The 72,089-nt window shown below is 35.9% G+C and overlaps 1 protein-coding gene, 1 long non-coding RNA gene and 1 pseudogene across 3 annotated transcripts; all 3 read right to left on the bottom strand.

The window, feature by feature from the left end:
* Positions 1–18,989: 18,989 nt before the first annotated feature.
* LOC110180751 (uncharacterized) lies at positions 18,990–41,271 on the bottom strand. 2 transcript variants are annotated; one of them, XR_015272007.1, is made up of 4 exons: positions 41,195–41,271; positions 40,934–41,106; positions 19,488–19,612; positions 18,990–19,424 (listed from the first exon to the last, which is right to left on the bottom strand). It is a non-coding gene; the product is annotated as an uncharacterized LOC110180751 (long non-coding RNA). The 2 variants fall into 2 exon arrangements; XR_015272006.1 differs by having other exon boundaries at positions 40,934–41,265.
* Positions 41,272–42,970: 1,699 nt separating this feature from the next.
* On the bottom strand, positions 42,971–51,711 carry LOC147645004 (uncharacterized). The gene is given in 5 exon segments (XM_086834471.1): positions 42,971–42,979; positions 46,365–46,771; positions 46,774–47,198; positions 47,497–48,151; positions 51,357–51,711. Coding segments are annotated over 5 exon segments (1,851 nt in total).
* Positions 51,712–52,075: 364 nt separating this feature from the next.
* Positions 52,076–69,546, bottom strand: LOC147645003 (uncharacterized; annotated as a pseudogene).
* Positions 69,547–72,089: the final 2,543 nt, after the last annotated feature.

Raw genomic sequence — 72,089 nt, 5'->3', positions numbered from 1 at the left:
TATCATATAGCTCCCATAGGACCGATCGAGAAAGTAACACAATTGAAAAATATAATTTTTCCAGTTTTCAACAGATTGTTTTAAATTTGAGATATAGCGGTTTTATATTATTCTACAATTTTTTGTAAAATTTTATGAAAATCGGACTTCTATATCATATAGCTTCCATAGGAAGGATCGAGAAATTAATACAATTAAAAATTATAACTTTTCCAGTTTTCAACAGATTTTCATCAAATTTGAGATATAGCCTATTCATATTATTCTACAATTTTGTGTTAAATTTTACGAAACTCGAACTACCATATAATACAGCTGCCATAGAAACGATCAAGAAATTAATACAATTAAAAATTATAACTTTTCCAGTTTTCAACAGATTTTTATCAAATTTGAGATATAGCTAATTTATATTATTCTACAATTTGTGTAAAATTCTATGATAATCGGACTACTATATCATATAGCTCCCATAGGACCGATCGAGAAAGTAACACAATTGAAAATTATAACTTTTCCAGTTTTCAACAGATTGTTTTAAATTTGAGATATAGCGGTTTTATATTATTCTACAATTTTTTGTAAAATTTTATGAAAATCGGACTTCTATATCATATAGCTTCCATAGGAAGGATCGAGAAATTAATACAATTAAAAATTATAACTTTTCCAGTTTTCAACAGATTTTCATCAAATTTAAGATACATCCGATTCATATTATTCTAAAATTTTGTGTTAAATTTTACGAAACTCGAACTACCATATAATACAGCTGCCATAGAAACGATCAAGAAATTAATACAATTAAAAATTATTACTTTTCCAGTTTTCAACAGATTTTTATCAAGTTTGAGTTATAGCAGTACTATATCCTATTGCTCTCATAGGAACGAGGGAGACATTAATACAATTAAAAATTATAACTTTTTCAGTTTTCAACAGAATTTGATGAAATTTGAGTTATTACAGTTTTATGTTTCTTTACAAATTTGTAAAGAAATTTATATTATTCTACAATTTGTGTAAAATTCTATGAAATCGGACTACTATATAATATAGCTCCCATAGGAATGATCGAGAAATTAATACAATTAAAAATTACAACTTTTCCAGTTTTCAACAGATTTTCATCAAATTTGAGATATAGCCTATTCATATTATTCTACAATTTTGTGTAAAATTTTACGAAACTCGAACTACCATATAATACAGCTGCCATAGAAACGATCAAGAAATTAATACAATTAAAAATTATTACTTTTCCAGTTTTCAACAGATTTTTATCAAATTTGAGATATAGCTAATTTATATTATTCTACAATTTGTGTAAAATTCTATTAAAATCGGACTACTATATCATATAGCTCCCATAGGACCGATCGAGAAAGTAACACAATTGAAAATTATAACTTTTCCAGTTTTCAACAGATTGTTTTAAATTTGAGATATAGCGGTTTTATATTATTCTAAAATTTTTTGTAAAATTTTATGAAAATCGGACTTCTATATCATATTGCTCCCATAGGAACGAGCGAGAAATTAATACAATTAAAAATTATAACTTTTCCAGTTTTCAACAGATTTTCATCAAATTTGAGATATAGCCTATTCAAATTATTCTACAATTTTGTGTTAAATTTTACGAAACTCAACCTAACATATAATACAGCTGCCATAGAAACGATCAAGAAATTAATACAATTAAAAATTATTACTTTTCTTGTTTTCAACAGATTTTTATTAAATTTGAGTTATAGCAGTACTATATCGTATTACTCCCATAGGAACGAGCGAGAAATTAATACAATTAAAAATTATAACTTTTTCAGTTTTCAACAGAATTTGATGAAATTTGAAATATCACAGTTTTATGTTTCTTTACAAATTTGTGTAAAATTTTACGAAAGTCGAACTACCATTTAATACAGCTGCCATAGAAACGATCAAGAAATTAATACAATTAAAAATTATAACTTTTCCAGTTTTCAACAGATTTTTATCAAATTTGAGATATAGCTAATTTATATTATTCTACAATTTGTGTAAAATTCTATGAAAATCGGACTACTATATCATATAGCTCCCATAGGACCGATCGAGAAAGTAACACAATTGAAAATTATAACTTTTCCAGTTTTCAACAGATTGTTTTAAATTTGAGATATAGCGGTTTTATATTATTCTACAATTTTTTGTAAAATTTTATGAAAATCGGACTTCTATATCATATAGCTTCCATAGGAAGGATCGAGAAATTAATACAATTATAAATTATAACTTTTCTTGTTTTCAACAGATTTTTATCAAATTTGAGTTATAGCAGTACTATATCGTATTGCTCCCATAGGAACGAGCGAGAAATTAATACAATTAAAAATTATAACTTTTTCAGTTTTCAACAGAATTTGATGAAATTTGAAATATCACAGTTTTATGTTTCTTTACAAATTTGTGTACAATATAGCTAATTTATATTATTATACAATTTGTGTAAAATTCTATGAAAATCGGACATCATATAGCTTCCATAGGACCGATCGAGAAATTAATACAATTGAAAATTATAACTTTTCCAGTTTTCAACTGATTGTTTTAAATTTGAGATATAGCGGTTTTATATTATTCTACAATTTTTTGTACAATTTTATGAAAATCTGACTTCTATATCATATAGCTTCCATAGGAAGGATCGATAAATTAATACAATTAAAAATTATAACTTTTACAGTTTTCAGGAGATTTTTATCAAACTATAATTTGTATTATTCTACAATTTGTGTAAAATTCTATGAAAATCGGACTACTATATCATATAGCTCCCATAGGACCGATCGAGAAAGTAACACAATTGAAAATTATAATTTTTCCAGTTTTCAACAGATTGTTTTAAATTTGAGATATAGCGGTTTTATATTTTTCTACAATATTTTGTACAATTTTATGAAAATCGGACTTCTATATCATATAGCTTCCAAAGGAAGGATCGAGAAATTAATACAATTAAAAATTATAACTTTTCCAGTTTTCAACAGATTTTCATCAAATTTGAGTTGTAGCCTTTTCATATTATTCTACAATTTTGTGTTAAATTTTACGAATCTCGAACTACCATATAATACAGCTGCCATAGAAACGATCATGATATTAATACAATTAAAAATTATAACTTTTCCAGTTTTCAGGAGATTTTTATCAAATTTGAGATATAGCTAATTTATATTATTCTACAATTTGTGTAAAATTCTATGAAAATCGGACTACTATATCATATAGCTCCCATAGGACCGATCGAGAAAGTAACACAATTGAAAAATATAATTTTTCCAGTTTTCAACAGATTGTTTTAAATTTGAGATATAGCGGTTTTATATTATTCTACAATTTTTTGTAAAATTTTATGAAAATCGGACTTCTATATCATATAGCTTCCATAGGAAGGATCGAGAAATTAATACAATTAAAAATTATAACTTTTCCAGTTTTCAATAGATTTTCATCAAATTTGAGATATAGCCTATTCATATTATTCTACAATTTTGTGTTAAATTTTACGAAACTCGAACTACCATATAATACAGCTGCCATAGAAACGATCAAGAAATTAATACAATTAAAAATTATAACTTTTCCAGTTTTCAACAGATTTTTATCAAATTTGAGATATAGCTAATTTATATTATTCTACAATTTGTGTAAAATTCTATGATAATCGGACTACTATATCATATAGCTCCCATAGGACCGATCGAGAAAGTAACACAATTGAAAATTATAACTTTTCCAGTTTTCAACAGATTGTTTTAAATTTGAGATATAGCGGTTTTATATTATTCTACAATTTTTTGTAAAATTTTATGAAAATCGGACTTCTATATCATATAGCTTCCATAGGAAGGATCGAGAAATTAATACAATTAAAAATTATAACGTTTCCAGTTTTCAACAGATTTTCATCAAATTTGAGATATAGCCTATTCATATTATTCTAAAATTTTGTGTTAAATTTTACGAAACTCGAACTACCATATAATACAGCTGCCATAGAAACGATCAAGAAATTAATACAATTAAAAATTATTACTTTTCCAGTTTTCAACAGATTTTTATCAAGTTTGAGTTATAGCAGTACTATATCCTATTGCTCTCATAGGAACGAGGGAGAAATTAATACAATTAAAAATTATAACTTTTTCAGTTTTCAACAGAATTTGATGAAATTTGAGTTATTACAGTTTTATGTTTCTTTACAAATTTGTAAAGAAATTTATATTATTCTACAATTTGTGTAAAATTCTATGATAATCGGACTACTATATCATATAGCTCCCATAGGAAGGATCGAGAAATTAATACAATTAAAAATTACAACTTTTCCAGTTTTCAACAGATTTTCATCAAATTTGAGATATAGCCTATTCATATTATTCTACAATTTTGTGTTAAATTTTACGAAACTCGAACTACCATATAATACAGCTGCCATAGAAACGATCAAGAAATTAATACAATTTAAAATTATTACTTTTCCAGTTTTCAACAGATTTTTATCAAATTTGAGATATAGCAGTACCATATTCTATTGCTCCCATAGGAACGAGCGAGAAATTAATACAATTAAAAATTATAACTTTTCCAGTTTTCAGGAGATTTTTATCAAATTTGAGATATAGCTAATTTATATTATTCTACAATTTGTGTAAAATTCTATTTAAATCGGACTACTATATCATATCGCTCCCATAGGACCGATCGAGAAAGTAACACAATTGAAAATTATAACTTTTCCAGTTTTCAACAGATTGTTTTAAATTTGAGATATAGCGGTTTTATATTATTCTAAAATTTTTTGTAAAATTTTATGAAAATCGGACTTCTATATCGTATTGCTCCCATAGGAACGATGCGAGAAATTAATATAATTAAAAATTATAACTTTTTCAGTTTTCAACAGAATTTGATGAAATTTGAATTATCACAGTTTTATGTTTCTTTACAAATTTGTGTACAATTTTACGAAACTCGAACTACCATATAATACAGCTGCCATAGAAACGATCAAGAAATTAATCCAAGTAAAAATTATAGCTTTTCCAGTTTTCAACAGATTTTCATCAAATTTGAGATATAGCCTTTTCATATTATTCTACAATTTTGTGTTAAATTTTACGAAACTCGAACTACCATATAATACAGCTGCCATAGAAACGATCAAGATATTAATACAATTAAAAATTATAACTTTTCCAGTTTTCAACAGATTTTTATCAAATTTGAAATATAGCTAATTTATATTATTCTACAATTTGTGTAAAATTCTATTTAAATCGGACTACTATATCATATAGCTCCCATAGGACCGATCGAGAAATTAATACAATTGAAAATTATAACTTTTCCAGTTTTCAACAGATTATTTTAAATTTGAGATATAGCGGTTTTATATTATTCTACAATTTTTTGTAAAATTTTATGAAAATCGGACTTCTATATCATATAGCTTCCATAGGAAGGATCGAGAAATTAATACAATTAAAAATTATAACGTTTCCAGTTTTCAACAGATTTTCATCAAATTTGAGATATAGCCTATTCATATTATTCTACAATTTTGTGTTAAATTTTACGAAACTCGAACTACCATATAATACAGCTGCCATAGAAACGATCAAGAAATTAATACAATTAAAAATTATTACTTTTCCAGTTTTGAACAGATTTTTATCAAATTTGAGTTATAGCAGTACTATATCCTATTGCTCTCATAGGAACGAGCGAGAAATTAATACAATTAAAAATTATAACTTTTTCAGTTTTCAACAGAATTTGATGAAATTTGAGTTATTACAGTTTTATGTTTCTTTACAAATTTGTAAAGAAATTTATATTATTCTACAATTTGTGTAAAATTCTATGATAATCGGACTACTATATCATATAGCTCCCATAGGACCGATCGAGAAAGTAACACAATTGAAAATTATAACTTTTCCAGTTTTCAACAGATTGTTTTAAATTTGAGATATAGCGGTTATATATTATTCTACAATTTTTTGTAAAATTTTATGAAAATCGGACTTCTATATCATATAGCTTCCATAGGAAGGATCGAGAAATTAATACAATTAAAAATTACAACTTTTCCAGTTTTCAACAGATTTTCATCAAATTTGAGATATAGCCTATTCATATTATTCTACAATTTTGTGTTAAATTTTACGAAACTCGAACTACCATATAATACAGCTGCCATAGAAACGATCAAGAAATTAATACAATTAAAAATTATTACTTTTCCAGGTTTTAACAGATTTTTATCAAATTTGAGATATAGCTAATTTATATTATTCTACAATTTGTGTAAAATTCTATGAAAATCGGACTACTATATCATATAGCTCCCATAGGACCGATCGAGAAAGTAACACAATTGAAAATTATAATTTTTCCAGTTTTCAACAGAATTTGATGAAATTTGAGTTATTATAGTTTTATGTTTCTTTACAAATTTGTGTAAACTTGTACGAAAGTCGAACTACCATTTAATACAGTTGCCATAGAAACGATCAAGAAATTAATACAATTAAAAATTATTACTTTTCTAGTTTTCAACAGATTTTTATCAAATTTGAGATATAGCTAATTTATATTATTCTACAATTTGTGTAAAATTCTATGAAAATCGGACTACTATATCATATAGCTCCCATAGGACCGATCGAGAAAGTAACACAATTGAAAATTATAATTTTTCCAGTTTTCAACAGATTGTTTTAAATTTGAGATATAGCGGTTTTATATTTTTCTACAATTTTTTGTACAATTTTATGAAAATCGGACTTCTATATCATATAGCTTCCAAAGGAAGGATCGAGAAATTAATACAATTAAAAATTATAACTTTTCCAGTTTTCAACAGATTTTCATCAAATTTGAGATATAGCCTATTCAAATTATTCTACAATTTTGTGTTAAATTTTACGAAACTCAAACTACCATATAATACAGCTGCCATAGAAACGATCAAGAAATTAATACAATTAAAAATTATTACTTTTCTTTTTTTCAACAGATTTTTATCAAATTTGAGTTATAGCAGTACTATATCGTATTACTCCCATAGGAACGAGCGAGAAATTAATACAATTAAAAATTATAACTTTTTCAGTTTTCAACAGAATTTGATGAAATTTGAAATATCACAGTTTTATGTTTCTTTACAAATTTGTGTAAAATTTTACGAAAGTCGAACTACCATTTAATACAGCTGCCATAGAAACGATCAAGAAATTAATACAATTAAAAATTATAACTTTTCCAGTTTTCAACAGATTTTTATCAAATTTGAGATATAGCTAATTTATATTATTCTACAATTTGTGTAAAATTCTATGAAAATCGGACTACTATATCATATAGCTCCCATAGGACCGATCGAGAAAGTAACACAATTGAAAATTATAACTTTTCCAGTTTTCAACAGATTGTTTTAAATTTGAGATATAGCGGTTTTATATTATTCTACAATTTTTTGTAAAATTTTATGAAAATCGGACTACTATATCATATAGCTTCCATAGGAAGGATCGAGAAATTAATACAATTATAAATTATAACTTTTCTTGTTTTCAACAGATTTTTATCAAATTTGAGTTATAGCAGTACTATATCGTATTGCTCCCATAGGAACGAGCGAGAAATTAATACAATTAAAAATTATAACTTTTTCAGTTTTCAACAGAATTTGATGAAATTTGAAATATCACAGTTTTATGTTTCTTTACAAATTTGTGTACAATATAGCTAATTTATATTATTATACAATTTGTGTAAAATTCTATGAAAATCGGACATCATATAGCTTCCATAGGACCGATCGAGAAATTAATACAATTGAAAATTATAACTTTTCCAGTTTTCAACTGATTGTTTTAAATTTGAGATATAGCGGTTTTATGAAAATCTGACTTCTATATCATATAGCTTCCATAGGAAGGATCGAGAAATTAATACAATTAAAAATTATAACTTTTACAGTTTTCAACAGATTTTCATCAAATTTGAGATATAGCCTTTTCATATTATTCTACAATTTTGTGTTAAATTTTACGAAACTCGAACTACCATATAATACAGCTGCCATAGAAACGATCATGATATTAATACAATTAAAAATTATAACTTTTCCAGTTTTCAGGAGATTTTTATCAAATTTGAGATATAGCTAATTTATATTATTCTACAATTTGTGTAAAATTCTATGAAAATCGGACTACTATATCATATAGCTCCCATAGGACCGATCGAGAAAGTAACACAATTGAAAATTATAATTTTTCCAGTTTTCAACAGATTGTTTTAAATTTGAGATATAGCGGTTTTATATTTTTCTACAATTTTTTGTACAATTTTATGAAAATCGGACTTCTATATCATATAGCTTCCAAAGGAAGGATCGAGAAATTAATACAATTAAAAATTATAACTTTTCCAGTTTTCAACAGATTTTCATCAAATTTGAGATATAGCCTATTCAAATTATTCTACAATTTTGTGTTAAATTTTACGAAACTCAACCTAACATATAATACAGCTGCCATAGAAACGATCAAGAAATTAATACAATTAAAAATTATTACTTTTCTTGTTTTCAACAGATTTTTATTAAATTTGAGTTATAGCAGTACTATATCGTATTACTCCCATAGGAACGAGCGAGAAATTAATACAATTAAAAATTATAACTTTTTCAGTTTTCAACAGAATTTGATGAAATTTGAAATATCACAGTTTTATGTTTCTTTACAAATTTGTGTAAAATTTTACGAAAGTCGAACTACCATTTAATACAGCTGCCATAGAAACGATCAAGAAATTAATACAATTAAAAATTATAACTTTTCCAGTTTTCAACAGATTTTTATCAAATTTGAGATATAGCTAATTTATATTATTCTACAATTTGTGTAAAATTCTATGAAAATCGGACTACTATATCATATAGCTCCCATAGGACCGATCGAGAAAGTAACACAATTGAAAATTATAACTTTTCCAGTTTTCAACAGATTGTTTTAAATTTGAGATATAGCGGTTTTATATTATTCTACAATTTTTTGTAAAATTTTATGAAAATCGGACTACTATATCATATAGCTTCCATAGGAAGGATCGAGAAATTAATACAATTATAAATTATAACTTTTCTTGTTTTCAACAGATTTTTATCAAATTTGAGTTATAGCAGTACTATATCGTATTGCTCCCATAGGAACGAGCGAGAAATTAATACAATTAAAAATTATAACTTTTTCAGTTTTCAACAGAATTTGATGAAATTTGAAATATCACAGTTTTATGTTTCTTTACAAATTTGTGTACAATATAGCTAATTTATATTATTATACAATTTGTGTAAAATTCTATGAAAATCGGACATCATATAGCTTCCATAGGACCGATCGAGAAATTAATACAATTGAAAATTATAACTTTTCCAGTTTTCAACTGATTGTTTTAAATTTGAGATATAGCGGTTTTATATTATTCTACAATTTTTTGTACAATTTTATGAAAATCTGACTTCTATATCATATAGCTTCCATAGGAAGGATCGAGAAATTAATACAATTAAAAATTATAACTTTTTCAGTTTTCAAAGATTTTTATCAAATTATAATTTGTATTATTCTACAATTTGTGTAAAATTCTATGAAAATCGGACTACTATATCATATAGCTCCCATAGGACCGATCGAGAAAGTAACACAATTGAAAATTATAATTTTTCCAGTTTTCAACAGATTGTTTTAAATTTGAGATATAGCGGTTTTATATTTTTCTACAATATTTTGTACATTTGTATGAAAATCGGACTACTATATCATATAGCTGCCATAGGAACGATCGAGAAATTAATACAATTAAAAATTATTTCTTTTCCAGTTTTCAACAGATTTTCATCAAATTTGAGATATAGCCATTTCATATTATTCTACAATTTTGGTTAAATTTTACGAATCTCGAACTACCGTATAATACAGCTGCCATAGAAACGATCATGATATTAATACAATTAAAAATTATAACTTTTCCAGTTTTCAAGAGATTTTTATCAAATTTGAGATATAGCTAATTTATATTATTCTACAATTTGTGTAAAATTCTATGAAAATCGGACTACTATATCATATAGCTCCCATAGGACCGATCGAGAAAGTAACACAATTGAAAAATATAATTTTTCCAGTTTTCAACAGATTGTTTTAAATTTGAGATATAGCGGTTTTATATTATTCTACAATTTTTTGTAAAATTTTATGAAAATCGGACTTCTATATCATATAGCTTCCATAGGAAGGATCGAGAAATTAATACAATTAAAAATTATAACTTTTCCAGTTTTCAACAGATTTTCATCAAATTTGAGATATAGCCTATTCATATTATTCTACAATTTTGTGTTAAATTTTACGAAACTCGAACTACCATATAATACAGCTGCCATAGAAACGATCAAGAAATTAATACAATTAAAAATTATAACTTTTCCAGTTTTCAACAGATTTTTAACAAATTTGAGATATAGCTAATTTATATTATTCTACAATTTGTGTAAAATTCTATTTAAATCGGACTACTATATCATATCGCTCCCATAGGACCGATCGAGAAAGTAACACAATTGAAAATTATAACTTTTCCAGTTTTCAACAGATTGTTTTAAATTTGAGATATAGCGGTTTTATATTATTCTACAATTTTTTGTAAAATTTTATGAAAATCGGACTAATATATCCTATTTCTCCCATAGGAAAGAGCGAGAAATTAATATAATTAAAAATTTTAACTTTTTCAGTTTTCAACAGAATTTGATGAAATTTGAGTTATATCACAGTTTTATGTTATCTTTACAATTTTGTGTACAATTTTACGAAACTCGAACTACCATATAATACAGCTGCCATAGAAACGATCAAGAAATTAATACAATTAAAAATTATAACTTTTCCAGTTTTCAACAGATTTTCATCAAATTTGAGATATAGCCGATTCATATTATTCTACAATTTTGTGTAAAATTTTACGAAACTCGAACTACCATATAATACAGCTGCCATAGAAACGATCAAGAAATTAATACAATTAAAAATTATTACTTTTCCAGTTTTCAACAGATTTTTATCAAGTTTGAGTTATAGCAGTACTATATCCTATTGCTCTCATAGGAACGAGCGAGAAATTAATACAATTAAAAATTATAACTTTTTCAGTTTTCAACAGAATTTGATGAAATTTGAGTTATTACAGTTTTATGTTTCTTTACAAATTTGTAAAGAAATTTATATTATTCTACAATTTGTGTAAAATTCTATGATAATCGGACTACTATATCATATAGCTCCCATAGGAAGGATCGAGAAATTAATACAATTAAAAATTACAACTTTTCCAGTTTTCAATAGATTTTCATCAAATTTGAGATATAGCCTATTCATATTATTCTACAATTTTGTGTTAAATTTTACGAAACTCGAACTACCATATAATACAGCTGCCATAGAAATGATCAAGAAGTTAATACAATTAAAAATTATAACATTTCCAGTTTTCAACAGATTTTTATCAAATTTGAGATACAGCAGTACCATATTCTATTGCTCCCATAGGAACAAGCGAGAAATCAATACAATTAAAAATTATAACTTTTTCAGTTTTCAACAGAATTTGATGAAATTTGAGTTATTATAGTTTTATGTTTCTTTACAAATTTGTGTAAACTTTTACGAAAGTCGAACTACCATTTAATACAGTTGCCATAGAAACGATCAAGAAATTAATACAATTAAAAGTTATTACTTTTCTAGTTTTCAACAGATTTTTATCAAATTTGAGATATAGCTAATTTATATTATTCTACAATTTGTGTAAAATTCTATTTAAATCGGACTACTATATCATATCGCTCCCATAGGACCGATCGAGAAAGTAACACAATTGAAAATTATAACTTTTTCAGTTTTCAACAGAATTTGATGAAATTTGAAATATCACAGTTTTATGTTTCTTTACAAATTTGTGTACAATATAGCTAATTTATATTATTATACAATTTGTGTAAAATTCTATGAAAATCGGACATCATATAGCTTCCATAGGACCGATCGAGAAATTAATACAATTGAAAATTATAACTTTTCCAGTTTTCAACTGATTGTTTTAAATTTGAGATATAGCGATATTGTCAAATTTTATGAAAATCTGACTTCTATATCATATAGCTTCCATAGGATCGATCGAGAAATTAATACAATTAAAAATTATAACTTTTACAGTTTTCAACAGATTTTCATCAAATTTGAGATATAGCCGTTTCATATTATTCTACAATTTTGTGTTAAATTTTACGAAACTCGAACTACCATATAATACAGCTGCCATAGAAACGATCATGATATTAATACAATTAAAAATTATAACTTTTCCAGTTTTCAGGAGATTTTTATCAAATTTGAGATATAGCTAATTTATATTATTCTACAATTTGTGTAAAATTCTATGAAAATCGGACTACTATATCATATAGCTCCCATAGGACCGATCGAGAAAGTAACACAATTGAAAATTATAATTTTTCCAGTTTTCAACAGATTGTTTTAAATTTGAGATATAGCGGTTTTATATTATTCTACAATTTTTTGTACAATTTTATGAAAATCGGACTTCTATATCATATAGCTTCCAAAGGAAGGATCGAGAAATTAATACAATTAAAAATTATAACTTTTCCAGTTTTCAACAGATTTTCATCAAATTTGAGATATAGCCTATTCAAATTATTCTACAATTTTGTGTTAAATTTTACGAAACTCAACCTAACATATAATACAGCTGCCATAGAAACGATCAAGAAATTAATACAATTAAAAATTATTACTTTTCTTGTTTTCAACAGATTTTTATTAAATTTGAGTTATAGCAGTACTATATCGTATTACTCCCATAGGAACGAGCGAGAAATTAATACAATTAAAAATTATAACTTTTTCAGTTTTCAACAGAATTTGATGAAATTTGAAATATCACAGTTTTATGTTTCTTTACAAATTTGTGTAAAATTTTACGAAAGTCGAACTACCATTTAATACAGCTGCCATAGAAACGATCAAGAAATTAATACAATTAAAAATTATAACTTTTCCAGTTTTCAACAGATTTTTATCAAATTTGAGATATAGCTAATTTATATTATTCTACAATTTGTGTAAAATTCTATGAAAATCGGACTACTATATCATATAGCTCCCATAGGACCGATCGAGAAAGTAACACAATTGAAAATTATAACTTTTCCAGTTTTCAACAGATTGTTTTAAATTTGAGATATAGCGGTTTTATATTATTCTACAATTTTTTGTAAAATTTTATGAAAATCGGACTACTATATCATATAGCTTCCATAGGAAGGATCGAGAAATTAATACAATTATAAATTATAACTTTTCTTGTTTTCAACAGATTTTTATCAAATTTGAGTTATAGCAGTACTATATCGTATTGCTCCCATAGGAACGAGCGAGAAATTAATACAATTAAAAATTATAACTTTTTCAGTTTTCAACAGAATTTGATGAAATTTGAAATATCACAGTTTTATGTTTCTTTACAAATTTGTGTACAATATAGCTAATTTATATTATTATACAATTTGTGTAAAATTCTATGAAAATCGGACATCATATAGCTTCCATAGGACCGATCGAGAAATTAATACAATTGAAAATTATAACTTTTCCAGTTTTCAACTGATTGTTTTAAATTTGAGATATAGCGGTTTTATATTATTCTACAATTTTTTGTACAATTTTATGAAAATCTGACTTCTATATCATATAGCTTCCATAGGAAGGATCGAGAAATTAATACAATTAAAAATTATAACTTTTTCAGTTTTCAGGAGATTTTTATCAAATTATAATTTGTATTATTCTACAATTTGTGTAAAATTCTATGAAAATCGGACTACTATATCATATAGCTCCCATAGGACCGATCGAGAAAGTAACACAATTGAAAATTATAATTTTTCCAGTTTTCAACAGATTGTTTTAAATTTGAGATATAGCGGTTTTATATTTTTCTACAATATTTTGTACAATTTTATGAAAATCGGACTTCTATATCATATAGCTTCCAAAGGAAGGATCGAGAAATTAATACAATTAAAAATTATATCTTTTCCAGTTTTCAACAGATTTTCATCAAATTTGAGTTGTAGCCTTTTCATATTATTCTACAATTTTGTGTTAAATTTTACGAATCTCGAACTACCATATAATACAGCTGCCATAGAAACGATCATGATATTAATACAATTAAAAATTATAACTTTTCCAGTTTTCAGGAGATTTTTATCAAATTTGAGATATAGCTAATTTATATTATTCTACAATTTGTGTAAAATTCTATGAAAATCTGACTACTATATCATATAGCTCCCATAGGACCGATCGAGAAAGTAACACAATTGAAAAATATAATTTTTCCAGTTTTCAACAGATTGTTTTAAATTTGAGATATAGCGGTTTTATATTATTCTACAATTTTTTGTAAAATTTTATGAAAATCGGACTTCTATATCATATAGCTTCCATAGGAAGGATCGAGAAATTAATACAATTAAAAATTATAACTTTTCCAGTTTTCAACAGATTTTCATCAAATTTGAGATATAGCCTATTCATATTATTCTACAATTTTGTGTTAAATTTTACGAAACTCGAACTACCATATAATACAGCTGCCATAGAAACGATCAAGAAATTAATACAATTAAAAATTATAACTTTTCCAGTTTTCAACAGATTTTTATCAAATTTGAGATATAGCTAATTTATATTATTCTACAATTTGTGTAAAATTCTATTTAAATCGGACTACTATATCATATCGCTCCCATAGGACCGATCGAGAAAGTAACACAATTGAAAATTATAACTTTTCCAGTTTTCAACAGATTGTTTTAAATTTGAGATATAGCGGTTTTATATTATTCTACAATTTTTTGTAAAATTTTATGAAAATCGGACTTCTATATCGTATTGCTCCCATAGGAACGAGCGAGAAATTAATATAATTAAAAATTATAACTTTTTCAGTTTTTAACAGAATTTGATGAAATTTGAATTATCACAGTTTTATGTTTCTTTACAAATTTGTGTACAATTTTACGAAACTCGAACTACCATATAATACAGCTGCCATAGAAACGATCAAGAAATTAATCCAAGTAAAAATTATAGCTTTTCCAGTTTTCAACAGATTTTCATCAAATTTGAGATATAGCCTATTCATATTATTCTACAATTTTGTGTTAAATTTTACGAAACTCGAACTACCATATAATACAGCTGCCATAGAAACGATCAAGAAATTAATACAATTAAAAATTATTACTTTTCCAGTTTTCAACAGATTTTTATCAAGTTTGAGTTATAGCAGTACTATATCCTATTGCTCTCATAGGAACGAGCGAGAAATTAATACAATTAAAAATTATAACTTTTTCAGTTTTCAACAGAATTTGATGAAATTTGAGTTATTACAGTTTTATGTTTCTTTACAAATTTGTAAAGAAATTTATATTATTCTACAATTTGTGTAAAATTCTATTTAAATCGGACTACTATATCATATAGCTCCCATAGGAAGGATCGAGAAATTAATACAATTAAAAATTACAACTTTTCCAGTTTTCAATAGATTTTCATCAAATTTGAGATATAGCCTATTCATATTATTCTACAATTTTGTGTTAAATTTTACGAAACTCGAACTACCATATAATACAGCTGCCATAGAAACGATCAAGAAATTAATACAATTAAAAATTATTACTTTTCCAGTTTTCAACAGATTTTTATCAAATTTGAGTTATAGCAGTACTATATCCTATTGCTCCCATAGGAACGAGCGAGAAATTAATACAATTAAAAATTATAACTTTTTCAGTTTTCAACAGAATTTGATGAAATTTGAGTTATTATAGTTTTATGTTTCTTTACAAATTTGTGTAAACTTTTACGAAAGTCGAACTACCATTTAATACAGTTGCCATAGAAACGATCAAGAAATTAATACAATTAAAAGTTATTACTTTTCTAGTTTTCAACAGATTTTTATCAAATTTGAGATATAGCTAATTTATATTATTCTACAATTTGTGTAAAATTCTATTTAAATCGGACTACTATATCATATCGCTCCCATAGGACCGATCGAGAAAGTAACACAATTGAAAATTATAACTTTTCCAGTTTTCAACAGATTGTTTTAAATTTGAGATATAGCGGTTTTATATTATTCTACAATTTTTTGTAAAATTTTATGAAAATCGGACTTCTATATCGTATTGCTCCCATAGGAACGAGCGAGAAATTAATATAATTAAAAATTATAACTTTTTCAGTTTTTAACAGAATTTGATGAAATTTGAATTATCACAGTTTTATGTTTCTTTACAAATTTGTGTACAATTTTACGAAACTCGAACTACCATATAATACAGCTGCCATAGAAACGATCAAGAAATTAATCCAAGTAAAAATTATAGCTTTTCCAGTTTTCAACAGATTTTCATCAAATTTGAGATATAGCCTTTTCATATTATTCTACAGTTTTGTGTTAAATTTTACGAAACTCGAACTACCATATAATACAGCTGCCATAGAAACGATCAAGATATTAATACAATTAAAAATTATAACTTTTCCAGTTTTCAACAGATTTTTATCAAATTTGAAATATAGCTAATTTATATAATTCTACAATTTGTGTAAAATTCTATTTAAATCGGACTACTATATCATATAGCTCCCATAGGACCGATCGAGAAATTAATACAATTGAAAATTATAACTTTTCCAGTTTTCAACAGATTATTTTAAATTTGAGATATAGCGGTTTTATATTATTCTACAATTTTTTGTAAAATTTTATGAAAATCGGACTTCTATATCATATAGCTTCCATAGGAAGGATCGAGAAATTAATACAATTAAAAATTATAACGTTTCCAGTTTTCAACAGATTTTCATCAAATTTGAGATATAGCCTATTCATATTATTCTACAATTTTGTGTTAAATTTTACGAAACTCGAACTACCATATAATACAGCTGCCATAGAAACGATCAAGAAATTAATACAATTAAAAATTATTACTTTTCCAGTTTTCAACAGATTTTTATCAAGTTTGAGTTATAGCAGTACTATATCCTATTGCTCTCATAGGAACGAGCGAGAAATTAATACAATTAAAAATTATAACTTTTTCAGTTTTCAACAGAATTTGATGAAATTTGAGTTATTACAGTTTTATGTTTCTTTACAAATTTGTAAAGAAATTTATATTATTCTACAATTTGTGTAAAATTCTATGATAATCGGACTACTATATCATATAGCTCCCATAGGACCGATCGAGAAAGTAACACAATTGAAAATTATAACTTTTCCAGTTTTCAACAGATTGTTTTAAATTTGAGATATAGCGGTTTTATATTATTCTACAATTTTTTGTAAAATTTTATGAAAATCGGACTTCTATATCATATAGCTTCCATAGGAAGGATCGAGAAATTAATACAATTAAAAATTACAACTTTTCCAGTTTTCAACAGATTTTCATCAAATTTGAGATATAGCCTATTCATATTATTCTACAATTTTGTGTTAAATTTTACGAAACTCGAACTACCATATAATACAGCTGCCATAGAAACGATCAAGAAATTAATACAATTAAAAATTATTACTTTTCCAGTTTTCAACAGATTTTTATCAAATTTGAGTTATAGCAGTACTATATCCTATTGCTCCCATAGGAACGAGCGAGAAATTAATACAATTAAAAATTATAACTTTTTCAGTTTTCAACAGAATTTGATGAAATTTGAGTTATTATAGTTTTATGTTTCTTTACAAATTTGTGTAAACTTTTACGAAAGTCGAACTACCATTTAATACAGTTGCCATAGAAACGATCAAGAAATTAATACAATTAAAAATTATTACTTTTCTAGTTTTCAACAGATTTTTATCAAATTTGAGATATAGCTAATTTATATTATTCTACAATTTGTGTAAAATTCTATTTAAATCGGACTACTATATCATATCGCTCCCATAGGACCGATCGAGAAAGTAACACAATTGAAAATTATAACTTTTCCAGTTTTCAACAGATTGTTTTAAATTTGAGATATAGCGGTTTTATATTATTCTACAATTTTTTGTAAAATTTTATGAAAATCGGACTTCTATATCGTATTGCTCCCATAGGAACGAGCGAGAAATTAATATAATTAAAAATTATAACTTTTCCAGTTTTCAACAGATTTTCATCAAATTTGAGATTAGTCTTAAACTTTGTGTCAACTTTGTGTCATACAAACGATCGTTAGATGTAGAGGAAAAAAGCAAAACTGTGAATGTAAAACTGTTAATATAATATGTATAGGTGAATGAAATGAAAGCAGGTATTACTTCATTGTTTTTAAACATAAATATATATAATTTATATTGTATGAATTCCCAGTAATTGAAGCTCTATATGCAAGGTAATGTAAACTTCGGCGTGCCAAAGTTAGCTTCCTTTCTTGTTTTTTAACCTCAATATATATAATTTATATTGTCTGGATTTCAAATCATCGAATTTCTATTTGTAAGGGTATATAAACTTCGGCGTGCCGAAGTTAGCTTCCTTTCTTGTTTTTTTTTTTTTTTATTTTATTAAAAATATTTTCTTTACAAGTCGAATGATTAATACCAGGGACAGTTCTTCTTATTATATTTTGTTAATTATTTCAAGCTTGTATAAAATTACTAAAGATTTTTCCTAGAACGTCCTTTATTTAAGATATTACGACCAATATTACCTGTTTTATTATCACATGATACTGTAGTGGTATACAAACTTTAGCTTAAAGAAGTTTTAGTTCAATATTTTTTGTATTAGATTAATAGAAATATGTTCCTACACTTCAACAATAACAGGAAATGCGGCATCCCGTAGCTCTTCTCTCCAGCTGGGAGGAAGGAGTAATTTAACTTGTGCTCGTCCTCCATGCGGCAATGAAATCTCAAAAGATCGCTGTGTTGGTAATGCTAGCTTTTGAAGTTTTTCTTTATAAAATGGCCGTGTATCATATAAAATTTTCACTAAGCTATGTGTTTTATGCAAATGCACTCCCGATACTGGTAGTCCTGGACCTTGACACTCCAAAATGTAGAACTGAATTCCATAAGTTGTTGCAACATATAACGATGGTGTTATAAAGGCGTCAAAATGCGAACAGTTAATATAGTAGTAGCGACTACTCCAAAGGTCTTCGCCTAAGTCACATGTTATGCATTGTGGTTCAGTTCTGTTAATATAAAATATAAATAAAAATATAAAAAAAGACCTGCTCGAATTAACATTTCCTTACCTTCTGACATCATCGTGTACTGGATCTTTAACAGAATATAAATGTTTTTGGCCTGGTTTTTTCTCTTGTGTAGCCAAATAGTAAACTTTATGATTGATGGTATCCCAACACAATATTTTAATCACCTGCAACAATTCGAAAAGATAGTGATATTATTATAAAAATTAACATGGGGCACATCGGAATTACAAGACTTTAAATAACTGGTCGCATTAGACATCTTCAACCAAAAACTCTGACCCCATCACTGAAAATTGCATAATAGTTGATTGAAATTCACAGTACGTATTGTAAGTGTGGGATTCGAAAATGGGGTTTGAAACGCTGCTAAATGTTGTTGCATAGGGCCATTCGAGCTTTCAATTTGTAATTTTTTAAACTCTTGATAGACCGTCGAGAGAATCTAAGTTCTCCCGCTCTTGGCTTGTCGGTATTTCCAATCGCAGCCAAATTTCCCGTCATGTGAAAATTTTTATCGCGATCAGATTCGGGCCTTGTGGTAAAACGTGGAAAACAGTTATGAAAGCTGTTCCGAACGTCATTCCATGACCGCTGATAGTACGGCCACTTCGAAGGTGCTTGAGTCAAAGTACTATGATTGCTACTCCGTGTATTTATGATGTGTTGCCCAACTTCAAGAAGGAATATAGTGAGGAGCGCTCCCCAGTCCGATCTGGCTTTCCACAATTTTCAAATACCTCCTTCGATTGGTTATCGTCTGCCACCGGTGGACACCGAAGTTTTCGGTGGTGATTATCCTCGGTGCCCCACATTCAGAGACCTTTTTACTGCAATATATATTCACAACTTACGTCTCACCCCGAAGAACAAATTTATATTTATTTATATTTTACGGCAATTACTTTCACCTTTCATTTACCGAGTCAAAGGTACAGTTTTACGTTCACAGATGAAAATTGAGTCAATTTTCTGAACGCTCCCTTGGCACCTATTTAAAATAGAAGTCCGATTTTTATAAAGTTGAAACCAAAATGTAGAAATAATACAAAACGGCTATATCTTAGCAGAAAACTAAACAAATAATTTTCTTTCCAAATATATCATCGTTCCTAAGGCTCCTCTATGTTAAAATCGGCCGATCCGGCCCGTTCCTACTATATACTAGAATATTAGAAATTATATTACCCTGCAGGAGTATAAAACCATACCATTTCCGTTTATATATTTGCATATATTTGTAAAGAACGGATCGATCGCCGGATTCTTAGAAATAAATTTTACCTTTTTTAATTTTTAAAAGATTTTTATCAAATTTAAGATTTAGCCATTTTATATTATGTTAATTTGTATACCCTTGCAGGGTATTATAATTTCAGTCAGAAGTTTGCAACGCACTGAAGGAGGCACCTCCGACTATATAAAGTATACATATTCTTGATCAGGATCAACAGCCGAGTCGATCTAGCCATGTCCGTCTGTCCGTCAGTCCGTCTGCCCTTCTTTCCGTTTCTACGCAAACTAGCCTAAACGCAAACTATAAACTTTGTAGTTTGTCTTCTATATACTCTCACTCGTATATATGTCGGAACGGGCCGGATCAGAAGACTATATTATATAGCTGCCATAGGAATGATCGGTAAATTAAAAAAAAAAAATTGGAACATTTTCAGTTCTCAGCAGATTTTCATCAAACTTGAGATATAGCCATTTTATTAAAGTCTTAAGTTTTGTGTCAAAATCGATTATATCACATAGGCGCCATACAAACGAGCGTTAGATGTAGAGGAAAAAAGCAAATCTATGAATGTAAAACTGTTAATATAATATGTATAGGTGAATGAAATGAAAGCAGGTTTTCCTTCATTGTTTTTAAATATAAATATATATAATTTATATTGTATGGATTCCAAGTCATCAAAGTTGTATATCCAAGGGTATATAAACTTCGGCGTGCCGAAGTTAGCTTCCTCTCTGTTTTTTTTTTTAATTTTATAAAAATTTGACAACTATATTATATCATATAGATGCCATAGGAATGATCGAGAAATTAATTATTATAACTTTTTCACTTTTTAACAGGTTTTTGTTATTTGTGTTATTCTAGAATTTTAGCTTTAATTTTTTTGATATTCGGACGACTATATATTTTTTACGCGCCCTTAACGTCTCCGTAAATAAGTTTGGCAATCATCTTTCCAAGTGAACGGACGTGTTTTTTTTTTCTTGCGCTCTCGTTTTGTGTTAGTTTGAAAATAACCACCGGGGCTAACTTAAATTTTCTATTTTGTGTTAATATGTTAAATTCCCGTTCAGTTCGCGTGTGCATGTAGCTATTCTGATTTATGTTTATAATTATTTTTATTTCTCAATTTAGTTTTGCTGCTAGTGCTAGCTTTAGCATATTTTGCGTTATTTATCTCCCACGGTCTCCCACTCTCGCTTTCGCTGTGCCGCTGCACTTCTTATCTTATCTGATCTCCCACGCTCTCCCGCTCTCTCGCTCTCGCTATGACTCTTCACTGCTTATCTTCATAGCTCTGTTGTTTTTTTCCTCTTTTTTTTAAGTACAAGTACAGTGGTAACAGTGGTCCTTATAATGTCCATAAATATTGTGTGTTTCGCCACCTGCAAAAATGCTATTTTTGCCGGTGACCTTACAATCGGCTGCTGACTTTGCGACAACGTCATGCAAGTAGTATTGGTGTTGCAGCTCGGACGGTGGACGATGTAAAAACATAACATCGGCCTGTGTTACTGCTGTGAGGCCTGTCGCGACGTAGAAAGGGAAATGATGTCTTTCATGCGGCAAACCAAAAACGATTTTAAGGGCATTTTAAAGAGTTTTCGTAAAAATCTTAATATGTTCTTGGTGCTGGATACTCAATAGCCTTACGCTATTAAAGAGTCTCCTAGGCGCAAAAAAAAACTGCTATTGGAGGGCAGCCTGCAGACGGACCCCAACTACATGCAACGGACTCTGAGCAGCAGCCTCCCTCGGCACAGCCCTCGACCCCAGCATTAATTCCAAGGGTGCTGAGATCGAGCGCTAGAAAAGATTCGGTACCCGAAAGTGCAGTGGGAGTGACCGTACTGCCGGTGATTTCTGTTTTGTCCCCTGGGGGGTCTCAAATATTGACCCCTCAAAGTCAAGTGTATAATGATATATCTGCCCAGTGTGTTAGGCCCGGAATACCGGCCGACAATGTCACGGCACATAACCAATCTGCCTTGCCAAAAGCCCTTATAACGGTTCCACCGACGAGACATATTTTTGTTTCGCGGCTCTCCCCTGATCAAACATCGGAAGACGTTCTCACCTTTATACAAGGCAACACCAGAGCCGATAAAATAAAGATAAAGGTCGAAAAGTTTAAATTTTTTTACGCTAGGAATATTTAATCCTTCATAATAAATGTCGCTAACAAGCTCTTTAACACTATTTGCTCTCCCAACTTCTGGCCAGAGTACATCGATATTAAGGAGTTCGAAGCGACAAAAAAAAAATAGGCATGTAAGAATAACTCTTCTTCATATCACTGCGCCTTCTACGTCTTCCAATTCCGACCCTAAAAACTAACCTACTCCTCAGGTATTTACTATCAGAATGTAAGAGGCTTACGTAGTAAGCTTCCTAACTTGTATTCTGATAGCCTTTCGTTTGCATCTGAGGTTATTGTGCTCACAGAAACCTGGTTAAAGTCGGAGATTCTGAGCTCCGAAGTTTATCCAGCTGTGTTCACAGTATAACGGCTAGATCGCCCTATCAGACGCGGCGGTGGAGTTCTTATAGCGGTGAATTCCTTAGCTTCGAGGAATGCAACGATGTTGAATTCCTCTGTGTGAAGCTATCTATCAAAGGTAGCTCCATTTGTATTACCTGTTCCTACATACCTTCATTTTCGGAACTTCCTATTTATTGGAAACACCTTTCCGCTATTCAGATGGTTTCCAGTAGACTTTTGGATATAGATCAGTTGGTAGTCCTACATGATTTGAATATGCCTGGTGCTATTTGGTGCTTAAATAATTCCACCAATACTCTCCATACTCCTACACAACATGACTTTATCGGAGGCTTGTTCGCCGTCTCAAGTCAACCATGTGCAAAATTCCATACAGCGCTTGCTCGATCTTTGCTACGACTCTGATCCTGAGAGAGTCACTATAGCAAGGGTGGCGCCTCTGACACAGTCCGAAGATCCTTATCATTCAACTTTCGATGTGACTCTTTGTATTGGGTCTGACGTGTAGAATATGTTTTCTATGTTTTCGCAAGACGGACAGATGTAATCTATACTGATTTCAGTAAAGCATTTGACTCTGTTAACCATTCTCTCCTCGTTAGAAAACCCGATTCAATGGGTTTTCCAAGTGATCTTCTTAATTGGATCTCAAGTTATCTGAATGCCAGGACGCAAAAGGTCCTCTTTAAGAATAATTTATCCAATGTTCTAAGGGTTACATCTGGCGTCCGCAAGGAAGCCATTTCGGACCCTTATTGTTTAGATTATTTATAAATGACCTGCCCAAAGTTTTGACTAACTCCAAAGTGCTTATGTACGCGAATGACGTCAAGCATTGCGTGCAATACAATGACGTCGCCTGCCAGTCGGATTTACAAATGCAAGCTAATAACATTCTCTCGTGTCGTTCCTAAGCTTGCTACTTACACGCTGAACTGCTTCTCTTTGAAAAGAATTAATTCTGTTGATGATTTGGGCGTCCGCTTGGACCCAAAACTTGACTTTATTGATTATATTTAGTCTATGGTGAATAGAGCCAGGAGTGTGCTTGGATTTATTAAACAGTGGTCGAAGGAATTCAATGACCCCTATGTTACTAAAACCTTACATACTTCCTTAGTTCGTCCTATCTTTGAATATGGATGCTGCGTTTGAAGCCCTCAGTATGGCGTCCAAAGCAAACGCATTGAGTCGGTTCAAAAGAATTTTTTACTTTTCGCTCTACGCGGTTTAAATTGGGAGGCAAGCCAAAGATTTCCTTCCTACTCTAGTAGACTCCTATTAATAAACTTGCCGTCCTTAGCCAATCGTAGAACTATGCTAGAAATAACCTTTATTTTGAACCTTATCCATTGTGTTGTGGAAAGTGCTGACTTGTTCAGTTAGCTTAATTTCAACGTACCATGTAGAACTACTAGATTCTATATCCCATTAGTGTTGCGCCATTGTAGAAAATCCTTTGAACTGCATGATCAAATCATTATAATAATTTGTACACACTAATCTCTAACGTAGATACCCATCCATAGTAAACATGCAAGCTAACAACCTGGCAGCACGCCGGTAGTCAATTTATTCGTATTCTGTCCTACATTTTCCATCCTACTAGTGCATCAACGCCAAAAAAAAAAAAAAAAGAAAAATAAGACGCCGCCAAGCATTGTTCTTCGGTAAGCTGGGGTTTATTAAGAGAAGTGTACTAGAGTAAGTCGGCAATCTTAAGTCAGCATCCCAGGTTAAGCCTCGGAGGACAAACAGCAAAAAATTATTTTAGACAGATTCGATGCGATTACCATGGACTCCGAATTGAGGACTTCAAACACAAGAACCATACTCCAATAAAGGGCGATAATCGCATTCCTGCAACCACCTTTTAATAAATCCCAGGACGCCTGTTGCTTTGTTAACCATGCGAGAAATATGCTCGGAAAACGAAATTTTAGGATCTAGTCGGACACCTAGATCGTCAACAAGAGATATTCTTTCCAAAGCGCAGTCGTTAAGCATATAAGTGGTCTACAAGAAAGTGACTCGTAAATATGTCATCAGTTTGCATTTAGAGCTGTTGAGATGTAAAGAGTTAGCATGACACCACGTCTGAAATTCTTAAGATTCAATTGTAAGTCTTATTGGCATAAACTATCCGTTTACTGCACGCAAAGTTTAACGTCATCAACATTTATAAGTACTCTAGATTTTGTTAGAAGCTGCGGCAGCTCATTGATTAACAGTGTGAATAACAATGGTCCAAGGTGGATATCTTGTGGGACGCCAGACGAGAAACTGAGGCTACTGGATAGAACATTTTTAAACAGAACCTTTTGAGTCCTGCCACCAGGAAACCCTATAGAATCGAGTTTCCTTACAAAAAAGAGTGATTAACTAAAGTCCGTATAGATTACATCGGTTTAAAGGTAACATTAGAAGCCTTTAATAACAAATGAAGTCAGATAAGTTGTGGTTGATCTTCGCCTCATAAAGCCATGCTGACATAGAGAAAAGAAGAATCTGCCTAAGTGTTGCAAGTGGGGACTGATTATATTCTCGAGGAGTGTAGGGATTTCCGATAACTTATAGATACTCCTATACTTACTGGCATCCGATTTGCTACCTTTTTTGTTTAGTCGCCATACAAATGATCATTAGATATAAAGGAAAATGCAAAACGGTGTGTATAAAACTGTAAATATAATATGTACAGGTTAATGAATTGAAAGCAGGATTACTTAATTGTTTTTTTCACAAAAATATATATAATTTATAGTGAAAAAAATTATATCTGCAAGGGTATAAAAACTTCGGCATGCTTTCTTTCTTTATTTTTATAGAATTCGGCTTAAATATTGTAAAAGTCGTACGTCTATAAAATATTAAAAAGAGAAGAATACACAGTATTCCGATTCCGAAAATTAAAAACGAAGATCTAGAAAAGTACAAAAAAAATTAATAGTATAGTCCTCCTATCCGCCCCGCTCCGACTTATATAACAATAAAAGTATATTAGTGACTCACTGATACGTCTCATTCAGATAGGAATACATATAATATAAATTATTTATATTTATGTTAAAAAACAATGCTGCTTTCATTTCATTCACCTATACATATAATATTTACAGTTTTCCATTCACAGATTTGCATTTTTCCTCTACATCTAACGATCGTTTGTATGACACCTATATGATATAATCGTCCAATTTTCATAAAATTTGACACAAAATTTAAGACTAATATAAAATGGCTATATCTCAAATACGATGAAAATTTAATTTTTAATTGTGTGAATATCTCGATCGTTCCTACAGGAGCTATATGATATAGTAGTCCGATTTTCATAAAATTTCAGTCTCAATTGTAAACTAATAAAAAATGGATATATCTCAAATTTGATAAAATTCTGTTGAAAACTGAAAATGTTATAACTTTTTTTTTTTTTTAATTTTCATATCATTCCTATGGCAGCTTATGATAAAGTCGTTTGATCCGGCCCGTTTCGACTTATATATCAATAAGAAAATATAGAAGACTGTAGCGTGCAACATTATAGTTTGCCGAGGTTTTCTAGGATCTGAGCTGCTGGGGCACGATCCCGGATCTCGTTCGACCACTACATATAGTTATGACATAAGACAAAAAATGAGCGTGCTGCGACAAAACAATAGCTAGAAGTTAAACTGAAGAACGATAAACAAAATTCACACTAAGAAGAAAAGTCAGAAGAAAAGAGAAAATAGAGAAAACAGTAGAAAAGACAGAGAGAAATTCACATCATTGCAGAGACACAGATGTTATAGTGCTCGCTTTGCGCCAACCCAACCTATAATCACCTGCCGGAAGAGCATGGCTCTGGTGACCCCTTAGTGAACCCTACGACCGTGGGGTCATCCTACGAGTCGGTAAATATAAGGTTTTAGGCTTCCATGATTTTAGAAATTTATATATACAGATTTAATGTAAATTTAAAACTTAAAGCTAATATAAAAGAGATAAGTATGAGCTAAAGATAAAATGGAAAATATAAAAGAGGTGCATGTGTACGTATGTAAGTATTTTAAAATTGTTAAAATTTAAAAGAAATGTTCCTGCATCTTTTCGGGAGTTTAATTTAAATCAAAATTTATGCTTAAATGTTGTTTTGACTTTAACTTGCTTAAGTTTAGGAATAGTGACTTCATGTCTTTTTATTTCGTAATTTTTAATTTCAGTTGTTGCAGTAGTTTATTTATTTAGTGTATTTAAACTTTTTTTTTTAATGTTCTCATTTTTATAGATTTTCATATTCATTCATTCGAATCAATAACCTCGGTTCAACTCACTCAATTTATCCTTCGGCGAAGATCGATCTCCCTCGGTGATTCGCTGAAAAGGCTTAAAGTTCGAATTGGCCGAATTTTGTTCCAATCCTATCTTCATTACACTTTTATCCTACCGCTATGCAACAACGGAATTTTTAACTTATAATTGTAAAGTAATATAAACGTAATTAAAAAAAACGTAGTAAAATGTTAACAATTCATCATAATTTCTCATGTAATTTTTGGCTTCATTAAACTCAGGAAAATCGCAAGCAGCATGTTATATCTAATCGAGGATAATTTCAAAAAGAATTCGAACGGCAAAATTAACAGCAGTTTTCTTTGGTTAAAATTTCACAAAGTGTTTCAGAATAAATTTGTCGAAGAAAATCGAAAAAATGAAGTGGCCAATTGGGCTTAAAGGGTAGAAACCCATTTAATATTTGTTCAACACTTATGGAGGTTAAGACCGCTAAGGTCGAATAAAGGTCAAATTTCACAAGGGGTCATTTCCCCGGTTACGGAATCAAAATTTTAACCGAAAAGAAAATTAATCATCTCTCCAACGGCGAAACTGGCCAGTAAGACGAATGCGCATCCGCGCTGGCCAGAAGTTAATTCAGCATCTTCTCCTCTTGTGCTGGATTAGCTCCCCTTCACTTTATACCCCCCTCAGATTACGGGTGTCCCTTGCCTTGGGACTTAATCTTCTGGTGCAGGACCCAATCTGTAATTTTTTTTAATTCACAGTGAGCACTGCATAAAATGAACACTGTATTTCAATATTTACCCACTGGCTGAGCCCTGGTACCAAAAATTTAGATTTTGCCCTTCGGCGAAAGGTCTCTTCGGCCCTTGGCACTGGCCGTGGATTGGCGCTGCTTCGCTGCCTCCGCTTTTTTAAACCTTTTTGATCTGTACGACAAAAAGGGTTATTTACTGTGCCTACAACTTTGCACTCCTATACTCACTTTTAAGTAGAGCTTTTAGCGGCCACTTTACCGAATAATTTTTCGAATAACCGAGTCAAAAAATGCGAGTCACTGGCACTTTAAGCTAATATTAGCTCTTATAAGAACTTCTTTACGTGTATGCACTCCCAGATCTCGATCTAATTTCCTAATTGGACTCTAAGCTTATATTTTCTAACGCAACTCTGAGCTCGCTGTTATAATTGCCCGAAACGCGTTTTGGGCGAAGTGCAGTTCTTGCATTCGGCCGTGTATTCAAGCTTGCTTAAAGCTTCGTTACATTACTGCACACACAGCTTTACTTATCTTTTAGCTAAGCTAGGCTTAAAACTCACATAAAGGGATCTTCTTTTCTTTACGTTATCTTTATGACCTTTACGTCATTGACAACAATAGGAAAGCTTGGCTTATGCCTTTTCTTTCAGCGTCTTCAGTCGCCACTACAAAAGCCCCCCGGTAACATCTGGCTAGGGTATACATACTACTGGTACCCTAGACTGATGCCGACTGAAGCCAGATTATTCCCGAATATCTTTCGCATGATTTGTGCCTACAAGTTTTCCTTGTAAATCTTCTAACTCGTAGTAGGCACTTCCTTATTTTTTCCGAACTCTGGCTTTCACGAAAAAAGGTCAAAATTTATATATATAAATTATTTATATCCCACTTGAAAACAGCTCTGCTTGAAATTTCTACGACACACTTCTTGTCCCTCCGCTTAGGACACAACTCTAGATCGAAGATTGTATCTTTTCTCGTTTTCGAAGTGTTTCTCCTGCATTCGCTTGCCTGCTCTTTTCCACACTATATCAAACGAATCCTGGCGACTAAACTTCAAAGATCGGTCATCCAATAGTACCGGAATTATTCATGTGTTGCCCGAAAACCATATAGTAGGGAGAAGTACCTAAGCTAGAATGAACGGAAGATCTCAATGCACAACTAATCCTGTTTACGTATTCGTTCCAGTCCTTTTGATCGGGCAGCAAATACGCTCTAATAGCAGCGATAACTAACGTGTTAAAGCGCTCGGAGGCGTTAGCTTGTGGCTAATGCACAGCAGTCAGTGTATGCGTAATACTATATTGCTGCATCAACTTTTGAAATGCGTGCGACCGGAAGTGAGACCCATTGTCAGACACTATAGTTTCGGGAGTGCCAAAAGACATGAATAACTCTCCTTCCAGATATTTCACTACGACACTAGTATCTATCTTCTTTACCGGTTTTAAAAATACATATTTTGAAATATGATCAAGAAGTATAAAAATACCTATATTTCCACCTCTGGATCTAGGATAAGGCCCAAGAAAATCTATAAATAAACGCTGGGAAAATAGATGACTTTCTGGTGCTTTTCCTATTGCGGGTCGCAAAACATAATTTGGTTTTTTCGTTGTTTTGCACACCTTACAAGCATTGATGTAGGCTTTAACGTCTGCCACGAGTTCTGGCCAAAAATATTACCTTCTGACTCTTTCAATCGTTTGTGCATTCCGCCATGAGCAGACAACGAGCTATCGTGAGCTCGAGAAAGTATCAGGCACCAGTTCCTAAGGCACCCACAGCTTCCAAGCATATGCGTCGTGCACTTGCTCTCCTGTCAAATGCTCTACCTTTCGATAAACATATCCGCTGTCCGCTCTGAGATCAGGAAAATTTGAATGATTTCAACTCACTTTTTGTACGAGCTGCGTATATTCCGCTGAATTAAAATGATCAGAATTTAGATCCACAAGAAATCCTTTTCGAAAGTCTATTGCCTCTATAACGTCCGCATTTACCCGAGACAAAGAGTCGGGAACGATATTAAGCGAACCTTTGCGATGCTCAATCTCAAAATCATACCTTTGCAAGGCCAAAGCCCATCGAGCTAATCGCGAATTTAGATCGTGATTAGACATTAACCATTTTAATGAAAAATTATCGGTTATTATTTTGAATTTATGTCCTTCGACATACGCCCTAAAATTCTTAAGAACTTCTAAGTGCCTCTCAAAGCTAGATGACACTACCAAGAGATCATCTAGGTAAATGAAAACCTCATTCCTAAGATGAGCTGGCACTATTTTGTCCATCAACCGAGACATTGTACTAGTAGCATTACAAAGCCAGAACGCCATAACTTTAAACTGATACAGCGGTCTACCAGGAACAGTGAACGGTGTCTTGTCGCGCGAACCAATGTCTAAAGGCACCTGCCAATAAGCGTCCTTTAGATCAAGGCTAGTTATATATTCTGCCTTCGGCAAGCGACTCAAAATACCACTAATTTGAGGTAAGGGATATGCATTCTTTTCGGCGAAACTGTTCACCTTGCGACAGTCCAAACAAATTCTAACCTTTCCAGGTTACATTACCATAACGATTGGAGAAGACCATGCGCTGTCGGACTTTTCTACAACCCTAAGCTGCAAAATCCTGTCAATTTCGGCATACATTGACTTTTCTACGACCGGTGAGACAGGGAAATGGCGTTGTTTTATTGGTTTTTCAATGGAATGGAATATCTTTCGGTATAACGATTTCTCTTAAGTCTGAGATTTTGCTATGTAGCAAATGATTAGCAGGTAGTTGTTGTATGTAAGGGAAAGGAAATTGAGCAACCTCAGCTGCATCTTCTATTCTTCGGTCATCGTTAATTGATTCCGTGAGGCACTTGAAGTCTTCTGCCTGAATTGCGACTTCGACATGCCGGCTTTGGAGTTTTTTGAACACTTACTGCAACTTGGCTTGTAAGTATTTGCAGCTCCACAACCTCTCTCTCTCGCAAATGCAATCCTGATATCGGTGTCCTTCTTTGCGGCAATTCCAGTATAACAAAGAAAACGCTTCGACATCACCATCAGTTTCCGATTCGGAATCTATCTGAGCCTCACATTCCTGACCAAATTCTGACACCTCCCTTCTAAACGGAGTGTTTCGCGCGTAGCCACTGGACCGCTTAACAACGGCTAAAAAGGCTTCGCGCCTGCGACAAATCTCTCTTAACTCCGAAACTGAATTAATCTGAATATTTAATATTTCAAGTCTAATCTCTGGCCGCAAATTGTTTCTCAAAACACGAATTAACTTATTCGATGTCCAGGGATGTTCCAGCTGATCGACTAATGCAGTAATTGTATCATAAAAGCAATCGAACGATTCGTTCGGCTTTTGTTTCGTGTTTCGAACTAATTCTCCAATGTCGCTATCGTCTCTGCTCTGCCGAAACTGAAGGCGCAAAGCTGAACAGAAGCTGTCCCAATTAATTTCTCCATGAGCTTTATGGTATCGCCAGTAAAACTCATTTGCTTTGCCATCAAATAGGACACTAGCGTGTTTGCACAGCAAAGAGAAATTGTTGCCTAACGTCTCCCGAGTCAACGTATCAACTCTATAAATTAAATTATGTACAGATACTCCTGTACCCGATTTTCCATCCGGTTAGGATATGCACGACCTTATTTGGTCGGTTTACTAAGTCAGACGTATTGCTTCTCAAAGAAGCGGGAGAATCAGGAGCCAAGAGGACTTGTCTTGATTCTCTTCTGGATTAATTTATAGATCCGCTCCTATCCTCATCGTTTCCCAGCGAACGCCGTGAAGAATGCACACTCTGAGCACTGTCCATACCTCGACTTGAACTTCCTAACGCCCTGGTAATAAAATCCGTAACTGAATTTTGGATCAAATCGGTCATCTTCTCCGAGAGCGTAGCCAGCAACCTTCACTTCATAGCCAGTAGAGTAGTGGCTTTGACCGTTAAAACTCTTGAATTAGTAACCCCAGTTGTGTTGGTTTGTGAACCTTGTCCTGAGGTTGAAGCTGTATTATCCAATGCTTGCTGAGCAACTGTATCTAACGGCTGCCGTTTCTTCGAGCCACTTCGGGTTTGCCTGCCAGTTACATCTATAGGCTTTGAGATAACTGATACAAGATACTTTGCACACCGGACATTGTGCGCTATCCTTCCAATGAGCTTCTATGCATCGCTTATGAAACTCGTGTTGGCATGAGGTTACAAAAACCTCGGCAGCGTTTATATCTGCCTTACATATCGGACAATTATAGCTTGGGCTTGATTTAGCCCCCTTTCGGCGGGTCTAACCTTATCGTTCCCAAGAAAAATCTCAACAATAAAAAAATACGAATTGAATTCGAAAAATAAGACCTCGTTCCGATAGCAGCTAACTTGCTGCAATTGAATTCTCAGAACCTATTGCTTCTTTGCGATAAATAAAGCCAAAAAATTTTTAAATAAATTAAGCCAAAATTTAGAGCAAATTATGAGATAAAATAACGTAATCAAATAAAAATTAAAGTAATCAAATTGTATTTACCGAACTCTAGATGTCACACGTATCGAAGGGTCACTTAAGATTAATTTTCTTAGAAGTTGAAAGATTGGAAAAAAGGAAAGATTTTTGATTAGGTTCAACCTATTCAAAAGAAAGGGAAGCGACTCTTCTTTATTTCGGATTCGAACAGCAATGAGTTCAGAAACACAAATGCATGTATTTCAAAATACGATCTAAAAAAATAAAGCTTCAAAAAAATAATAGGAAGAAAGTTAAAGAAAGCTGCCAAATCCATTTCCAGGATATGGCACGACTCAAAAGTACTTTCAGTATTTTCCGTAGAGTTGAGGTTAAAGTTTAGACTAGTTTCATGACTTTGTGCTATAAAAAATGGGACAGATGAGTTCTTTTTTTGCCATCTCTGTTTTCCTCAATTTTTAACAGATACCTTGTCACTATTTCTTAATGTAAAAAATCGGTTGCTTCCCTTTAAGTCTGGCCAGTTGGAAATACTGATATTTATTACAACTGTTTTCCAAGACTAAAACCACAAACTTTAAAATTCTGGACAGTTACAAATACTAATATTCAAAGCTGTTATCCAATAATTAATAAAACGAAATTGTTGCAAATTAGGGTATAGAATACAAGAGAGAGTTGAAGTAGAATGTGTAGAATTTGTTTATCCGCGAGTCTTAATAAAACATAATTTTTTACTAAGGCTCCACACGTTGGGCGCCACTTTTAATATTAATAATATAATGAATTATAACTGAAGCGTGCAACCTTATAGTTTGCCGAGGTTTTCGAGGATCTGAGCTGCTGGGGCACACTTTATATTCCGGCTCTAGCTCGTCAGCTTTGGGGGTGGTGGTCTTGCTCACCCAGATCTCGTTCGACGACTACACTTAGTTATTAATAAGACAAGAAATGAGGGTGCTGCGACAAAACAATGGCTAGAAGTTAAACTGAAGAACGATAAACAAAATTCACACTAAGAAGAAAAGTCAGAAGAGAACAGGAAGTAGAGAAAACAGTAGAAAAGACAGAGAGAAAATTACATCACAGACACGGATGTTATAGTGCTCGCTTTATGCCCACCCAACCTATAATCACCTGCCGGAAGAGCATGGCTCTGGTGACCCCTTAGTGAACCCTACGACCGTGGGGTCATCCTACGAGTCGGTAAATATAAGGTTTTAGGCTTCCATGATTTTAGAAATTTATATATACAGATTTAATGTAAATTTAAAACTTAAAGCTAATATAAAAGAGATAAGTATGAGCTAAAGATAAAATGGAAAATATAAAAGAGGTGCATGTGTACGTATGTAAGTATTTTAAAATTGTTAAAATTTAAAAGAAATGTTCCTGCATCTTTTCGGGAGTTTAATTTAAATCAAAATTTATGCTTAAATGTTGTTTTGACTTTAACTTGCTTAAGTTTAGGAATAGTGACTTCATGTCTTTTTATTTCGTAATTTTTAATTTCAGTTGTGCAAGAGGTTTATTCATTTAGTGTATTTAAACTTCTTTTTTTTTAATGTTCTCATTTTTATAGATTTTTATATTCATTCATTCGAATCAATAACCTCGGTTCAACTCACTCAATTTATCCTTCGGCGAAGATCGATCTCCCTCGGTGATCTTACTATTTTGTTTACATAATTTTATGAAAATCGGACTACTATATCCTATAGCTCCCATAGGAACTTCCTAACGCCCTGGTAATAAAATCCGTAACTGAATTTTGGATCAAATCGGTCATCTTCTCCGAGAGCGTAGCCAGCAACCTTCACTTCATAGCCAGTAGAGTAGTGACTTTGACCGTTAAAACTCTTGAATTAGTAACCCCAGTTGTGTTGGTTTGTGAACCTTGTCCTGATGTTGAAGCTGTATTATCCAATGCTTGCTGAGCAACTGTATCTAACGGCTGCCGTTTCTTCGAGCCACTTCGGGTTTGCCTGCCAGTTACATCTATAGGCTTTGAGATAACTGATACAAGATACTTTGCACACCGGACATTGTGCGCTATCCTTCCAATGAGCTTCTATGCATCGCTTATGAAACTCGTGTTGGCATGAGGTTACAAAAACCTCGACAACGTTTATATCTGCCTTACATATCGGACAATTATAGCTTGGGCTTGATTTAGCCCCCTTTCGGCGGGTCTAACCTCATCGTTCCCAAGAAAAATCTCAACAATAAAAAAATACGAATTGAATTCGAAAAATAAGACCTCGTTCCGATAGCAGCTAACTTGCTGCAATTAAATTCTCAGAACCTATTGCTTCTTTGCGATAAATAAAGCCAAAAAATTTTTAAATAAATTAAGCCAAAATTTAGAGCAAATTATGAGATAAAATAACGTAATCAAATAAAAATTAAAGTAATCAAATTGTATTTACCGAACTCTAGATGTCACACGTATCGAAGGGTCACTTAAGATTAATTTTCTTAGAAGTTGAAAGATTGGAAAAAAGGAAAGATTTTTGATTAGGTTCAACCTATTCAAAAGAAAGGGAAGCGACTCTTCTTTATTTCGGATTCGAACAGCAATGAGTTCAGAAACACAAATGCATGTATTTCAAAATACGATCTAAAAAAATAAAGCTTCAAAAAAATAATAGGAAGAAAGTTAAAGAAAGCTGCCAAATCCATTTCCAGGATATGGCACGACTCAAAAGTACTTTCAGTATTTTCCGTAGAGTTGAGGTTAAAGTTTAGACTAGTTTCATGACTTTGTGCTATAAAAAATGGGACAGATGAGCTCTTTTTATTGCCATCTCTGTTTTCCTCAATTTTTAACAGATACCTTGTCACTATTTCTTAATGTAAAAAATCGTTTGCTTCCCTTTAAGTCTGGCCAGTTGGAAATACTGATATTTATTACAACTGTTTTCCAAGACTAAAACCACAAACTTTAAAATTCTGGACAGTTACAAATACTAATATTCAAAGCTGTTATCCAATAATTAATAAAACGAAATTGTTGCAAATTGAGGTATAGAATACAAGAGAGAGTTGAAGTAGAATGTGTAGAATTTGTTTATCCGCGAGTCTTAATAAAACATAATTTTTTACTAAGGCTCCACACGTTGGGCGCCACTTTTAATATTAATAATATAATGAATTATAACTGAAGCGTGCAACCTTATAGTTTGCCGAGGTTCTCGAGGATCTGAGCTGCTGGGGCACACTTTATATTCCGGCTCTAGCTCGTCGGCTTTGGGGGTGGTGGTCTTGCTCACCCAGATCTCGTTCGACGACTACACTTAGTTATTAATAAGACAAGAAATGAGGGTGCTGCGACAAAACAATGGCTAGAAGTTAAACTGAAGAACGATAAACAAAATTCACACTAAGAAGAAAAGTCAGAAGAGAACAGGAAGTAGAGAAAACAGTAGAAAAGACAGAGAGAAAATTACATCACAGACACGGATGTTATAGTGCTCGCTTTGTGCCCACCCAACCTATAATCACCTGCCGGAAGAGCATGGCTCTGGTGACCCCTTAGTGAACCCTACGACCGTGGGGTCATCCTACGAGTCGGTAAATATAAGGTTTTAGGCTTCCATGATTTTAGAAATTTATATATACAGATTTAATGTAAATTTAAAACTTAAAGCTAATATAAAAGAGATAAGTATGAGCTAAAGATAAAATGGAAAATATAAAAGAGGTGCATGTGTACGTATGTAAGTATTTTAAAATTGTTAAAATTTAAAAGAAATGTTCCTGCATCTTTTCGGGAGTTTAATTTAAATCAAAATTTATGCTTAAATGTTGTTTTGACTTTAACTTGCTTAAGTTTAGGAATAGTGACTTCATGTCTTTTTATTTCGTAATTTTTAATTTCAGTTGTTGCAGTAGTTTATTCATTTAGTGTATTTAAACTTCTTTTTTTAATGTTCTCATTTTTATAGATTTTTATATTCATTCATTCGAATCAATAACATCGGTTCAACTCACTCAATTTATCCTTCGGCGAAGATCGATCTCCCTCGGTGATCTTACTATTTTGTTTACATAATTTTATTAAAATCGGACTACTATATCCTATAGCTCCCATAGGAACGATCGAGAAATTAATAAAATTAAAAATTATACCTTTTTCGGTTTTCAAGTGAATGTGATCAAATTTGTGATATAGCCATTTCATATTACTCTACAAGTTTGTGTACAATTTAATGAAAATCTGACTACTATATCCTATAGCTCCCATAGGAATCAAGATCAAGAAGAAATTAATAAAATTAAAAAATTATTGCTTTTTCAGTTTTCAACAGAATTTGATCAAATTTTAGATATAGCCATTTCATATTACTCTACAAATTGTTGTAAAAATCGGATTACTATATCATACAGCTTCCATTGGAACGATCGAGAAATTAATACATTTAAAAATTATTGGTTTTTCAGTTTTCAAGTTCGAATTGGCCGAATTTTGTTCCAATCCTATCTTCATTACACTTTTATCCTACCGCTATGCAACAACGGAATTTTTAACTTATAATTGTAAAGTAATATAAAATTTAAATTATTCTAGTATAAATGCGAGTATAAAATATAGTAAAGCTTAAAAAAAACGTAGTAAAATGTTAACAATTCATCATAATTTCTCGTGTAATTTTTTGGCTTCATTAAACTCAGGAAAATCGCAAGCAGCATGTTATATCTAATCGAGGATAATTTCAAAAAGAATTCGAACGGCAAAATTAACAGCAGTTTTCTTTGGTTAAAATTTCACAAAGTGTTTCAGAATAAATTTGTCGAAGAAAATCGAAAAAATGAAGTGGCCAATTGGGCTTAAAGGGTAGAAACCCATTTAATATTTGTTCAACACTTATGGAGGTTAAGACCGCTAAGGTCGAATAAAGGTCAAATTTCACAAGGGGTCATTTCCCCGGTTACGGAATCAAAATTTTAACCGAAAAGAAAATTAATCATCTCTCCAACGGCGAAACTGGCCAGTAAGACGAATGCGCATCCGCGCTGGCCAGAAGTTAATTCAGCATCTTCTCCTCTTGTGCTGGATTAGCTCCCCTTCACTTTATACCCCCCTCAGATTACGGGTGTCCCTTGCCTTGGGACTTAATCTTCTGGTGCAGGACCCAATCTGTAATTTTTTTTAATTCACAGTGAGCACTGCATAAAATGAACACTGTATTTCAATATTTACCCACTGGCTGAGCCCTGGTACCAAAAATTTAGATTTTGCCCTTCGGCGAAAGGTCTCTTCGGCCCTTGGCACTGGCCGTGGATTGGCGCTGCTTCGCTGCCTCCGCTTTTTTAAACCTTTTTGATCTGTACGACAAAAAGGGTTATTTACTGTGCCTACAACTTTGCACTCCTATACTCACTTTTAAGTAGAGCTTTTAGCGGCCACTTTACCGAATAATTTTTCGAATAACCGAGTCAAAAAATGCGAGTCACTGGCACTTTAAGCTAATATTAGCTCTTATAAGAACTTCTTTACGTGTATGCACTCCCAGATCTCGATCTAATTTCCTAATTGGACTCTAAGCTTATATTTTCTAACGCAACTCTGAGCTCGCTGTTATAATTGCCCGAAACGCGTTTTGGGCGAAGTGCAGTTCTTGCATTCGGCACGTGTATTCAAGCTTGCTTAAAGCTTCGTTACATTACTGCACACACAGCTTTACGTTATCTGTGAAATTAGTTAAGCTAGGCTTAAAACTCACATAAAGGGATCTTCTTTTCTTTACGTTATCTTTATGACCTTTACGTCATTGACAACAATAGGAAAGCTTGGCTTAGGCCTTACGTAAAGTATAGCATTCTGTTAGGCCAACTTTATCTTTCAGGGTCTTCAGGCGCCACTACAAGACTAACTACAAAGTTTCATTCAGATAGCTTAAAAAATGAGAGACTAGTTTGCGTAAAAACGGACAGACGGACATGGCTAGATCGACTCGCCTGTTGATCCTAATCAAGAATATATATACTTTATATGGTCGGAGGTGCCCCCTTCACTGCGTTGCAAACTTCTGACTGAAATTATAATACTTTGCAAGGATAGAAAAAGGCGGACGAATACTAAGAAACAGATATGGGTAAATCGATAAATGGAAAAGGAACTGACCCAACAAGTAAGAACTTATCACGTAGCCACGTATTAGGTTATATACGAAGGTAATACCTAACATGGTTTTACTGTTGTCAACAGAAGGTAAGTTAATTAGGGAAATTTAAATCGCGTCGAGCAAAAGGAGGAAGCTCGATGAGCTGTGTTAGTTGTGGATCCTATAAACGCAAGGATTTGGTAACATATGTAGGCGTCATTAGCTTTCTTCGATCACGGTTTAATAAGCTCTATTCACCGTGTACCAAATATTATTTTATATGAAAATTTCTTTCTAACGCAAAGCACACAAGACACGTTTATCTTAGATATTTCCAATTTATTTTGAAGATTTTAATTATTCTTATACTAAAGTCAAACTAAATCTATGGTTGCCTTGCTTAATTTTATATACCATTATGTTCTTATAAGTATAAAATAAGGTTTTCCTTAAACTGCGTAGCACTACTTATATTTTTTAAAGAGTTTGGTAGTTGGTTTGGTAATAGATTAAAAATTTCTGTTCAAAGTGCAGAGATCTGCGTTTGATTTGTGTAAAATTTTTTGCTCTTTGTTAATTTGAAAACCTAAGTTTTCAAAGAGATAGTTTGGTTCCTAAGTAAAATTATTTTTTGTAAATACACTAACTCCCTCACTTTCATCCAGTCTTCCAGGTGAATCTCAAATATTTTGTATGCAAATATGGTGACATGATTATATCGCTGCAGATTAGTAGATGGGATTCCTAACAACCGGGACAGCTTTGATCTTTTTATCTCTAATTAGGATCATTTATTAGATAAATTAGGCTTATCTGACACCTGTCACCCCCTTCAAAGGGTAGGGTGATACATTGAATGAATGGTGTGAGGACCCGTGAGAAACGTGTGTGGAAGCGCTACCGCCACGAAGACGCAGTCGATCCGTGATCAATCACAAAATATTGACTGGAGGGTTAAAAAGCCATTTGCCACCTGTGCACTCACGCCCTTTTAAGAATAAACAAAAAGGTCAGACACGAATCGATCATCATCCAAGAGGGATGGAGGCTGAAAAGGTCACATAGCACCTGTACCTGCAGACACCTGTGATCGATAAAAAGGTCTCGATACGAACGGAAGCCCTTGGGTGTGCACGTATGGACACGCTCACCAACGATCCCTCAATTCGAAAAAGGTCTGCAATTAAAACACTACCAATGAAGGCAAGAGGCATTAAGCCTAAACCACCCCCTTTGCTTATATACGAAGGCATCAAATTGGTACATTCAATTCATTCATAAACGCAGAATCCTAGAGCCCAAGAATTCACTTTCAGTTTGTACTCTAACCCATCAAGGCGGTGTTCACCTCGTTCTAAAAAACTCTACAATTTTTAAAGTGAAACTTTTTAAAAGTGGAATAATAAAATATGATTCAACAATTAAAGAAAAAATAAACACATAATATAATAAACAAAAGCAACATATTTATAAACATTTGAAAACTAAAAAACTATAAAAATTAAATTATCACATAGATTTAGAAGATCATCATGAATTCCCACAACACCAACATCACCAACAGCGCTTACGATATACTGCCGAGAAAATCTGCCTGAGGGTTTAGAATGGAAACATCACATCAGTACAGAAACATAAAGCAAATTTTGTATGGATTCAGGGGCTGCAGTCAGAAATGAATTCTTTAGTGTAGCAGCCCTCGCATTGATCCCTCATATTGAACGGGTGATGAACTCCCGCATGACACTCGCGTGGGAAGGAAGTCATTTCAAGGAAAAATAACGTTAATTACATCAGCATCAGATTTGACGGCATACTTCAATTTTGTACTGCCAAAAAATCTCGAAAAAAAAAAAAGAAATGCAGTTAATTATGTACAAAACAATATTCAATATTGTTTTAAATGGACAAATATATCCTACTTTTCGTATATTGAAAAGCTCCAACGATGCTCCACATATAAAGTGGACATTTCAGCAGATGCACATCGTTAAAAAACACTCCCTTTTGTTGTGCAGAGGTAAGGGTACAATATAATTTTAAGAATGGCAGTTCATTGCTATTTTCTTTTATAAATAAATAAATAAATAAATAAATGTAATATGCTTACGTTTTCCAGTGCACTGGGGTCAAACGATGTAAAATAGTGCACGGTGCAAGATCCATGCATTAGCATAAATGTGTTTGGATTTAATGAAGGTACAAAAAAAGTAATTGCACCAATTTTCTCCGATGCAGTGAAAAAGGAATTCCACATAAACTTGTTATTTGTGGATGAACCAACTGCCAACATACCAGAACATTACGTATGGATTAAAAATATGTCAAGATTTGTACTAATTTACAGAAAAAAAAAAAATATATTGTAAACCTCGTAGGCCATTGTTTAATAAAAACAGCGCGGGATGGTTTAAATTTGTATAGTTCTCTTATTTTTTCTTATTGTCCCATCGTGTCCTTTTTTAAAAGTGACCGTCTCCTTTTTTCTTAAAATCTTGCATTTACATCGGGGACTTATCGATATATTATTTACGTTACGGTGTCATATATTATAATAATGAGGTTACACTAAGGCGCGTAGTATATGATGTTTACATTCGGCCAACCTGACACTTGATCGACCTCGATCATACCCACAATCCTATAGTTTTATTACACACTTGCAACCACGGTTTCAGCCTAACAGCTTTAAGGATTCCCTTATATGGGAGTTGCGTCAGTTGACAATTATCTAAATCTGTTATTTCATAACGGTCGTTGGGAAATACTCGATATACTTTATATGGGACGCGATACTTAGGTGCAAACTTTTTACAATGTTCTAAAGTCACATCGACATTGAGAATAGCAACAAATTCGCCTACATCATACAACGGAGGTGCCTTATGCCTTAATCTGTGTGCAGATTCATTTCGGATTTGTGACTGGCGTATACTATTATTTGCCTCGTCCCTTACGGTATCCAAACATCGCGGGTTTGTCAAACTAAATTTATCTTCAAAATACTCAGTTAGCTCATCCACTACTGGGCCACGCTGCTCGCATCCGAATAGTAACACACTAGGAGTCTTTCCGGTACTACACTGAACGGAGTTGTTTATAGCAAATTCAATACTGTTAAGTAACTTATACCAATCGCTTTGATTCAAAGACTCTGATAGCTTTCCCAGCATGGGAGTTAGAACACGGTTCACCTGTTCAACTTGCCCATTTGCCTGCGGGGCCGCTGAGGTCATTTTAATATGCTCGATATTTGTAGACTTTAGGAATGCTCTATAAGAAATGATTTTACGGGGTCGACTATAGTATTCGAAATATTTCTCTAAGAAACAGTTCACTTCTCTAGTACTGGTACAGTTGACAGGATATAATTTCACAAACTTCGTAAAAGCATCGATGATAACTAAAAAATGTTTATTCTTCGAATTAATGGACGGAAGGGACCTAGGTGATCAATATGGATTGTATCGAATGGGATTGGAGCTTTAGGTATACTATGAAGCGTTTTATTATGAATACCTTTTGGAACTGAATGTAGAATACATTGTAAACAATTCTTAATAAACAGATCGACCTTTCTCCTCATACCGGGAAATCAATACTTTTCTTTCAGTTTATCGACACATTTGTCTGCCGCGAAATGACCTAATTTTTCGTGGAATTTCTTAATTTTTTCTTCCTACATTCGGCTTGGAACACACATACACAGTTCCTCATGATCTTTCGATCTATATACTATCCCAATTTTATCATTCTCTAGCTTCTTTCTCAATCGACGAATTTCGGGATCTCTTATCTGCAAAAGTAAATCAATGTCATAAGGGGAGGCACCTATAATTCCAATAATCTCTTCAACATTTGGAGCGAATATAACGGATTTTCGACGTTTAGAACTACAAGGAACAACAGGTCTTCTAGGTTCACACGGATCCGTAGTTGCACAAGGAACACAAGAAAAGAAACAGTTTTTCTACAAGGTCCAGAAAGATCGCAAGGTTCAAGAGAATCAAAAGGTTCAGAAGGTACAACAGATCTGGACAAAATACCAACCACCTCGCTTAGTAACTCTGTTTGTCTACTCAACGCACCTACATGGGCCATGTTCGAGCCCGGCCTATAGGCTATTGAATAATTAAAGCTTTCCAGTTCAAGGGACCTACGGGAAATACGAGGATTTATAGATTTTTTACTCAAGGCTTGAACCAAGGAACTACAATCGGTTACTATTAAAAAAGGCGTATGTTCTAGGTATATTCTGAAACGGCGCAAGGCATATAAGATTGCTAAGGTTTCAAGTTCAAATCTATGATAACGAGACTCGGCTGCAGTGGCCTTTCTTGAGTAGAAGAAAACAGAATGTAGTTTCTTGTCTGGTTGTCGCTGCATTAAAACAGTTTTTATATTGAGGATTAATATTGACACAACCGGATGACTGGATTGCTCTGTCCCGACATTGGAAATGTCGGAAGCGCAGAAGGTCAGTTAAGGGCTTTGCTACTTGTGAAAAATTTCGAACGAATTTCCTAAAGTATGAAAACAATTCGAGACAGGAATGTACTGTCTTTCTATTAACTGGTTACGGATAGTGCTTAATAGCAGTTAAATGTGTATCATTAAATAAGATTCCTTGAACGGTTACATTGTAAACTAGGAATTCTATCCTCTTCTGCAGGAAACTACCTTTTTTTTAAATTTATTTCGAGGTTTAACTCAACTAGTCGATCTAGCAATCTTGCTAATATTGTTTTATGTTCCTCCACGGAGTATGATGCTAAGATAATATCGTCCATATAAACAACTATCTGCCGGTTCTTGACAAAGTCTCTTAAAGCGCCAGCAATAAATCTCTGAAAAAGAGCTGGACCATTCTTAAGCCCAAAACACATTCTCAAGTATTCAAATTGACCATCTTTAGTTACGAACTCAGTATGGTAGGTAGGTAGGTTGCAGTGATGAGGCCCATTGCTGGGGCCTCCAATTAGAGCTAAGCTCCTTTTTGTTCCACTCCCTCTGTTTGTTGTTGATTATAATCAGTACCATCCAGAGTCAGCCAGGAAACCTAGGATTGCCGAAACTTTCAGCTTTCCTATGTTTCTCAGTGACTCCATCTGGTAGGCACCGAAGTGGCGAAATCTGATGTGGTTTAGCGCTGGGCAGAAGCAGAGCAGATGTTCCGGTATCTCTTGCTCTGTAGGTTGCCTACAGCTTCTACAGATTGCGTTGTGTGGCAGTCCCAACTTCATTGCGTGCGAACCGATCGCCCAATGTCCCGTGGTGAGTGCCGTGAACCTGCTGATATCCCGCTTGCTGTTGGATAGCAGTTCCCTGGTTCGTTTTTCGTCGTACCTCGGCCAGCATTCCCTTGACCTTCTGTGATCACTCTTGCTTTGCCATTCTTTATTGGCTATCTGCCTAAAGTGGTCATGGATCGTTGTCTGGATCGCGTTTAGGGAGATCGGTAATTCGAAGTCAGAACTTAGCCCTGCCGAGCCTGCACGGGCTAGTTCGTCTGCCTTCTCATTTCCTGGGATCTCGTTGTGTCCCGGTACCCAAGTTACGTGTACCTTATATTTGTCGGCAAGTCTATTAAGAGCCTTCTTGCATTCTGCCACAAGTCGTGAGTTCGTTTTCACGGCAGATAGGGATTTTATAGCCGCTTGGCTATCCGAGTAGATTCGAACTCTTTTGCCCCTGAGGTCCTGCCTTAAGGATAGTTCGACTGCTTCCCTTATGGCTAGTAACTCAGCCTGAAAGACCGTCGCTGAGTTAGAGAGTTTGAAAGCCTTTTCAATTCTCCAATTTTCAGCGAAGATCCCAGCCCCTACGCCGCAGCTCATTTTTGAGCCATCGGTGTAGAGGGACACCTCGTTCTCCACTACTACTCTGCCCCTACTCCAGTCTTCCCTTGATGGGTATGATGTCGAGAATGCATTCCCGAATTTCATTTCCGCGATCATGTAGTCGGTCTTTACGTCTGTGTTAATGCCACTGTTTACAAGGATCTTGCCGTGCCCGGCGCCGTAGTCCCTCCAGCAATTGCTCGCCTTCAGTCTTACTGCGCTCTGTGCCGCAGTGTCCTTCACGAACAGCTCTATCGGCATTATATCCAGGATGGCGTTGAGAGCTGCCACGGGGCATGAGCGCATTGCACCCACTGCCCCCGCACTCGCTGCCCGTTGCATCCGTGTCAGCTTCGTTCTGTTGTAAGCCCTAGTTAGTGCCGGCCACCATACTAGGGATCCGTATGTAAGAATTGGTCGTACCACTGCAGTGTAGAGCCATAAAATTATCTTTGGGTGCAGTCCCCATTTGTTTCCAAACATTTTCCTGCAGGAGTAGAATGCGATGCTTGCTTTCCTTACTCTTTCTGCAATGTTATCTTTCCATAAGAGCTTTTTATCCAGAATAACTCCTAGATACTTCGCTCGCTCCGATAGTTTTAGCTCCACGCCGTTAATACTGGGCATGTTGAAGGGTGGTATCTTAGTTCTTCGCGTGAAGAGCATAAGTTCCGTTTTAGTGGGGTTGATACCTAGTCCGCAGGTTTCTGCCCATTTGTTTAATCGACCTAGCGCACCCGTCATTATTTCGCTAATAACGTCAGGGTATGGTCCTGATACGAGCAGTACTACGTCGTCCGCGTAGGCAACTGCTTTGACTCCACCCGTATTGAGGTCTGTCAATATGGCGTTCATATTTGTGAGCCAGAGTAGGGGCGATAGTACCCCGCCCTGAGGTGTGCCTCTCTTCACAGTCCGCGTGAGGTGAGTGCCACTCAGTTCGGCTGTGATCGTCCTGCTCTTTAGCATGACTCCGATCCACTCTCTGATGCCTCTCTCAATACCTAGCAAGTTGAGGGAGTCCAGGATAGAGTCGGGGTTCACGTTATTGAACGCGCCTTCGATGTCTAGGAAGGCTGCCACCGTGTATTGTTTGTGTTGTAATGTCTTCTCGACATGATGTACAACTACGTGTAGCGCTGTTTCCGTTGATTTTCCTCTGCGGTACGCATGCTGCGCATCCGAGAGTTGATGTCCTTCTAGAGATTCTCGGATGTGGACGTCCAGGAGTCTCTCTAGTGTCTTCAGGGCGAAGGAGGTGAGACTTATCGGTCTATAATCCTTTGCTAGGATATGCCCCCTTCTGCCCGGTTTGGGTATGAAAATGACTTTAGCCTCTCTCCACAACAGTGGGATGTGCGTCAGTCTTAAACACGCTTCGTAAATGGCTTTTAGCCATTTGCAGATGCTATCCTTGGCTGATTGTAGCATTGCCGGTATTAAGCCGTCTGGGCCCGGGCTTTTATACTTATCGAAAGAATCTATTGCCCACTGAATTCGCTCCGTGGTAATGATGTCTTTCGTAGGTGTATCCATTTGAGAGTTCGTTCCCTCCTCGGGTTCCGAGATCACTCTTAGGCTTCCTGGGAAGTGGGTGTCAACTAGTAGCTCTAGTGACTCCTCAATTGTCGTCGTAGCAGAGCCGTCTGCTCTGTTGATAAGGGTAGGGCTTATGTGCCCCTTGGCGAGGATTTTGCTTACTCTCGCCGTGTCCTTTATGCCTTCCAGTGACTCGCAGTAGTTCTGCCAGGACTCTTTCTTGGCCTTGTATACTGCCTTCTTGTAAATTTTTTGTGTCTCTTTGTATGTTCCCCAATCCCGGGTTACATAGCTGTGGTTAAAGGACTTTCTCGCGCTCTTCCTGAGCTCGCTTAATTCCTTTGTCCACCACGGTGGGTATTGCCTCTTCGAGAATGTTAGCTTACAAGTCTCTTTGAAGGCGTTGTTCAGAATATTAGTTAGGCCCTCGACCTCCTTGTCGAGTGCCTTTGCAGTGGATATAGACTTGATCCTCCTGCCGTTAACTTTAGATCGGACAATCTCGCTGAAATTGTTCCAATCCGTCTTACGGGGGTTCCTTCTTGGCACCTGTTTTTTAACTGGTGTCGTTCAAAGAAAATGTACCTATGGTCTGAGAAGGAGTGTTCTGTCGATACCCTCCAGTTCTCGACCCTGTAATTGTTCTGCTCTATATGTAATGTGAGGTCTAACACCTCTTCCCAACCTTGAAAATTTTCCGTACTCGGAAAGATGAAGGTCGGCGTATTGCCCTTATTACATATTGTTACGTTTCTACAGATAATATTATCAAAGAGTGACTCACCTCTTTCGTTAGTCTCCGAACTCCCCCAGAGCGTGTGTCTTGCGTTCGCATCACACCCGAGCACCAGGGTCGTCTTCGTCACTTCCGCCCATTGCAGCAGCTTGACTACCGGCTCAGGCGGGGCCGGCTCGTCATGGGCCATGTACGCCGATGTTATAATGACTCCGCTCCCATCCGCCGCCACGAATCTGGCCACTGCTAGGTCAGGTGTGCTGAGATTGGGACAGAGAAAAGCATTAAAGTGATTCTTAATTACAATGCAAGCTCTCGACCTACCCTTCGAGTTTGTGCACAGTAGTGTGTATCCTTGGATTCTCAATCCAGCGACTTGCCCGTCCCTGGTCCAAGGCTCCTGTATCAGACCGATGTCGATATCCTTCTCCCTTAGAAGGATCGTGAGATTAGCTGAAGCGTGCGAGCTGCGCTTCTGGTTAATCTGCACGATTCTCGACATTGATGTTGGTGGGGGTGGCGTCGGGAGATTTGTCGTCGATGACCATGTCGTCCAACAATTTGTTGGTGTCATCGACCTCCTCCAGAATCTCATCCGGCTCGGCCAAGAAGACCTTAATCTTGGCCTTCCTGATGCCGTACCTGACCTTGTGGTCCATTGCCTCCAGCTGGGGCAGACAGCGCTGGTTGATCAGCAGGAGGAAAGGCTGACTCGCCTTCATCTCCTGCTCTGCTCTGAGGATGGTCCAGTCCTCTGTATGTATGTCTGGGTTCTGGGCCTTCAGACAGGCGATCACCCTAGCATGGTCAGTTTGGCCCTTTGGTAACCAGATGCGAGCTCTGGGTCTCCTTGGGATCTCCCTGGCGTGGACTAGCCTAATATTAAGGCCAGCCGATGTGTCGCTGATCTTAGCCACACACTCCGCCAGGAAGCTTCGGGAGAACCCGTCGTCGCACCTGATGACCCGGTGCCCTCTGACCACGTCTGAGGAGTCGAAGGAGGGGATGGGGCCGGTCGGCATGCTAACCAACCTGTCGGTCACCATGTCGGCCAATTTGGCCTCGATCTCCTCCCACTTCTCCGACAGCAGGCGGCCGTCGTCATGGAGCTCGTCCACCAGTGCCATAGCCAGACTGTCTCTGGCCACCTCGCTAAACTTCTTTGCCTGGCTGACAAAGTTCGTCGCACGCGGCTTACCCACGCGCTCACTTCCTGTGAGCGAATTCGCTTTGCCTTCGAGGGCTGGAACGCCGCCGGGTTTGCCGCTTTGTAATTCTCATATTCCGCGATCTCCGCAAGGAATTTGGACTTGTCCTCGGCATCCCGAGGATCAGTTTTGCCCTCAGCCTCGTTCTTGGCTATCTTGCCGAGAACGAAGCGGGCTCTGTTAACCCTCGCTCGTCTCTGATGGTGAGACAATTTCGCTATCTCTGAGGTGGTACTCAGCTGAGCCCCACCTGTGTGTTTCGGTTGGGGAGTGCTACTCGCCCTCCCCTCGGATTGCGACTCTTCTTCGTCGGTCTCCGATACAATGTGACATGCAGCGACCAGTCTCGGCCTCTGCATCTCCTTCTCGTCCTTCGTTGACAGTTTTTGGGGTTTATCCTCTCCCAGGAGTTCCGAAGCTCGGTTTGAAGTATTCATTGCATATCATGAACGCCCGCTTTGCTCGACCTGGCAAGCGCAGCGGGCCAGAGGGGGTTTGGGGCTTTGAAAACAGGTCGATCGCAGCTTCGCACCAAAACTGCGGCAAGGCCACTTACGACCCAGGGTTGCCTGGCCCTGGGAAGGCTCCGTGCAGACACAACTTGGAATTACCCCTCAGCTGCGAACCTGGAAGTCAGTGTGCACGGGTCGCATCACACACCTGACTTGAGGGGAGGCTTGATTAAAGACTGCCTAAGTCCGCCCGACTACAATTGGTCAGCATCCCCGGTCGAGCCTCGACTGCTTCTAGCCGCCCTCGCTTGGAGAGTATAGTCGCACTACCGATGGTGTACACAGTTACGGCAGATGACACAGTCATCCGTTGATCCCCCTGTGCACCCTATCGGCTGACGGCTAAGAACTATAGTATACTTCACAGATTCTTTCTCACCTTTCGGATGATTCTTTTGTCCAAAAGATCATTAACTGTATCAGAAACTATTTCTCTCGCTCGATATGAAAACCTTCTAGGGGAACAGTAAAATGGCGAAGAGTCTATAAGACGAATGCCCATGTTATATTTCGGCGCATCATAACTTTTAGAAAACCTATCAATATATTGGCTCTGTATTATTTTACTTCCGTCTCGCATCAATGCAACACCAAACTCTCCTGTTACGATAACCAAGTCATTTTCATTTAAGGATACTCTACCACTACCACTACCTCTAAGGATAGACTACCATGTCGCAAACTCGTGCATCCATTCCTGAAACCCCTGAGGCTTCACCGGGATTGCAATTGCGTTTACAGATAATGGCCTACCTTTTTATTGTTCTTGTTTAAGTTCTGCGTACTAGTAAATAGGGATGCACAAATTGAACCTGATGATAATGTAGTAGCACACGCCATCCACCATGCTCTCGCAGACGCCATGCTTTCGCACACGTCATCCACCACGCCTTGCTCTTCCATATCTTTCCTCGCAACTGGTGAATGTTCTCCTTCCCAATTAGCCACTCAAAAAGCCCCTCCATCGTCAGGTTGAGTATATCAACGTACTTCATCATAAATAATACTTTGGGCAGACCCCACACTTGATTTGTAAACCTCGTTGGTCTTTTTTTAATAAAATCAGCGCGGTATGGTTTAAATTTGTATAGTTTTCTTATTTTTTCTCCGTCTCCTTTTTTTTTAAATCTAGCTTATACATCGAGCGCTTATCGATATGTTTTTTACGATATTTTATAAAAATGAGGTTACACTTAGGCGCGTAGGATGTTTACAATACACAATAAAAAATAAATAAAAAACTAAAGTAAATAAAAATCAAATATTAAAGAATGCATTAAGAAATGACAGAGTAAGGTATCACTGTCATTTTACAGGTAGATTTCGAGGTGAACACGTGCAACCTCAAATTCAAAACAGGAAATTTCATCCCCGTCTTCTTCCACAACTTCTCAAAGTATGATGCAGACTCATTTGTGAAAAACCTCGAGGAAACAGAAGATAAAGTTAGGGTAATTCTTAACAAGGAATTATAGGCTTCAATTTCTAAATATATTCCTGTATGAGATAATACCCTAGAAATAAGATCTTTCGATTTATTCCGATTCATGTCCTCTAGTCTTGATACTCTTGCAAAGAATTTACATGATGAGCGCTTGTAAGTTTAAAAGAAGAATGGCTTGACACTTAAAAAAATACACTCAATCATCCAATTCAACCAAAAGCCTTGGTTGAAAAAATATATTGACATCAATATAGAGCATAGGACCAGGGCTAAAAATAATTTAAAGAAAGACTTTTTAAGCTTTTAAACAATGGTATTTACGGTAAATGCCTTGAAAGTAATGAAAAGCGTATTGATGTCCGCTTAATTACTGAATGGGAAGCTGCACTCATTGGTCCACAAGGCGGTCGTCCACGACTATGTGCAAGAGACCCAATAAGACGTTCAAATTTTCATAGCGCAACAAAATTTACAGACAAACTGTATGCAATTCAGTTAAAAAAGTTAGTGAAAAAGTTGTGTTAAACCGCTGTACTTAGGTTTCAAAGTTTGAAAATTATCAAAATGGAAAATGTTCCATTTTCATTATTCGTATATTAAACCCAAATTTGGTGATGCACTGAAGCTAAATTATATGGATACTGATTCATTTATGCTGACATAAGGGATGATTTTGAGTTCAAATTTGATACCTCCGAGTATTCAGATGAATTGGCTAGGCAGCATAATTTTGTACAGTGCAACAAGAAGCGCTTAGATTTCTTTAAGGATGAGTTGCATGGAAGGTCGATGACTGAGTTTGTAGGGTTGCAGTCAAAGATGTATGCATACACATCTGAAAGTGTAGGTAGTTAACCTCAAAAGTGTGTAAAGAAAAACACAGTATTGTAACGGCCTGAAGCGACAGTTTAAAAAAAAAACCGCCAATGAACGTCGATTAACTAGGGGAGCTAAAAGAGGACGTTGCCACCTAGTGAAGATAGTTATCGAGGATCAGCTGTTAGCAAATAGTGTTGCTAAGTGTCTCCTGTCACTTGTCAGTGGCCGCGAAGTTCCGCCAGCCAATTTTAATCTCGACCTATTTTGTTCTTGATGTACATATCTGCGAATAGACGTGTGTGAGCTTCGAGTTGCAGATAGTTAAATTTAATGGCAAAGTTTATTTGGACTCATCTCGCTTTGACTGGGGCGTAACCCCAGAGAAAGTAAACGCCAAACTTTGTGCGCCGGCGTCGGCAGCAAAAGTGTTCGTACTTGGTGCGAAAATCGGATAGTCAAAGCCAAAAGTAACAAAACGGTGAAGCCGTATTTGGGGTATAAGTTTAATGTTAAGCTGTTTGCAGGTCACCAAAGGAGGAATTTCGTCCACCGCCTTCGCCTTTGCTTCACGAGCATTGAGTTTGCGGCTGGGCGAGGCTGTGTTTGTATTATTTTCAGAATTTCTCCCGGAAGGCCTCACAGACCTTTCGAGGCGAACGAATTGGTTTAGAGGAACACCCTCTGTTGCCTCTGCGGAAGGTTGCTCCGGAACTAACAAGGAGCTGAGCTGAAGTTTGAAGTTTGAGCTGAACATTATCGGCGTCGGACGCCTCGTCGAGGGATTCTTCATATGCTAGGGCGCGCTCATTGCCAATTGGGAGGATGTGCCTCCGCCTCGGTCCTACGTCGTCACCAACGCAGCGGAATATTCGTCACGCATCGTCTCCGACCTTCAGCCTCGGCCCACGGCCTTAATTTTGTCCGAGTCCCTTTGCCGGTAAGCCACGTGCCGCTCAGCCGTTTGACATAACCTCACTCTTCGTTCGCCAGACGCAACGTTCGCTGTTGGCTTAGCTTAGCGTGATGGACCTTTAGACGATTAGTGTCGTCAATTTGTGCTTTCAAATCGAGTCGGAATTAGAAGTGAACTCTCGCCAAACTTAATATGGCTGAAAAGCCATTTCTACCTAGCCTATAAAACCCTCTTGTTAAGCTTAGCCTTTAATGTTTTCATAGCTAGCGTACAATTTAAATGGAGCCAATCTGAAAGAATAGACAGAATTGGAATTAAGCGCGTGCTGTCGCTCTTGAGAGAGCCTTCTGAGCCGAGAGAATACCTCGCTCGATTTTCTTTTCAGATAAACCCTTCGGAAGATCGATCTTCGTCGTGGGAAAAATGCAGGGAGTCACCAACCAAATTTAAGAATTTCTAATTCGCGTTTCTCAAGAAATTTATATAAAAAAAAAAGTGACGCTTGATTCTATTGCCTACTAAAGCTAAGATAATTGGATGATTTTTTTTTTCTTGATGTTACATTGTCAGTACATGAGGCCGACGTGCACTTGAAGCCATCTTTGAATTTGTACCTTAAGAAATTAGAAATATTCGGGAGAAGTCAAAATCAATTAAGGTGATTTTGTATAGAACTATTAAGATTGAAGGAAATTTTTACTCTTTTTTTTATATTATGGTTAAGGGGTGTAGTATTATCTCGTCGGTTTCTATACTAAACATAGTGCTGAACTAAACTCCAGAAGGAATTAATGAATACCAATAAAACAATGTATTTCTAAGCTTAAATCTAACTGAACTCTGCTGATGTAACCGTACGCATAGGAAGAATTCGAAGGGGTCACCCGAGCCCAGCTCACCCGTGATCACAGGATGGGAGGGCATATCGCGACCACAACAACAGCCGTGGGTTGGCTTCCCTGGGTTTCTTAAATCATTTCTGCTCTTAAATCTTTTTTTTTGTTGAGTTTTCTATTATCAGTTACCGATTTTGTTTTGCTCGTTCATATCGTCGCAGCACGCTTAATTCTAGCTATTTATTAATAAAAGGGTAGCAAGAGCTGGAGTCGGTATAAGCAAGAACAACACCCCCCAAGCTGACGAGCAAGGCCGGACTCTGTAGCGTGCCCCGCAAGTATCGACTCTTGGAGTCACAGCCCGCAATCCTCTGTTACACGTTACAGTATAAAATGTAGTTGTTTAGAAAAAGAACATTTGAGGGTTAGAAAAAGTAATTTTTTACAGAACAGCAAGAATGTAATGCGATGTACATGTTTAGGTCCAGAGGACATAAAATAAGCACCATTAAATTGTCGAAAATTACATTAGACATTAAAGATGCACTATAAAATTATTGAAAAATGAGATAATGAGTAAAGAAAAAGAAAATGAATGAAAAAAAATGAAAGTGCACTAGGCAAGCAAATGAAACATTTAATTTATCATTATAATACAGAGGATGAAATTAAGAAATTTAAATCTCATTAAAAATTAAATTAAGGATGTGTAAATAAAACTAATAATTTAAAATTGTTTTTATTACTTTATTTTAAAAATGTTTACATCTAAGATAATTATTATAGCCAAAAGTAACAAAACGGTGAAGCCGTATTTGGGGTATAAGTTTAATGTTAAGCTGTTTGCAGGTCACCAAAGGAGGAATTTCGTCCACCGCCTTCGCCTTTGCTTCACGAGCATTGAGTTTGCGGCTGGGCGAGGCTGTGTTTGTATTATTTTCAGAATTTCTCCCGGAAGGCCTCACAGACCTTTCGAGGCGAACGAATTGGTTTAGAGGAACACCCTCTGTTGCCTCTGCGGAAGGTTGCTCCGGAACTAACAAGGAGCTGAGCTGAAGTTTGAAGTTTGAGCTGAACATTATCGGCGTCGGACGCCTCGTCGAGGGATTCTTTATATGCTAGGGCGCGCTCATTGCCAATTGGGAGGATGTGCCTCCGCCTCGGTCCTACGTCGTCACCAACGCAGCGGAATATTCGTCACGCATCGTCTCCGACCTTCAGCCTCGGCCCACGGCCTTAATTTTGTCCGAGTCCCTTTGCCGGTAAGCCACGTGCCGCTCAGCCGTTTGACATAACCTCACTCTTCGTTCGCCAGACGCAACGTTCGCTGTTGGCTTAGCTTAGCGTGATGGACCTTTAGACGATTAGTGTCGTCAATTTGTGCTTTCAAATCGAGTCGGAATTAGAAGTGAACTCTCGCCAAACTTAATATGGCTGAAAAGCCATTTCTACCTAGCCTATAAAACCCTCTTGTTAAGCTTAGCCTTTAATGTTTTCATAGCTAGCGTACAATTTAAATGGAGCCAATCTGAAAGAATAGACAGAATTGGAATTAAGCGCGTGCTGTCGCTCTTGAGAGAGCCTCCTGAGCCGAGAGAATACCTCGCTCGATTTTCTTTTCAGATAAACCCTTCGGAAGATCGATCTTCGTCGTGGGAAAAATGCAGTGAGTCACCAACCAAAATTTAAGAATTTCTAATTCACGTTTCTCAAGAAATTTATATAAAAAAAAAGTGACGCTTGATTCTATTGCCTACTAAAGCTAAGATAATTGGATGATTTTTTTTTTCTTGATGTTACATTGTCATTACATGAGGCCGACGTGCACTTGAAGCCATCTTTGAATTTGTACCTTAAGAAATTAGAAATATTCGGGAGAAGTCAAAATCAATTAAGGTGATTTTGTATAGAACTATTAAGATTGAAGGAAATTTTTACTCTTTTTTTTATATTATGGTTAAGGGGTGTAGTATTATCTCGTCGGTTTCTATACTAAACATAGTGCTGAACTAAACTCCAGAAGGAATTAATGAATACCAATATAACAATGTATTTCTAAGCTTAAATCTAACTGAACTCTGCTGATGTAACCGTACGCATAGGAAGAATTCGAAGGGGTCACCCGAGCCCAGCTCACCCGTGATAACAGGATGGGAGGGCATATCGCGACCACAACAACAGCCGTGGGTTGGCTTCCCTGGGTTTCTTCAATCATTTCTGCTCTTAAATCTTTTTTTTTGTTGAGTTTTCTATTATCAGTTACCGATTTTGTTTTGCTCGTTCATATCGTCGCAGCACGCTTAATTCTAGCTATTTATTAATAAAAGGGTAGCAAGAGCTGGAGTCGGTATAAGCAAGAACAACACCCCCCAAGCTGACGAGCAAGGCCGGACTCTGTAGCGTGCCCCGCAAGTATCGACTCTTGGAGTCACAGCCCGCAATCCTCTGTTACACGTTACAGTATAAAATGTAGTTGTTTAGAAAAAGAACATTTGAGGGTTAGAAAAAGTAATTTTTTACAGAACAGCAAGAATGTAATGCGATGTACATGTTTAGGTCCAGAGGACATAAAATAAGCACCATTAAATTGTCGAAAATTACATTAGACATTAAAGATGCACTATAAAATTATTGAAAAATGAGATAATGAGTAAAGAAAAAGAAAATGAATGAAAGAAAATGAAAGTGCACTAGGCAAGCAAATGAAACATTTAATTTATCATTATAATACAGAGGATGAAATTAAGAAATTTAAATCTCATTAAAAATTAAATTAAGGATGTGTAAATAAAACTAATAATTTAAAATTGTTTTTATTACTTTATTTTAAAAATGTTTACATCTAAGATAATTATTATAAATAAAATAAATCTAATGTATAAAATACTAAGGAGATAACTTTAAATTAATTCTAAAAATAAAAGAAAACCAATCTTATTTCCAGATGTGTTTTATTCATCATAAAATTTCAGATTGATCAATCCAACTGTCACCAATTTTTGGAAAATTGAGCCAGCAGACAAGAGTTCTATTTCCCTTTCTTTTCTATACATTTTTAACTAGGTATTCATCAGGAAAACGGTTTTTTTTAGTTCTTCTTTATAAAATCCACCCTTAATAGGAATGCCCGTTAAATCTTCCAGTAAGTATATTGTGGGATAAGTATTTTGTACTTTCACTATACTAAAAATTTCTGTGCTCCAATTTCCAAAATGTGTCGATTACTGTTAGCAGGTACCGAAGTCCATTATTTGATGAAGCGTACTTCCCCATTTCTACCAAGTCAACTTGAAATAAATTATCAGTACCCTTTATAATGACCCTTCGACGTAAAAAATTTTTACGCGATGAAGCGTGTAATTCAATAATAATACCCCGCCTACTCATATTTAACTAAAATTAAAATTAAATTAAGTGTCTTATATTACTATGCTTTATTTTCTAAAAACCAATGAATTCTATTGAAAATCGAATTTTTTTCAATAATGGTGGAGGTATCTACTTCTACTCTACCTAATATGTCTTGAATATCGGCAATTGTAATATAAGGTATTGTTAGAATTAATTCTTTTTGACTTGTCAACATATTTCATTGACTAATTTCTTCTTGATATATTGTATTCAATGATGTTAGAAAAACTCTTAACTCGTGTATAGCCTTATCAACATATTCCTTGATGACTATGTCACCATTCTATTTTGGCAAGCCACCATTTTTAATAAACCTCTCTCAATTCTTCAATTATAAACATTATTTCATTCGTGTGACTTGTATTTCCTGCAGATTGTGATGCCATTAATAGTTGTTATCGCTCTACCAATGCATTGGGATAAACCCAACACACATAATTTGGTTTATTCAGATCCAGTCTCATAAATCTAGTCCCAGTTTTCATTGCTTTATTAGGTTTTGGTGTAGACTCGGCAATATGTGATTTAGCTAAAAGAGATTTTATAATTTCGGAATACTTCAAAGCCCTTGTTCCATTCACCTGTCCATTTGGAAGAAAATTCCTTCGAAAGACATTCGTTTTTTTTTTTAATTTGTCTATAAATTTCCAATTCATTTGCAATTTAATTTTGTGGGAGATGATGGCATATTAAGGAATATAATCCACTTGTAAGTTGCCAGTTTTGCCCAACAGCAAATTAATTTTATTGTTTAAAACACTTATATGACTACTCCCAAGCATTAATTGACCATTTTAATTTTTTCTAGGACCATATGTCTTATCCAATACACGTTCTCTTGCCAGTTCACTAATGTTGAAATTTTTCATACTATCCTCATGTTTCGATGATTGATCCAATATTGAACTCGATGTGTGAAGAGGGAGTTGACTTGATCCCACAGGTGATGAAATAGGGGATTCTGAGTTCTCCTCCTCTATAGTTGGTTGAGAATAGAATTGATAATCATCATCAACTGCATCATTAATATTGGTCATCCCCCAATCATATGATTTGACTTCATTATCATTATATTTAGGGGTTGAGTTTAGTTTCTTTGTTTCATAAAATAAAAGTTTCTACTTCTTATTCATAAGTGGTGTATCAAAGTCTGATGCTGTATTTTTATACCCTTGCTGGGTATTATAATTTCAGTCAGAAGTTTGCAACGCACTGAAGGAGGCACCTCCGACTATATAAAGTACATATATTCTTGATCAGGATCAACAGCCGAGTCGATCTAGCCATGTCCGTCTGTCCGTTTCTACTCAAACTAGTCTCTCAGTTTTGAAGCTATCTGAATGAAACTTTGTAGTTAGCCTTCTATATACTCTCACTCGTATATATGACGGAGCTGGCCGGACCGGACGAATATATCATATAGCTGCCATAGGAATGATATGAAAATTAAAAAAAAAAAATAATAATATTATAACATTTTCAGTTTTCAACATAGGAACGATCGAGAAATTAATTCAGTTTTCAAAAGATTTTCATCAAATTTGAGATATAGCCATTTTATATCAGACTTACATTTTGTGTCAAATTTTATGAAAATCGGACCATACAAACGACCGTTAGATGTGTTGCAAAAATGAAAATTTGTGAATGTAACACTGCAAATATAATATGTATAGGTGAATGAAATGAAAGCAGGTATTACTTCATTGTTTTTTAACATAAATATATATTATTTATATTGTATGGATTCCTAGTCATTGAAGTTCTATCTGCAAGGGTATATAAACTTCGTCGTGCCGAAGTTAGCTTCCTTTCTTGTTTTGAATAGTTTTAATTTCAGTCTTTGCATTTGAATGAGTCTTGGGTAACATCCCTTCAGTACCATTCCTTTAGGATTCAGGTCTGAATCAGGTTGGAATGGACAAGACTCCATCCTGAATCATTAGGGAGCTTTCATACAAGCCATCCAAGAATTTCCATACAGTAGGCGATAGAAAACATGAATTCGGATTACCCGAGAAAATATCCGGGAATCATTAAGGAATCCTATTAGGAATTTGTCGTGAATTTCGACATGAATTCCCCCCTGAATCAGAAGGGAATTACGAACTGGATTCTGAACGAATTCATCCAGGAATTTGAGACGGAATCAGGCAGTAATCGTGGGAGAATTCAGAGTAAAAGCAGGTAGGACTCTCAAAGGAGTACCAGGCGGAATCACCAAGAAATCGTAGGGGAATTTGGAGTAGTATCAGATAGGAATCCCAGAGGAAAACGTGTAGAAGATCCCCGGAACCCCCCGCCCCATAGTAAATATCTCACGCAATTTATAATACATTTTTTATTTATTTGTTCATTTAAAAAATTTTATAATTTGTTCAATGATTACCACAATTTTTCTTAGCATAACTTCTTGCATTTCCCCTAAAAGTATGTTACGGGTCTTTCCTTCCGGCTGTAACCTCGTCAATCTATAAATAAAATACATATATATATATATCGAAACTATTGTCCATTTGATTCTAACATACATATGTATATACCTACATATGTATATACATATGTATGTTAGTGTATGTATGTTAGTGTTGTAAGTGACTTATTTGTTTTCAGTTAATAAATTCATTTCCAGAATTGCTTTTGAACCTGGACACTTTTTTAACTTAGACGGTGTGAACGGAAGGAGATTGTATATCTAGTATTTGTTTTCTTCTTAATTGGTGTGTATGTTTATGGAAAATATTGTCCATTTGATTCTAACATACATATGTATATACATATGTAGGTATGTATATATATTGTCCATTTGATTATACCTACATATGTATATACATTTGATTATACCTACATATGTATATACATATGTATATACATATGTAGGTATAATCAAATGGACAATATTTTCCATAAACATACACACCAATTAAGAAGAAAACAAATACTAGATATACAATCTCCTTCCGTTCACACCGTCTAAGTTAAAAAAGTGTCCAGGTTCAAAAGCAATTCTGGAAATGAATTTATTAACTGAAAACAAATAAGTCACTTACCCTTTAACAATATTTAATAAATTACATTGCAAAAAAACTTGTGAATACTTCAGCTGTCATTAGAGCTGTGAAAAAATCGATTTCACTAACGAGACTATCGATTCTTTTAATTCATAATTCATAATTCAATAATACTTTTCATCATCTCAATCTAATTTCGGCACCACTGCTCCGAATCCCGTCAAAAACAACAATTAATTGTTTGGCAGTATCCGAACACAGGTAGAACTTTCATTGCCTACTTTGTTTCGGAGTTCTCTTACCGAAACCCATGAGATTTGTTTTTTGAACATGACACCAGGAATCGGACAGGAAAGGAATTTTGGTACTGAAGGGTGGATACTGATTCCTTGTTTTAGTTGAGTTGAGTATAAATTTGATACTTTCGATGACTTGGCTACTAAGTAAAATTTTATGCAGTGCAAAAAACAAAAACGGTTAGGATTTTTTAAGGTTTCTTAAAGGAGTTAAGTGGAAGGTCGATGAATAAATTTGCCGCCAAAGGTTTATGCATAAACATCTGAAAGTTTAGGTAGTTAGCTTTAAAAAATAACATTTGAAGTATACAAAGAGCGTTTATTTATAGGACAGCAAGAATGTTATACGATGCACATGTTTAGGTCTAGAGGACATGAAATGAGCACTATAAAAATATCGAAAATTACATTAAATAATACAGATGATAAGAGAGTTATACGTGATGATGGAGTTTCAACTTTAGCAATAGGACACTATAAAAATATTGAAAATAAGATAATGATTAGCTTGACTACTTTGGAAGCTCAGTCAAGAGTTTGGCGCAGCCAAATTGAAAGCTCTAAAATTAGTGATGGTGCGAAAACTAATCTAAAAAGAAAATTAACAGAAAATGAAAGTGCACCAGACAAGAAAATGAAAAAAACTTAATTTATCATTTTAATACTGAGGATGAATTTAAGAAATTTAAAACTCAGTAAAAATTAAATTAAAACAATATGTAAATAAAACTAAACATTTAAGTTTGTATATAATACTTTATTTAAAAAAAATTTAATTCGAATTTAATTATTATAAATAAAGTAAATCTAATGTATAAAATAATTCTTTAATTAATTAATTAATTTTAAAATTAAAAGAAATAAACTCTAATTTCTCCATTTGTTTCATTTATTGCAAAATTTCAGATTTTTAATCAAACAGTCATCAGTTTTTGGAAAATTGAGCCGGCGGATAAGAGCCCTATTACCCTTTCGTTTAAACACTTTTTCAACTATAATAAAATCCACCCTTAAAGGGAAACCCGTTTAAATCTTCTAGTATTTGCTCTATTAGATTTCTTTACTCCAATTTGGAGTATATGACTTTTCAAATAGTCTTTTATATTAACTAAATCTTATATTTTTACCCATTTCAAGTTTGCTACCTAAAAATATTTTAATGTTATTTCATTGTATACTGTTTGAAAAATATGTTTCTCATACTCAGTGTTTACATTAATGGGAGGTATTCTGTTGATCTGTGTATTTTGTTGTAGTATATATCATTCCACTTATATGTACACTTGAAACTAAATTCCCTCCACACGAGTTCTATTAATGTCCTATTAAATCGTTCAACAATTGTGGACGTTGATGCACTACGGTCAATACACTCAAGTGGCCCATATGTTAGTAGGCCCGATGGAAAATTTATGACAGAATACGAGGAAATTGACTACCGGCGTGCTGCCAGGTATGCAAGTTAGCTTGCATGTTTACTAACTGTGTTAGTATTAAAGATTTTAATTTGGGAAGGGTATCTACGTTGGAGATTAGTCTGTACAAATCATTATAATTTGCACATAAGACTCTAAAAGGTTTATGCAGTTCTACAGTGCCGCAACACTAGTGGTATATAAGATCTAGTACTTCTACTTGGTACAAGGAAATTAAGCTGTAAATTAAAAAGTAAAAAGTTCTTTTGAACCGACTCGATGCGTTTACTATAGACGATGTACTGAGGGCTCCAAACGCAGCATCCATATTCTAACATATGACGAACTAAAGAGGTATACAACGATTTAGTGACATAGGGGTCATTGAATTCCTTCGACCACCAATCGAAGAACACCCCTGGCTCTATTCACCATAGACGAAATATGATCATAAAGTCAAGTTGTGGGTCCAAGCGGACGCCCAAATCATGAACTGAATTAATTCTTTCCATCGAGCAGCAGTACAGCTTGTAAGTTACAAGCTTGGGAACGAAACGAGAGAATGTCATTAGCTCGAATTTAGAGCCATTTAAGTTAAATAAGTTAACGCGGCACCATGTTTGAAAATTATTGAGGTTTGTTTGTAAATCCGAATGGCAGGCGTCGTTCTTGTATTGCGCGCAAAGCTTGACGTTATCAGCGTACATAAGCACTCTGGAGTTGGTCAAGACTTTGGGCAGGTCATTTATAAATAATGTAAACAATAAGGGTCCCAAAGGGCTATCTTGCGAGTCGCCAGATATAACCCTTAGAACAATAGATAAATTATTCTTAAAGAGGATCTTTTGCGTCCTGCCATTCAGATAACTTGAGATCCAACTAAGAAGATCACTTGGAAAACCCAATTTAAAAATTTTTTTACGAGGAGAGAGTTGTTAACAGAGTCAAATGCTTTACTGAAATCAGTATAGATTACATCTGTCTGAAAATTTTTTTGGAAGCCCGTTATAATAAGTTCTTGTTGATCATCGCTTAAAAAAACCACGTTGAATAAGTGATCTACAAAGGTGCTGCAAGTGGGGAGTAATAATGTTTTCGAATAGTTTAGGGGTGGTCGACAACTTAGAAATTCCTCTGAAATTTTTGGCATCAAATTTGCTACCATTTTTGTGGACAGGAATAATAAACGATTCCTTCCTAATAATGGGAAAGTGGGAGGTTTCTAGGGATAAGGTAAACAATTTCAGAAGGGGACAGCACAGAGCGTCGGCACAATACCTGAGCACACAGCCAGGAATTCCGTCGGAAATCAAATTAAGTTTGATTTGGGTATATCGTAGGAATACGTTTGGTGTAAATTCGAAGAGTTTGAATAAGTTGATTGAAAAAACTGCGAAAATATATTGCCTGATTATTATTAAAGATAGTATTTTAAAATGAAAGCGAGGAAGGATTTGTTTTAGGCTTACGTTTGGTGTTAACGAAATTATAAAACGAGTTAAATAATTTTTATAACACTGCGCGTTCAGCACGGTAAAGTTTGACCGAGCTAATAAATAAGATGAAAGGGCAGATTGAGAACCGGCATTGTAAAAATATCACGGTGCTGCCAGGTCAGTAGACGAATGCAAAGATCGGACCAATGCGACTGTATATAAAATTTCTCACCTTTCATGGTCCATCTTGGAAAAAGACTTTTTGGCGGAATGTCGATTTATTCTAAGCCAATCCAATAAAGGTCACATGATGATGTATTGTGAGTATGGAGAGTATTCGGGCTTGAATTATTGGAGCACCAAATTGCACCCTAGGGTTAATAAATTTCTGATGAAATGAGCACGCAGGGTTATTAAAATCTTCTATGACTACCCCCCGTCTAATAGGGCGATCTAGCCGTTATACTGTGAAAACAGCTGGAAAAACTTCGGAGCTCAGAATCTCCGACTTTAACCATGTTTCTGTGAGCACAATAACCTCAGATGCAAACGAAAGACTATCAGAATACAAGTGAGAAAGCTTACTACGTAAGCCTCTTGCATTCTGATAGGAAATACCTAGAGAGTAGGTTAGTTTTTTGGGTCGGGATTGGAAGACGTAGAAGGCGCAGTGATATGAAGAAGAGTTATTCCTACAGGCCACTTTTTTTTTCTTCGCTTCGAACTCCTTAATATCAATGTACTCTGGCCAGAAGTTGGGAGAGCAAATAGTGTTAAAGTAGGATGAAATATCCCTAGCGTAAGAAAATTTAAACTTTTCGACCTTTATCTTTATTTTATCGGCTCTGGTTTTGCCTTGTATAAAGGTGAGAACATCTTCCGATCTTTAATCAGGGGAGAGCCGTGAAACAAAAATATGTCTCGTCGGTGGAAGGGCTTTTGGCTTTTGGCTTTTGGCAAGGCAGATTGGTTATGTGCCGTGCCATTGTCGGCCGGTATTCCGGGCCTAACACCCTGGGCAGATATATCATTATACACGGGACTTTGAGGGGTCAATATTTGCGACCCCCCAGGGGACAAAACAGCAATCACCGGCGGTACGGTCACTCCCGCTGCACATTTGGGTACCGAATCTTTTCTTGCGCTCGATCTCAGCACTCTTGGAATTAATGCTGTGGTCGAGGGCTGTGCCGAGGGAGGCTGTTGCTGAGAGCGCGTTGCATGTAGTTGGGGTCAGTCTGCAGGCTGCCCACCAATAGCAGTTTGTTTTTGCCTAAAAGACTCATTTAATAGCGTAAGGCTATTAAATTGGGTATCCAGCGCCAAGAACATATCAAGAGTTTAACGAAAACTCTTCAAAATGCCCTTAAAACCGTTTTTGGTTTGCCGCATGAGAGACATAATATCCCTTTCTACATCGTGACAGGCCTCACAGCAGCAACGCAAACCGATGTTATGTTTTTACATCGTCCACTGTCCGAGCTACAACACCGATACACTTGGCGTGCACAGCCAGCAGCCGATTGTAAGGTTACGTGCAGAAAAAGTCTTTTTGCAGGACTTGGCGAAACAGACAATAATACTGGACATTATTAAAACTTACCACTATACTTGTACTTAAAAAAAAGAGAGGAAATCAAAACAACAGAGTTATGAAGATAAGAAGTGAAGAGTCACAGCATGAGCGAGAGGGCGTTGGAGATCAGGTAAGATAAGAAGTGCAGCGGCACAGCGAAAGCGAGAGAGTGGGTGAGCGTATGAGATAAATAACTAAAACGTTTAGCTGCATGCATACGCGAAGTGAACGGGTGGTTATTTCAAAGCTTTTACACAAAACGAGCGCAAGAAAAAACACGTCCGTTCACTTGGAAAGGTGAAAGATATCCTTTAGGGTACTAAAGGTTGAATAATGACTAATTTGAAATCGCTTTATTAATGCATTAAACTGTAAACCCTTTCCAACATCTGTTTGAAGATTCTTAGGTACTCTACCACCTGTCTTGAATGCTTTTCCATTGCCTCAGTTACTTCTTTAGCAGTTTTTGATTTAACTGCTTCACCCCAAGCAAATTAAGAAAATGTGTTGATTACTCTACCTTATCTGTCTTGAATATCGGCAATTGTAGTATCAGGTATTGTTAAAATTAGTTCTTTTTGACTTGTCAACATATTCCTTTGACTAATTTCTTCTTGATATTTTGTAATCAATGATGTTAGAAAAACTCTCAGCTCATGTATAGCCTTATCAACATATTTCTTGATGACAATTTCACCATTCTCTTTTGGAAAGCCACCATTTTTAATACGCCTTCTTTATATATTAAAGTTGCCATCCGTATCTAGATAGAGTCCTGTTCCTGTTTTCTCATATCGTTTTAATTGAGTAGCGCTCTGCTTTGTAACGATCATTGCAGATGTTGATGAATCTAGGGCGGCGCATGCTTCTTGACCCGGCTGGGGCTCGTCGGCTAATAGGTTGTATCATTGCCTCCCTTGATTTTGCCTACGAATCTCACAGTTTAAATTTAGCATGCGTTCGTGTAACCAAACAATACAGCGGCTTCAGTTTTCCTTCCGTGGTCATCGCATCCTGGGAACCATCTGATGATCCCTTCTAAACCCTGATCAGGGTATCCCCAAGGAAGGTTGACTAGGTGAACGCAAAATGAAAGCTGCTGTTTACCTCATTATAAAATTTTTTCTTACGAATTAAAAAAAACTTACATTTAGCTAAATTTGGAAATTTAACTCCTTATAAAACTTGCACCGTAAAACTTATATTAAAACTTTAACTATTTAAAAATTACTTAAAAATGTATCTTCTTAGGTATGTAGGTTACAGTGGTGAGGCCCATTGCTGGGGCCTCCAATTAGAACTAAGCTCCTTTTTGATCCACTCCCTCGGTTTGTTGTTGTTATTCACTATCAGTACCACCCAGAGTCAGTAAGGAAACCTAGGAGTGCTGAAACTTTCAGCTTCCTATACTTCCCAGTGACTCCATCTGGTAGGCACCAATGTGGCGAAGTCTGATGTGGTTTAGCGCTGGGCAGAAGCAGAGCAGATGTTCCGGTATCTCTTGCTCTGTAGGTTGCTTACAGCTTCTACAGATTGCGTTGTGTGGCAGTCCCAACTTCATTGCGTGCGAACCGATCGCCCAATGTCCCGTGGTGAGTGCCGTGAACCTGCTGATATCCCGCTTGCTGTTGGATAGCAGTTCCCTGGTTCGTTTTTCGTCGTACCTCGGCCAGCATTCCCTTGACCTTCTGTGATCACTCTTGCTTTGCCATTCTTTATTGGCTATCTGCCTAAAGTGGTCATGGATCGTTGTCTGGATCGCGTTTAGGGAGATCGGTAATTCGAAGTCAGAGCTTAGCCCTGCCGAGCCTGCACGGGCTAGTTCGTCTGCCTTCTCATTTCCTGGGATCTCGTTGTGTCCCGGTACCCATGTTACTTGTACCTTATTTATGTCAGCAAGTCTATTAAAGGCCTTCTTGCATTCTGACACTAGTCGTGAGTTCGTTTTCACGGCAGCTAGGGATTTTATAGCCGCTTGGCAATCCGAGTAGATTCGAACTCTTTTGCCCCTGAGGTCCTGCCTTAAGGAAAGTTCGACTGCTTCCCTTATGGCTAGTAACTCAGCCTGAAAGACCGTCACTGAGTTAGAGAGATGTAAAGCCTGTTCAATTCTCCAATTTTCAGCGAAGATCCCAGCCCCTACGCCGCAGCTCATTTTTGAGTCATCGGTGTAGAGGGACACCTCGTTCTCCACTACTACTCTGCCCCTACTCCAGTCTTCCCTTGATGGGTATGATGTCGAGAATGCATTCCCGAATTTCATTTCCGCGATCATGTAGTCGGTCTTAACGTCTGTGTTAATGCCACTGTTTACAAGGATCTTGCCGTGCCCGGCGCCGTAGTCCCTCCAGCAATTGCTCGCCTTCAGTCTTACTGCGCTCTGTGCCGCAGTGTCCTTCACGAACAGCTCTATCGGCATTATATTCAGGATAGCGTTGAGAGTAGCCGCGGGCTATGAGCGCATTGCACCCACGGCCCCCGCACTCGCTGCCCGTTGTATCCGTGTCAGCTTCGTTCTATTGTAAGCCCTAGTTAGTGCCGGCCACCATACTAGGGCTCCGTATGTAAGAATTGGCCGTACCACTGCTGAATAGAGCCATAAAATTATCTTTGTTATCAATTGTTCCCAAACATTTTTCTGCAGGAGTAGAATGCGATGCTTGCTTTCCTTACTCTTTCTGCAATGTTTTCTTTCCATGAGAGCTTTTTATCCAGAATAACTCCTAGATACTTCGCTCGCTCCGATAGTTTTAGCTCCATGCCGTTTATACTGGGCATGTTGAAGGGTGGTATCTTAGTTTTTAGTGTGAAGAGCATAAGCTCCGTTTTAGTGGGGTTGATACCTATTCCGCAGGTTTTTGCCCATTTATTTAAACGATCTAGCGCACCTGTCATTATTTCGCAAATAACGTCAGGGTATGGTCCTAATACTAGCAGTACTACGTCGTATGCAACTGCTTTAACTCCACCCGTATTGAGATCTGTCAATATGGCGTTCAAATTTGTGAGCCAGAGTAGGGGCGATAATACCCCCCCACATTTCAGTTCGGCTGTGATCGTCCTGCTCTTAAGCATGACACCGAAGCACTCTCTGATGCTTCTCTCAATACCTAACAAGTTGAGGGAGCCCAGGATAGAGTTGGGTTCACGTTGTTGAACGCGCCATCGATGTCTAGGAAGGCTGCCATTATGTATTGATTGTGTTGTAATGTCTTCTCGACATGATGTACAGCTACGTGTAGCGCTGTTTCCGCATCCGAGAGTTGATGTCCCTCTAGAGACTCCCGGATGTGGACGTCCAGGAGTCTCTCTAGTGTCTTCAGGGCGAAGGAGGTGAGACTTATCGGTCTATAATCCTTCACTAGGATATGCCCCCTTCTTCCCGCTTTCGGTATAAAAATGACTTTTGCCACCCACCACAGGAGTGGGATATGCGTCAGTCTTAAACAAGCTTCGTAAACGGCTTTTAGCCATTTGCAATTGCTCTCCTTGGCTGATTGTACCGTTGCCGGTATTAAGCCGTCTGGGTCCGGGCTTTTATACTTATCGAAAGAATCTATTGCCCACTGAATTCGCTCAGTGGTAATGATGTCTTTCGAAGGCGTGTCCATTTGAGCGTTCGTTCCCTCCTCGGGTTCCGAGATCACTCTTTGGCTTCCTGGGAAGTGGGTGTCAACTAGTAGCTCTAGTGGACTCCTCAATTGTCGTCATAGCAGAGCCGTCTGCTCTATTGATCAGGGTAGGGCTTATGTGCCCTTTGGCGAGAATTTTGCTTACTCACCTCTTTCGTTTGTCTCCGAACTCCCCCAGAGCGTGTGCCTCGCATTCGCATCACACCCGAGCACCAGGGTCTCTTCATCACTTCCGCCCGATGATATGGTGACTCTGCTCCTATCCGCCTCCACGAATCTGGCCACTGCTAGGTCAGGTGTGCTGAGATTGGGACAGAGAAAAGCATTAAAATGATTCTTAATTACAATGCAAGCTCTCGGCCTACCATTCGAATTTGTGCACAGTAGTGTGTATCCTTAGATTCTCAGTCCAGCGACTTGCCCGTCCCTGGTCCAAGGCTCCTGTATCAAACCGATGTCGATATCCTTCTCCCTTAGAAGGATCCTTCCTTCCTTGGCCTTCCTGATGCCGTACCGGACCTTGTGGTCATTGGCCTCCAGCTGAGGCAGACAGCGCTGGTTTATCAGCGGAAGGAAAGTCTGGCTCGCCTTCATTTCCTACTCTGCTCTGAGACTGGCCCAGTCCTCTGTATGGATGTCTGGGTTCTGGGCCTTCAGACAGGCAATCACCCTTACATGGTCAGTTTTTCCCTTTGGTAACCAGATGCGAGCTCTGGGTCTCCTTGGGGTCTCCCTGGCGTGGACAAACCTAATCTTAAGGCCAGCCGATGTGTCGCTAATCTCAGCCGCACACTCCGCCAGGAAGCTTTGGGAGAGCCCGTCGTCGCACCTGATGACCCGGTGCCCTCTGACTACGTCTGAGGAGTCGAAGAAGGGGATGGGGCCGGTCGGCATGCTAACCAACCTGTCGGTCACCATGTCGGCCAACTTGGCCTCGATCTCCTCCCATTTTTCCGACAGCAGGCGACCGTCGTCATGGAGGTCGTCCACCAGTGCCATAGCCAGACTGTCTCTGGGCACCTCGCTAAATTTCTTTGCCTTGCTAACAAAGTTAGTCGCACGCGGCTTACCCTGTGGGTCCTTCGCTCTCTTAGGTGCGCTTTCGCTTACTTCCTGTGAGCGAGGGCTGGAACGCCGTCGGGTTTGCCGCATTGCATTGCTCGAATTCCGCGATCTCTTGCCCTCAGCCTCGTTTTTGGCTATCTTGCCGAGAACGAAGTGGGCTCTATTGACCCTCGGTCGTCTCTGATGGTGAGACATTATCGGCATCTCTGAGGTGGTGCCCAGCTGAGCCCCACCTGTATGTCTAGATTGGGGAGTGCTACTCGCCCTCTCCTCGGATTTCGTCGGTCTTCGATACAATGTGAGATGCCGCGACCAATCTAGGCCTCAGCATCTCCTTCTCTTCGTTGACAGTTTTTAGGGTTTATCCTCTCCCGAAGCTCGGTTTGATGTATTCATTGGATTTCATGAACGCCCGCTTTGCTCGTCCTGGCAATCGCAGCGAGCCAGAGGGGGTTTGGGGCTTTGAATAAAGGTCGACCGCAGCTTCGCCCCAAAGCTGCGGCAAGGCCACTTACGACCCAGGGTTGCCTGGCCCTGGGAAGGCTTAGCTGCGAACCTGGAAATCAGTGTGCACGGGTCGCATCACACACCTGACTTGAGGGGAGGCTGATTAAAGACTTGCCTAAGTCCGCCGGACTACAATTGGTCAGCATCCCCGGTCGAGCCTCGACTGGAGACCTGCTTCCAGCCGCCCTCGCTTGGAGAGTATAGTCGCACTACCGATGGTGTACACAGTTACGGCAGATGACACAGTCATCCGTTGACCCCCTGCGCACCCTATCGGCTGACGGCCATGTATCTTCTTACTGGTATACGAATTTATAAAAAAATTTATCATTTTTTTCTCTCAGTACGGAATTCAAATGACATAGGGGACAGAAAGGGGCTCGCAAAGAATTATAAACATTAAATCGTACTTTCCCTTTTATTTTAATTTTCGCATTCTTCGGTTTAGTCTGTTTTTTCGAAATTGGGACGCAAACTCTAGGTTGGTTATATGACGCGCATTTGGGCAGTACTTACAATTGAGGCATTGTGCTAGAACACTCACTCACTCACCCAGCATTTATCTCGCGGAGAAATCGCTTTCCAGCGTACAGATAACGATGAGGAAGGCTGTAAAACAAAATCTACTTATAACCTGCCGATAATTTGGCATTTTTCATTACTGCTCTTAGTTCTTGCTAGCCAACATTAACAATATCTCTTTGATAGTCTGGCCTGATCTATTTCCTGACGCCGTTGGTCATTGGATTACACAAGCAAATACACTACAAGGTAGAAGTAAAATAAAAATTTAATATCAGTTGCGCCTGCTGCTGCCACTTTAAGCCAACTCGGACATTATCCGTTGGACGGGGCTTTTTTCCCTATTTATAAATATTTACTGCATCACTGTGGATATTGCAGCATTATTTTTTTGGCCGTCAAGTCGCTTATAAACTTGCACTGATCGAAGCTGGCAGAACACGGAAGCATTTACCAGGAAAAAAAATTAAAATCGGCTGCGCGACTACTATAATGTAAGCGCGCCCCCGCGACAAGAGGGGTATAATCCGCTCCTCCTCTTCTGCCAACGCTGATCTCCCGCGCTTGGGATAGTACCTCTACTCTGCCTCCCCTGCTTTGCGCCTGAATGTATGGCGTTTTATGCCGCACAATTTAGCGATGAAAACCCAAGGGCTGCCAATACTCCTAAAACGGAAATGTCTTATCAGTGTGTTTATTCCAAAGCCCTATTTTTCCACGATACATTCTGAGTGCCACTAACAACTGTAAAATTTGTTTTCCAACTGCTCGGTAGTGAGGCCAGAGCGGTTTAAACCAGTCAGCTATGCCCTGCAACAAGAAGGACCCAGTCAGACTTTTTAGCCAAATTCCTGCCGACTTTCATGCCTACCCGTTCGGTGGGTAGGACCCACCGTTTATGTAAAGGCTCTTATTCGCTTTTATTCATATCTGGGGTAATTCATGATGCCGACGTCGCTGCTCGACTCATGATCAAATTAACCCTGAGCGCTTAGTGGGGTGGGATTCATTGTGCCGCCGTCGCTGCTCGGCTCATAATCAAAATCATCATGAGCGGTATAGTAAAAAATTCAGGAAAAAAATTCGATTCCAAAAAAAAATTGTATGAATCTTCGACTCTTTTACAAGCTGTTTTTTTTTATTTGTTACATTTAAATTTTAGTAAATCATTTTGAACCAAACTCACAAACTTTTTAGAATATTATACAACCAACTGGGAATTGAACCTACGTCTTAGTGTTTAACAGTCCGACCGCCTACACATCGCGCCACGCAGACAACTAAAATTGCGTCGGCAAAATATACACACATGTGAATATCACGTGTGCGAAGGGCAAAAACTTGCAACCCCCTTACGACATTTTTTTTTGCTCGCTAGATATTTGTCTTTGCCGTCGGGTGGCGATCGTGGCGCGTCGCTCAGGGGTTAGAACATCCACCTTCCAAACAGGCTTGCGCGAGTTGAAATCCCGCGTGAGCTATTCTTAATTAATTTTTTAATTTGTAAATTCAATGAATTTTCGTTTAAAAATTCTTGTTTCACTTAAAGATCGGCCAACAAAATTAAAATGAATCAATAACTGTTGTTAAATAAGATAAGAAAACTATAGTACATAAAAAGTACACAAAACTCTCGAAAATATAATATCGTTCATATTAATAGGTTTCTTCTCTCTAGATATTTTCCGATCTTCATTTAGAAAACGTAAAATAATTGCGGGGATTTTCTTTCTTTTTGTCGTCACCGCATGAAGTCCGACTGGAAGTCCGATCAACCGCCCCGAAGATGGAAATTCCACGGGTGAAAGACGAAACCTTGGCCCTGTTAAACTTTCTTAACTTAACAACGCTCCGCAACCCTTCGCAACCCTGCAGCTCGCTCATCACCGCTTTTCAGGTATAACGTCCAAACTTGTGAACGGACATGATGACTAAAACCTCATTTGTTCATAAATGTCTAAATATATAGTATATATAATCGCTCTACCAATTCATTGGAATCATCCCAATATACATAATTTGGCTTATTCATATCAAGTCTCATGAATCCAGTCGCAGTTTTCATTGGTTTTTTAGGTTTGGGTGTAGACTCGGTAATATGTGATTGAAGTTGAAATTTTGTATACTCTCCTCACGCCTCCTCCTCTATAGCTGGTTAAGAATAGACTTTATCATCATCATCATAGCTTTATGGACGTTGATGCACTACTCAGTGCATTCAAGTGACCCGTGCACGTGCCTGTTGGGTTTAGTGTTAGTAGGCGCGATAGAAAATATAAAAAGGAGAACATAAAAATTAACTACTGGCGCGCTGCCAGTTGCTTGTCTGCATGTGTACTAAGTGGTTTAGAATTAAAGTTTTGACTATCTACAGTGGTGCAACACTGAAGGTATTTGGATCTAGTATTTATACTTGGTAACGTGGAAAGTGCTGACTCAGCTCAATTTTCACAATGAATGAGGTTATAGATAAAGGTAATGCCAAGCATAGTTCTACGGCTAAAAAAAAGTTCTTTTGAACCGATTTAATGCGTTCACTATGGAGGCC

This window comes from Drosophila serrata, unplaced genomic scaffold (assembly GCF_035046125.1).
Source record: "Drosophila serrata isolate PLE 108 unplaced genomic scaffold, ASM3504612v1 contig_34, whole genome shotgun sequence".
NCBI classification, from domain to species: domain Eukaryota; kingdom Metazoa; phylum Arthropoda; class Insecta; order Diptera; family Drosophilidae; genus Drosophila; species Drosophila serrata.
This window is presented reverse-complemented; position numbering and strand designations above follow the sequence as displayed.